The 72,089-nt window shown below is 36.4% G+C and overlaps 3 protein-coding genes across 4 annotated transcripts; all 3 read left to right on the top strand.

Annotated features, from left to right (window-relative positions):
* Window positions 1–28,039: 28,039 nt before the first annotated feature.
* On the top strand, window positions 28,040–34,566 carry SPON2 (spondin 2). 2 transcript variants are annotated; one of them, XM_018087571.2, is made up of 6 exons: window positions 28,040–28,268; window positions 29,061–29,293; window positions 29,657–29,880; window positions 30,148–30,339; window positions 31,348–31,522; window positions 33,550–34,566. In XM_018087571.2, exons 1-6 carry the CDS (start codon window positions 28,108–28,110, stop codon window positions 33,726–33,728), a joined length of 1,164 nt encoding a protein of 387 aa, XP_017943060.1. In that variant the 5' UTR covers window positions 28,040–28,107; the 3' UTR covers window positions 33,729–34,566. The 2 variants fall into 2 exon arrangements, with proteins under 2 accessions (XP_017943060.1, XP_017943004.1); XM_018087515.2 differs by having other exon boundaries at window positions 28,051–28,274; window positions 29,068–29,293.
* Window positions 34,567–38,931: 4,365 nt separating this feature from the next.
* LOC103765698 (transmembrane emp24 domain-containing protein 11) lies at window positions 38,932–44,295 on the top strand. Its single transcript, XM_018087653.2, has 5 exons — window positions 38,932–39,086; window positions 39,970–40,070; window positions 40,799–40,924; window positions 43,107–43,253; window positions 44,135–44,295. The coding sequence occupies exons 1-5, from the start codon at window positions 38,957–38,959 to the stop codon at window positions 44,282–44,284; spliced, it is 654 nt and encodes a 217-aa protein (XP_017943142.2). The 5' UTR covers window positions 38,932–38,956; the 3' UTR covers window positions 44,285–44,295.
* A 3,450-nt stretch (window positions 44,296–47,745) lies between these two features.
* RNF212 (ring finger protein 212) lies at window positions 47,746–68,202 on the top strand. The gene is made up of 12 exons (XM_008923449.3): window positions 47,746–47,892; window positions 49,592–49,653; window positions 53,618–53,692; window positions 56,311–56,367; window positions 59,327–59,385; window positions 60,082–60,146; window positions 60,236–60,305; window positions 61,123–61,168; window positions 62,404–62,467; window positions 64,034–64,106; window positions 64,775–64,962; window positions 67,081–68,202. Exons 1-12 carry the CDS (start codon window positions 47,781–47,783, stop codon window positions 67,116–67,118), a joined length of 909 nt encoding a protein of 302 aa, XP_008921697.1. The 5' UTR covers window positions 47,746–47,780; the 3' UTR covers window positions 67,119–68,202.
* The last annotated feature ends 3,887 nt before the right edge of the window (window positions 68,203–72,089 follow it).

Here is a 72,089-nt window from a genome sequence, read left to right as displayed (position 1 = left end):
GAAGGACTGTGATTGTAAAGTACATGCAGTGTCAATATGGTTCACACCATCTACATTCCAGATGGTGGAATGTAGTCCCATCAGTTTATCAAAAACACATGAAAAAAGGAACAGAAAATTCAGGATTTAGAAGGCAATAAAAGTAACTGTAAGGAGCCTGCACATACATCAAGAAGTCTTAGTTTGCAGGAGGCAGTTGGAAGTCAATCTTAATGTTACTGCATTAATAAGCTAAAGTTGTAACCCTGTTGCAAATAAAGCTTTTATTTAGGTTTTCAATCATTAGTCTTTATGTAATATTCTTTCAGGGACAGGGAGATTTGTTTGTTTTTTGCGTATTTTTTTTTTGTAAGCCATATTTTCAGACTTGAGAAATTTTCCAGAACCTGCTCCAGGCTATTCTATTGATATTTCCAATTCCTCAGAGGCTGTAAGAAGAGATTAACTGTTGGACAATATCCACATGAGAGACTATGAACACTAGAAGTTGACAGCTCTGCAGCATAATAATCTGTGGAAATGTCATCTGAAAAGCTGAGATAATGTCTGAAATTTGCCAATGGGCAAGAATATTGCATCTGGGGATGTAAAAAGATGGGCTTGAGCTTGATTATAAGAATTCAAAAAAGATGGAATTGAATCTGAATAGAGAGACTTGTGGCTCTTTGGATTAAGTCTGACAGGAGATAAGCACTTGCTGACCTTCAGTCCCTCAGTGTTCTTCTGCCCAGACTTCTAGTGCACTTGAATGTTTGTTTCTTGACCTTCAGCCCTCGCAAAGCAAAGAGGTTTAGAAATACTTGAATTGGATCTGTTGTTATGATGATCTTTTCATGAATAATTTTTTGGCAAGGCTAGTGCAAATTTGGATGCTATTCATGAACTGTTAGCATTGCAAGGTACAGAGGAAAAATCACTGATTCTACGAGAAGAGCAAACGGCAATGTGCTATCAAGGGCAGGTTCTTATCTGCAGGACAAATATTTGAATGAGTTGCATGTCAGATATCTTGCAAGTCAAGAACTGCAGAAGGCTATTAAGGAATCCAGATTATTAGCTATGCTTTCTTTGATTTTGGGCACTGAGTCCCTAGAAGTATCAGTGAAGCTCTGTGTCCAGCCAAAAAAAGGCCAAACATCTCTGTCAGGAATCAGAAGCAATGTGGCACCAAGATGCACCGAACCAAAGTCCTGCTAATATATAGCTTTCTTGAACTATATGTGTTTTAACATAATATTTACTATTATTTTGTGACTGTATATAATGGATTCCAGTATGCTTTGTGGTTTGCAATAATTCCTAAGCTTTATTTCTGAAGAGCTGCTACCTAACCAGTTCTTCTCCCTCTCGTATTTGCACAGATGACATTTTCTTTTCCCTAAGTGGAATACTTTGCTCATATCCTTATTACTTTTTGCAGGCAGAGGTTTCCTCTATTCCCAGTGCCAATGCTTCTCTCTTCCAATTCTGTCTATGTATTAAAACAATTTTTGGCTCATCTGAAAAGCAGTACCTTCAGGAGTGTTGGGCACTTAGTCACTCTTACATGGTTATGTGTAGAATAACATACCTTACAGCTCAAGATATTCCGAGGTTTTGGATCCTTTTTTTTACTTTTTTCTAAATATGAATTTAAGCAGATTGTACTTTTTTCTCTCATTCGTATTGATGTTTCTGAAAAAGAATCTGAAGCAGAAGGAGAAATGTTTTCATTCTTTTTGCTATGGTGAGGATGCATTCAGTTATGTGCCAGATAACTCATGAGGTTTCTAGTAGTGGCAACTACTTATCCTGCCCACTCTCCACAGGGACTTGGTAAGGTTGTGTTCTAGAATAGAGGGTGCCCAAAAGTTTGAATAAGATGGATTAAATACCATATTCTCCAGACAGTTATGTGCTTCTAGGAAAATCTTGCCATTACTCCTGAGCAGTTTGGGTCTGCTCACAGCTGCTGGAAGATCCTCCTATTCCTCTTAGTCTTCAAGGCTACAATCTCCCAATCTCCTACATCTCTTCCTACCTTCATTCTAAAATATTCCCTGGGCTCAGTGTGACCATTTTTCTCCAGGGAAGCAGAAATCTGCTTCTTCTTTCTGTGATCTCTTTCTGATCCGGTGTGTTTAGGTGGGATAAGACAAACACGTCATCTCCCTTCCTGCTCATCACATCCTCTCTAATGCTGTGTACAATATACTGTACACAGAGGAAACTATGGTCAAAGGAACCAGTCAGTAGCATTCCTCACTCAGAACCTGATAAAGTACATGTCTTGAACATTGTACTTGGGTGACTCAGAAGTTGGTGGGTTATTTCTCATCCAGTCAATAAATTTGGCTTAGAGAGCACTGGTGACAAGGTGGCAGATACTCTATCTGACTTATCTGATTCTGTAGGAAGAGCACTGCAAAGAAATACTCTCCCCTCCAGAGGCTTGCCAAATTTTGTCTTTGTTTTGTATGTTGTCAGGGCTACCTGACAGGCAAAATGAATCAGAAAATATTTAGGTCATCAGTGCCACCACACCACAGATATGAGGCAGGTGCAGAAACACCTCAGCTCTCTCAAATTTTGGCATTTCAGCACAAGCCTGGCATCTGGAATTCTACTAAAAAACAGAAATGTCTAGGGAATGTCCCTACTTATAGGGAAAAAATGGAACAAAACTGGTTTGTTTGTTTGTTTGTTTGTTTTTAAAAACATTCTAGGTGCCCCCATTGACTTTGTGTATATTGTACTAAAGCTTGAAAAGGTACATGACTCTTACAGTGATGGGATTTTCAAGTTTCTTAACTTAAATTATTCCCTTTACTAAGTTCTTCCTTCCAATTATAACTTAACCAACTAGTACAGTTCAGAAAGTACCAAATTGCATGCACAAAAGCTAAGAAAAAAACCACTTAGAAGTGTTTCAATTAATTTTCTGACACTTGAACAAACCTCAAATTTGATGGTGTTGTATTTAAGGATCTTAGCGATGTTCTTATAGTCTATGCAGAAAAGGAAAAAACACTGCAATTTCTTTCTTTCTCTAGAAACATATAAGAGTTAATCACCTATGCACAAACCTTCTATGGAGGTGAGCAAAGTGTGACTGCAGCACTTCTCCCAGGGAACGAGTTAAGACTTTCAAATTATGTTGTCATTCAGTGAATTTCCTCCAAATATAAGTTTAAAATCTGACCTTTTAAAACTATATGTCCAATATTGAGTATGTAAGTCACAGTTTTCTGGTGTATTTGTTGTTGCTTGTAACAGAAATCTTTAATGTAACCTCTCACAGTAATTCGTCTCTGTTGTGAGTTGGGTGCTGACATTGAGGATACGAAGTATTTTGAGAACATATATATTTCTTATGTTGGCTTTCTCAATTATCTTTGTTCTTCAGGGCTGACATAGGGCACTGTAAAATGTTTTAGAGTGATGTACATTACAGAAAAGCATCAATTGTCATAAAAATTTTGTGGGTTGATGCTTGAAGTCTTCAGCAAAAGCTGGGGGGGGAAATATTTTAAGGTCACTGGATGCAGTCAATGATGCTGAGTCTTATTTCAAGTGACTGAGACATTACTTGTAAATCCTGGAGCAGAAGTTATTATTCTATTCAACATAAGTAAGTTAATGAATGGACTATATCAATTTTTGAGTGCACAGAGGATAGAAGGCTCTATTTGGAGAGATTTGTGATACTTTTGGTGCTCAGCTCAAAGTTTTGGCTCGTAGTCTAGAGGGATTTCATGTGGTTAATTGCATGATTACTGCTTGAAAATGTTACTTGAATTTAGTCTTTAAGTATGTGCAGAAGATTATGTGATACCAGAATGTAATGCTTATATATTTTATATGTATATTTAATATAAAAGAGGACTAAATACAATGTAGTAACAGTACTAGATGAGTACGACAGTTTCCCGGTACAGTGGAATAATTTGCATTGAATTCATAATAAAATGACTCATTGAAAGCTTATATTTAAATATACTGCAAGGAAGACATATAACACAATCATGTTTTAAAAATAGTTTGGTCCACCAGGCCTGCTCTTGGAGAACTTCAGAAACTCAGAATTTAGGTGTTTAAGTCTCACCTAGTTGGCTCAAGTTCCCTTTGTAGTCAATAGGTAGAAACAGAACTGGGCTGTGAGAGAGACTTGCTTTTATATGTCCAATTTAGAATAAAATAAAACAAAGTCTGCTTCTCTGAAAAATCAGAGTGGAAGGGGTGCTTTTGGTGAGCATCTGGGAGTTTTGATCCTAACTCTAAAATGGTTACACTAGAATATGTGACAGGATTTTTGACTCTCTTGCTTTTAAATGCACTTTCAAAAATTAGTTCTTATCATTATCTTACTAAAATTGTTTATGCATACCAAGAAGTGACTTTTTTCTTAGTTTATCAAGTTCAGCTGTTTGGAGTTTGTTTGTTTTTATTTGTTCACTTCTATTTAAAAATTAAAGTTCATACTATATATAAAATTTTGCAAATGTTTCTTGTACTGTAGTACCAAATGTCATCACCCATGTCTTGCACTTCAGTAATTGGCCAGATATTTGAAAACAAGATAAAACATATCTACCAATATTTATAAAATATACTGTATAAATTAGGTAGAAGCTATGGGGAATATTAGACACTTATTCATGTTTTTGGAGCAGGCTTGAGAAGATACATATTTGGCAAGCTACAGAGTAATTTGAAAAGAAGAAAACATACAATGTTATCTTGTTTCTTCCCTTTTCTGGTTTCATACAATCCGGGAGATGAGACTCTTGTAACCAACTGAAAGCACCATTATATGAAATTTAGTCAGTGTTTTGTTTTAAAACAAACCTGTAGCCTACATTTTTCCTCCATTTTTTTCCATTTTATCCTAGTAATATTTGTGTGTGATCTTCTAAACTGAGCAAAGCTTTAATTTATACAGTCAGTTTGCAGAGCAGAACACTTTGTTTACATCAGATAGAACACATTCATATAAGACTAGAAAATTAGGCACTGCACAGCAGCTCTTTATCCATAGCCTAGTTCTAAAATATCTTAGTCAGAAATAGCCTTGGATATGTGGATATTTCTCAGGTACTATACCTTTGTGGACTCTTCTGTCCTAAACTTCTGTTTCCTCCTTGCTGCAGGCATATATAACAGAGAATGCTTGTTACAATAAATCTGCATGACTCAACACAGCTAATTGACACATTAAAATAACTCTCACTAAGAACAGAACCACACCTCTTTTGGCCCTGGTGACTCTTGCATTGTTTGTTTCAGTATCTTTTGACAAGAAAGACGGAGAATACTGAACTGAAAGATAGGAGTTTGTAATGTCTCCCTCATTTGGGAGGTGAAGGGTGTGGTTTTGGTTTTGCTTGGGGTTGTTGCAGGTTGGTTGATGAGAAGCTCAACAAGAGCCAGCAACCTGCACTTGCAGCCCAGAAAGCCAAATGAGGCAGTGTGGGCAGCAGGTCAAGGGAGGGGATTCTGCCCCTCTGCCCTGCCCTTGTGAGACCCCACCTGCAGTGCTGCCTCCAGCTCTGGGAACCAACACACAAGGACAGGGATCTGCTGGAGAGAATCTAGAGGAGGGCCGTGAAGGTGATCTGAGGGCTGGAGTACCTAAAGGGGGGGCTACAAGAGAGCTAGAGAGGGACTTTTCACAAGGGCATGTAATGACAGGACAAGGGGTGTTGGCCTGTATTGAGGGGTATCAAGGGATATTGAGAGTAGGTTTAGGTCAGATATTAGGAAGAAATTCTTTACTTCGAGGGTGGTGAGGTACTGGACCAGGCTGCCCAGGGAAGTTATGGGTGCCCATCCCTGGAAATGTTCAAGGCCAGGTTGGGTGGGTAGCTGAGCAACCTGTTCTAGTGAAAGGTGTCCCTGCTCATGGCAGGGTGTTGGAACTAGATGACCTTAAGGTCCTCTTCAACCCAAACCATTCTGTGATTCTATGACTCTATGATGTGAACTTGTTGTCCCAGCATCATCCCTAAAAATATTTCCTAACATTTTGTAACAATTAAATACTTACAGGAGCTACACGATGCTGCAGCTTTTAACGTATTTAATAATTGTCAGTGTTCTCTTATTGCTGCTAATACACAATGAGATATGAACACTACATTTCCATACAAGAAGTTATACACATACACACATGCACACATATTTATTTATATGAATATATGTATTTATTTATATGTGTGTAGAGTTATGCAATACAAGCTTCCTAATAGATGGAGTATTATTTTCTACATAATTTTGTTTGTAACTATATGTTTAATCACCATCTTTTGAGTAACCACTAAGTATTAAGTAGAAATTTTTGGTACTTTGATCACAATTACAGAAACATATTCTTTCTGGCATAAAAAAATAACTTAGATATGGAGAAGGTATATGAAAACCCAAAAGATTTATTTTACTTAATGTCAGTTTGTGTCAGTGAATTCTCTCTGAGAGAAACTTAAACTTTTTATATTCTATGTCCCTTTAGCTTCCTTCACATTACCTTTAGCTTTGATTAACCTAAATTTTACATCCCGTGTGTGCTTTTTGCCTCCCTGCTACTCATTTATTTTCCCTAAAGAGAGATAATGAATATAAAATTAATTCTAATACAGACTGAAAACATTAACAGCCTTATTGGGCTTTTGTATTAGAAATGAAGAGCTTTAAAATATGTTTTTAATACAGAGAACAGTACAATAATAAATTTCAATATGCATAATTTGCTTATTCAAAATACTTTTAAGAAATTATTTATAAAAACCTTTACTGTTCTGAAGTCATAACCTTCTACACTGATCAACAGTTAAAAGTCAGTGCACACTAAGAAATCCATGATTAAGATTATACAAAGAAGGTCCTTTTGTTTGTACATGTGAATATCCTTTCTGTCTAGGAACACTGGGAATTCTGAAAGGACAGCAAATCCTAATTCTAGAATTTCTTGCTTTTTCCACTTTTTCCTCAAAAACCTTATATTGAAATGCTTCTCTGTGTTCAGTTCTCCTAGGGAATCCTCTAAGACTGTAAACTTTTCCTAAAGGTCCAATACCTTTCCGTCTACCCCATAAATTACAACTCCATTGTAATGAGTTAGTGTTATAACAAAGACTCACTGGCAATGCAGTGTATTTTAATAGACAAATTACTCCAAATTAAGCTCTAACCATCTGTTCCGTTCTCATTTATGACTCTAAAATGAACATATTTTAAAATTATATCATTTAAAAATAATGTAAATGATTGAAGTCTGTAGTAAGGCTTCTGCATATTTGTTCATTCAGTGTAGCATATTTATGGTAATAGTGATGTTTGTTCCTTGCTCCGGGCATGTATGAAGGAGAAAGTGGTTAATGCTTGATACAATAAATTTGCAGTTATTATGACGCATTAAGGATGTCAAAAAAGATATTTTACTCCTAGAGAGTTACACTGAATGTAAATCTCTGTATTGGAGCATCCTGATGGGATACCTGGAGGCAAAGCTTTAGCTAATTCTACAACTTGTAGGGGGTTAAGGATATCAAAGACATTAAATGCTTACAACTGTAGTTTTAATATGCTGGGGAAATGAAGCTGTTCTGTATCACTTTCTGTATTTGTTAACTGCTATGCCACCACCAGGGATCTCACTAGGATTTATAGAGAAAGAACATGCTGATAGCTATTTAGAGGGAAAACAGTAATTTTTTTTTTCTCCTGCAGACCCATTCAGTAGTAAATTGTAGTACAGATTGATGGAGCAGCAAGGAAGAGAATAGAAAAGACATTCTCAAAGGATGCAGCTGATAGTCCAAGTAAATCCCATTTCCCATTGCTTCTCTGCTCTATTTGTGTCCTCCATGTTTTAAAAATATTGCATTAAATACTCATATTGATCTTTTAAGTGATATAACTTTATTACTGTTGATTTTGACTTCAAAATAAGCATCAGCAGCCTAGGAATATTTATCTCAGGCTTCATGTGACGGCTACATTTGACAGGGAGACCACCTGTGGAAGGGGCTAAATTTAGGTGCAGAGGCACCTTTTCTCCTGCAAGACTGTGCAGGTTTCTTATCTTACCGAAACATAAAACAAGATCAGCCGAAACCAGGAACTGAACCTGGCCTGCAATTTGTCACCACATTCAGCTAAAAGATGACATCAGTCTCAGCAGTTTGCAGTTTAAAAGGTAGTAATTTTGCCTGGGCTAAATAATTGGGTTGGCTCTATAGACAGTGAAGAGTGTGACAGGGTGGTTTCTTCTGTGTCTTTTTAAACAGGGAGGTTTTGGAAGTGTCACTGTCTGTGGAGACAGTCCCTTTGACTGAGGCAGGCCAGATGCTTTGCTGTCAGACAGCTAAAGTTAGACAAGAAGAACGCCAAAGTTGGCATTTACTCATAGCACTCCATGTAACATCTCCTTTTCAATCATTTAGAGAATGACATCAATGATTATAAAGGGAACATCTGCTGATGGCTTTAGGAGGTATTAAGTTTGGAATGACTAATTCAGTCATATAATTAACAGAAATGCGGTTTGTTTGGCAGAATAGGAAAAACACACTATAGAGATACTGATGATAATTGTAAAGGCCAGTAATAGAAATCAAAATGTATCACTTCAGTACATTACATCTCTGAGTCTGTCATTCCAAAGTAAGTGCCTCTTAAAACCAGATGCTCCCCCTGCAATATTTGATGCGTGTTTATAATGGATGGACAAAGAAGATATATCTTTTGTTATCACTAAGCACCAAGGTCAAATTTGGTAAGCAAGCCAGTGGTTTCAGAGTTTTAATTATATACCAAATAACTCTGTTTAATTCCTGCAGAAATGTGTCTGCCTTTGGGGGATGTTCTAGAAGGGAGCATTTTAAAATTGGCCATCTTTTTTCATTTATCAGGAGATATAAATTTTAAAGTATGCTTTTTTTTTTAACCTTGTAAATATTAGGAACATAATTCAGATCTCCCCTCTTTTGGCTGAGGAAGGGCAATGCATGTGGTTGGTTTTCACACTATAACACAATGAAACTAACAAAAATGTATTTTCTCTGGAATATTAATCACTGAAATTACAAGATGTATTAATACAGGACAAAATGTGATTTTACTCTATCTAAATACCTTTCAATATTTTATCTTTTAAAATTTTTGTTTCTAGAGTCTTCAGAAAGTCTTATTTACCAGAGGCTCATTTATTATTTGATGCATGATTTCATTCCGTTCCATTCAAATTTATAAACTAAACTTGTAGCACCGAACACTTTCCAGTACACAGCTAAGAGCTGTGATTAAGGCTGTTTATCTGTGGTTCATTCTTTTCCATTCTCCACCCCATCGTTTGTAGCATTTTGTTTTGCCAGGTTTTTAAAATTTATTTTACTTCATGTGTTCTAATTAGGCAAAAATGCTAAGAAATTGATCTTGCATTTGGAAAAAGAATGGCAGAAGCCTTTCTTTCCCTTACTTTTCAGAACTTCCCTATAGAAATTTTATTTTTTTGGGTCAGTTTTTTTCACTTTGCAAATCAACTTTTAATTCAGTCTCACAGAACTCCTGCTTTTGGCAGATTTCTGAGAGTCTGGTCCTGTTCCACTCATCCCAGGAGGAATGGATTCATGAGCAGAGCAAAGGTGAGGAGTTGAAAGTTCACAATAAATGAATGTTCTTGTATTATTCCATAATTCATCCTGTGGATATTACTTCTATCTAGATGGAATCTTTTGGTACACTTGTAGATGTTCAAAAGAATTACATGGTGGATTTTTTTCCTCTGTGGGATCTGAACTTCTGCTCATATAGCTCTTTATCAGGCAGGTTTTCCTGGTGCAAAGGAGATTGAGCAGAAAAGCACATTACAAAAGGGAGAAAGAGGAAATTGGACATTCTCAAAATTACTGAAAAATAGTTATTTTCTTTTCTAGAATTTGGTTCACTGGCAATGGTTTATCTATATAAGTTAATGTGGGTTTGTTTTGGTTTTGTTTTTAGTGAAAGTTTTTTACTAGAAGGGAAACCAAGTCTAATTTTCTTCCTGTCTAAATTTTCCATTTGTATTTAGGAGGTGATAAGTTTGGGGCCATAGTGGCTATTACTGTTCTTTCTATGCCCTTTGAGATTTCTGACTATGAAATGGAGCCAAAGCTGCAGCTGCAGCAGCAAACATGCACTTTTTTTAATGAGAAACATCTTGCTGTTTTCCCCTTCCCCACCATAAAATTTTGCGTAAGATGAAAAATAAAACATCATGTTGCAATTAGGCCACAATCTATTAACATTTAATTTGGTAGAGATAAAATTAAATGCAGGTATAGCAGACATTTTCATAGATTTTGGGTTTTGCACATATTAGCACACATGAGCCATTGTGTGTGGTACCATGCACTCAGAAGAAAAAAAAATACCACTTTCTGTCTTTTCCGTAAGTTAACCTCTCATTCTTCAGTTTTACATGAATATTCTCTATTGGTAGCAATTTTACAGACAAACATAATCCTGATATAAAATTTTGGTTCTATTTCATGTAAGACTTTCATATAAACAAAGATTAGATTCAGTGTGCTGAATCTAAGCATTTTCAATGTGTGATGTCAGCTCCATGTACTTCTTCAGTTTTATTAATTCGAACATTTGTCCTTTGAAGGGGTAATGATTTATTGTGTGTGGAAATTCCACAATACCCTATTTTGCTTTGACAGCTGTATTTATTCCAGTGAGTTAATTAATGGGAATCCCGGTTGTTAAGATGGTTTTCTGATGTGTCGACAAAACCCAAAGAAACAGCTGACAACTACACACTTTGGTTTCAAGAATTAAAAATGGCTTATTTCCTTTCCTTCCCTGCTCTTCAGATACAGAATACAGGGATTGTCCTTTGGAAAGAAAAATGAATCCAGGCAGATATTTGAGTTTCACTTTAAAATGATTTTTTTGCAATAGTTTCTTTTTCAGGTTCGTCTGTAATATTGTTAAATTAAAAAGGAAAACAAAACAATTGAAGCGAAAATAATTCTATTGTTTTCTTAGCTATCTCAACTACTTTCCACAGTGACTTAAGTGATGTGATTAAAGTGATTAATTTTCTTTCCTCGTCTCCTTTATACAACAATCTATGATCTCAGATGTAGAAATCTTTAATCTAGCAGTTAAAGGCATAACAAGATATTACTGTGGCTGAAAGCAGAACTCAGAAACATTTAAACTGGCAATTAAATGCAACTTTTAAAAGCATAATGAATCTGACCTTATTTTCCAGCATCTTACTACATTGAGAGCAATTAATAACTGACATTTCTTCCCATGGAAAGTGACAGATTCATCATCATTTGGAATCTTGAAGTCAAGATTAAATGTCTTTGAAAAGAATGTTCTTTAGCCCAGTAAAAAAATTAAGATTGTTACTGTTAATTTATCGTAAGAAGAGAAAATAATAATTTCTCAATATGAAATCGTAAGAAAGCTTTTGGTCCTTGTTATTTAGAAGTCAGATAATATGATGATAGTGGATTCTTATTTTCTTAACAGTTTGTGGATCTACAAAAAACTGTTCAAATAATACATGACAAGAGTATAAGGAGGAGATAGAACATTTTGAAATGAAGGATGACATTAGGGAGGTAGTCTGGTTTAGCAATTAGTGCACGGATTCACAAGTCAGAAATTCTACATTCTATTCCCATACCTGACATTGATTAGCAAGTCACATTAGGACTTATTATCAAAAGTCAGATATGCAGCTGATCATCTAATTAAGATCATCATGCTATTAGCATAACTGCATTTGCAAATCATGCATGCAGAGCTTTAGCCTTTGTTTAACCTTGATCTGTGATATGAAAGCAATCTATGTTTCTACCCTCTTATTCCATAATTTGAGCAGTTCACAATTTTAAATATATTTATCCTCATCAGATTCTGTCAAACAGGGTATTATTATTTATTTTAAGAAAGTGGAACTGCAGCACAGAAATAGCAGGTCTTGATTTTCAAAGATACTTAGGCATTTAAAGATGCACATAACCAATTAATGAAATTTTCATAAGTCCCAAAGATGATCACATCCTTAAGCCCTATATACATTTTAATGACATTTTAGGTGCCTAAATGATATCTGAATATGGTTCTATGTCTTGTGAGGGTCTATGAAATCAAAGTCCAGATGGAAACTGTGTCCACATTAGCAAGTAGCACAGACCAATATAAGCAAATTAATAAAATGAAATTGTTTGTACCAAGGATCTGGCTGTCACACATATCAGGAGGCTTTAGTACTGGGCCAGTTCTACTTCTGCTGTGGACAGAATGCTTGCCAAAGCTCACCTTCTACTTACTTTCACTCCAGTTTGTGTGGGGATCCAAAACCAGTCAGTAACATGAATGAAAGCATTATAAAATGGGAATGATCAGGGAATTTGCTTCAAAAGATGACAACTGAGTCGAAGTGTTGAATTAGGCTCACTCTGTGATTCTTAAAAACAAAACAATCTAAGAAGTGTATAAGTAATTGAATTTCTCTCTGAAAAGGTAGAGGATATTGATGCCCTTGCTTGAAAAGTTAGTATTAGTAAGCAGATTTGGTCATCTGAAAAGTATGGTAAGATTTTTTTGAAGTAGCTCACTGAAAAGCTGGACAGAAACTGTTAAAACTAACTTTGGAAGAGATATATTTGATTTATGGAAGGTTAGGCAACTTAACAAAACAAAATACTTAGCACCTGTCCAACTTTGAAAATATTGTTGTATTCTGGGATTATTTTAGTAAGTATCCTGAATCTCTTGGCCAAGTTTATGAAAGAAAGCAATAATTTTCCATCCACTGCACTGCTCTCACATTTTCATGAATTTTCCATATAGTGAGAAAATGGAAGAAGAAATGTTTCATTTCAGTGTCATCAAGTATATGAGCAAAATGAAAAAAAATGTATGAAATTATATAAATTTATATGCAATAAGGCTAAAGGAGATTAAAATTTCAAAGAACAAATATGATTGAGAGTTTCAGTGTGTCATTCTTTTGAATAAATTAATTTTTTCACTCTTACATTTTCCACAGAAATATCATGGCCATATCAGAGGTACTCTGTAAACTGATACTTCTAACCTAAATATTTTAATTTTTCCAAAAGATGAAATGTCATCACTGTATATATGAAAAAAACCTCCATAGCAAGCAGTTCTTTTGACAACTGCATGTGAGCAAGATTTCCTAAGTTATAGATTTCCTCCCTTTTTTTCTTGCACTTTGGTAATGCTGACGTACTTCAATAATAAATACACATGAGCATTACTCAAGAGAGGTCAGCAAAAGAATGCTGGAAAAAAAGAAAGGTCCCCCGTTACCGTAATAGCCTTTTCATGCTCCGAAATATTACATCAGAGTTAAAAATGCAGGGCACAAACAACAGCTATTGAAAACACCCAAATGAACTGAATAGGGTCAGATGTTAGTAACACAACATGAAAAATCTATACGGATTTTAGAAATGAAAAAAACCACTTCTTTGTATCCGAATCTTATGTATTTATGTATGCATTTGGTTATTTAATTTCTGGGGCCTCAGTTATGAGGTCAGTTCAGTAGGTTTCTAGATTTTCCTTGCCATGTTCCTGAGTAAAAAGATGTCTTAATCCACATCCTTTCCCTACCTTTACCTTTGAGTGAAACCTTAGAGCCTTCATGTCTTGTACCAAATACTGTGGATGACTCAAGAGAGTCTTTTTTTCAGTCTAGAAAATGAAGCAACTTCTAGAGATTTTCCAGATGTTTCTGCCAAAAGGATTTTGATACGTCCCTTCAGACTCTTCTAGTCTGATGCATAAACTGAAGGAGGTAGCCTTATAAAAGTATTCTCCTTTTATTTCAATATTGTATATGCAGAACACCTCAGCTGTCTTTTTAGTATAAACATGACTATGCTTATAAGTATTCTCATTTAGATTATTAGTATAACTTGTCATGTAATTTACAAAGTCCAAACCTAACACTCCACATTACCCTGTGTAGGAAAATATTTTTAGCTGACATGTATATATAGTTTTCTTTTATAATTAGTGAGAATACTCACTGATTTGCTAATAATTAGCTTAATTTTATAACATTTCCTAGAAATTATTTTCATGGTGTCTCTTTCCCACCAGCTTTAAATCTGTGAGGGCTTTCAGACTAGGAGGTAAGTTTAATATATTTTTAATCACTGTGGTTCAATTTCTTAGTCACATTGCATCTTTGGCTATGCAGAAAGAGGACCTCTAAAGATCTTGGAAATGACTACTTATAAAGAACAAAGCTTCCTAGTATGCTTATCTATATACCTGTTATCTTGGAAGCTATTTAAAAATTTAAAATTTAAAAGAGAAAACACTATTTTTTCTGTTCTTTCAGCACAGACTTCCATTGTACTTTCTCTAGAGAAAGGCTGTCTCCCTTTTCTGAATACTAACAAGTGGGTATAAAAGGGGGGACATATTCTGTGTTCTCCAGTTTGATCTCTGAAGCATCTGTCTTGGATTTCCCTTGAGAAATGGGAAGAGTGGGAAGTGAAATGAATTCACTTCTTAGTGAAGTGAATTCACTAGGAATCTAGTCTACAAATGTTGGAAACATCTACCTATGGGGAATTTATTTTAATTTTTAAAAAAATGATCTTTATCCCCTCAGGAATGTATGGAGTTTATGAATGGCTGTTATAAAGCAAAAGTTTGAGTTGGAAATCTGTTTCATTATGGGCTGATAAAACCTGACATATATCTTTAATGCTATCAAGGGCTTCATAATAGCAGTACCATAGCGGGGTTTAGTGAAAAATCACTGTCAATGAAGAGCCTAGAACCAGTGAGGGATGGTTATGGGAAAGCCTTTCATATATTACCAAAAGGGTTCAGCTCCTAGTTCTTGTTTATATTCTCCCACAACATCTGACAGTGGCACATCCCAAAGACTGTTCCTGCTTCAGGAGAGAACTTCAGCTCATACTAATGACACATTCCTACAAAACCCACATTCAGAGGTAGCCAACTCTTTCACTAAGGTTTGCTGAAGTAGAAGCTTTCTAATGTTATGCTTTTTTCTTTCCCACGTGCACATATTGGAGTTAATCTTGTATGTTATTACTTTAGGAGTCAGTCAGATGCCATGGCAACAGGTGTTATAAGCCAGACAGACAATTATTCAACAATTCTGAGAGGTGACTAGATAGTCAAAACAAAGAGGTGGACACATTTTGTAACATCTATCCATCCGCTTTTTCTGTACTGCCTAATACAAATACATTCATATCATCCTTGTTCCAGAATATGTTAGTGTGATCCAGACTCTGAAAGCTGAGGATGATCATAAACCTGAACCATTCTGGCTCATATATTTGCATCTTCTCTCCCCAGAAGCCAGGGCCTAAGGAGAGTTGATTAATCCAGGTGTTACCCGAGGCAGAAAAATGAAAAGGCTGCACATCTGAGCCTGAAAACCAGGAAAGGCTTTGCAGTTTAGATGGAGACAGTACAGAGTGCCTCCAATTTCGACTGCTTTTTACCTTTATGACAGATGACAAAGGTGAATTTTCCCTTCATGGTTTAGTCTCTATTTTATAGTTGTTGGGGTTTCTTTTTCTTTTTGTTTGGTTTAAAAGGGTGTGACAGAAGGGCTGCCTCTGCTTTTCCTGGCTGTGGCAGTCTGTGTCAGGTGGATGGGGGGTGAGGAAAAGGAGAAGATTGCAATGTCTGCATGCAGATGGAAAGACTCCTGACAAAGCACATGGCTTGGTTGTTGCAAAGGAGCAGATCTATGGCCAAGCCTCAGAGGTCAAGGAGAGGATACATTCCTAGAGACCCAGAGGGAGACTGACTGCAACCCAGGAAGGAGTGCAAACTGCTGGACTCCAGAGTATCTGGAAGGAGAGGCTTGTTCTGAAAGGAAATCGCATACAAGGGGAAGATTTGTTCTCCAAACTTTTGTTTATCTGCATCATCCACAAGATGTGCATTTGGTGTATTTTAATGGGTTGTCTGTGCTCTAACAAAACACAGAAGTTAGAATGACTTTGGTGTTTCTGGGGGCTTGGGGGGTTGTGTTCATACTGCAGATAAAATTGGTTAGTACTACCTCAAGGCTCAGACCTCCTGAGAGTCACATAGAAACCCCACAAAGGCAAATGTTTTTATATAATCTTTCTGGGATGGAGGGTCTCTCTTCCTTTTTTGGCAATTACTACAACAACATTAGTAAATTATGTCTGGTGTAATTTATTTGGCCATTTGGCTGGTAGAAGAAGACAAATAGTTACCATAATGGACTAGAAACCATGGAAAAATAAGCTTGGTGTTTAATCTGTTGAAGCTGATCTAATTAGTGATGACAACTTGTCTTTAGTTAGTACAAGAGATTTAAGAGCACACTCTAATGCCGGTTTCTGTTTCCCTCAATTTTTGCCTGCTTTTTCTATCTCTAGGCGCTAAAATCAAACATTTCAGTTTTCCAAGAAAGCAGTTATCATATAATATGCACTGCAAACAAATTATACTTTCTATTCTGTTTAAAACATCATTTAGCTACAAAATATGTGGCTTGACATTAAAAATTCATGGATGTGTAGGCTCCCATACAGTCAACCAAACTCTCTGCTGTCCTATATCCTCAAGCTATCCCAGGACAATCCAGGAAAATAAATGCATGAACTATAGGACCTAACTATCAACAAAAGATATTGATCCCTCTGTAAACCAAACATAAAGCATTATGCATTTTTTTATATTGGCAGTGTCACTGAACATGAACAGAAATCCAAATAGCAAGTGCTTTGTAGAAGCATTGTAACCTAAATAATATCCACATAATATTGAGCAAGTCTGCACCATGCTTTGCTTTGTTAATGTGTTGTATTGCACTAACTAGCTGAGATGCTAATGGATTGGTGTAAGAGATTAATGGTTGGCCATATATATAAATCTGATCATCTGATTTGCTGTATTTGATGGGACTTTGTTGATGTATACAACGAAGCAAGTGTGTAAAAAGTTTGATACCATGAAATGATGGGATATCTGTTAATAGTTTGCTAACAACTAATAAGAGTATGAGGTTTGTGATATAACATATGCATATAACATAACATTACCCTCAGAAATTACTATGAATTGTGCAGTAGATTTTATAAGCTGCTGTTATCAGAAATATGTTATTTTATTATCATGGGGAAAAAGGCAGGTCAGGCAATACTGTCACCATTGGTAGCATCTGTAAAGGTAGCATCTCATGCTAAGAATCAGGAAAGACAAACTTACCTGTAGATGTAATGAAATTACTACTTGTATTTCTATGAGGTTTTATAACACTGTGATAGTTATTAAAGGAAAATTATTTATATTGTTGCAGAGGATGATCAAAGTTTGACAGCTAGATGCTTCTGACAATTCTTTCACTGTTGGAATCACTGTATCTCTGAACATTTCACTCACAAGTTGTAAGCTGCTTCCACACCTAATTTGACAAAAGTTGGGTAACCAAGAGAAGAGTCAAAATCACTCTTAAGATAAAGACATCTGCTTCTGCTTTAGAACAAAAGGGATAGCAAATGCTGAAGTAGTTTTCAAATTTGTGAACATGAAAATAAGGAGATGCCTGTTAAAAGAAGTTCCAGAGAAAGACTTCAGGAAAAGGCAGAGGATCCACACTTGAAAAAAGATAAAAGTCTTTTCTTTATATCATACTACAGTGTGCTATAAACATATAGCACTTGATGAAACAAGGAACTGTTGGCAAATTTATGACAATTCTAAATCAGCAGAGTGACCAACAAGGCAAACAATGAATCTGCTCTTCAGGCAAGTCTTCATAACCTTAAGGAGGCAGCCAGCATCAAAACCTTCAACAAGGAATACACAGTTCTTTCCCTGGGGCAAAATAACTCCAAGCATCAACTCAGGATGGGAACTGACTGTCTAAATAGCAGCAACACTGAAAAGAATCTGGGAACTGTTGTGAATACCAAGTTCTGTGAGAGCAATTGGTGTATCCTCATCATGAGTAAAGCACAATGCATATGGGGCTGCACAGGAGCTGCAAGGCCAGCACACTGAGGGGAGTTCTTTTCTTACACCCAGGACTCACCACTGGTGAGGCCACACTGAACACTGCATTCAGTTCCAGGATTCCCAAATCAAGAGGGATATTGAGAGACTGGAAAGGGTCCAATGGAGGGCTACTGAGACAAACTAGACTAAAGGATATTATTACACATGAGGAGAGGCTGACAGATCTAAGCTTACTTAGTCTAGTGAGAGGAGGGCAAGGGCAACCTAAGGGCAGCCTGCAATCCCTCAAAGCATGTTTTCTGTCAAAGACAGCAAATCCAGAACTCATCATCATGGCAGATGACGTAGTAAGGGACAAGAGCCATATATTGCACCTTGGGAGGTTGAGTCTGCTAAAGAGGAAAACTTCCACATGGAGTGTGGTGTGGCACTGGAACTGGTTACCCATGGAGGTGGTGGGAATCTCCCCCCTGTGCTTTTCATGACTCAACCAGACAAAGGCAGAGCTGGCCTGCCTTACTTAGGTGATAGCCCTGCTTTGGATAAGAGGCTGGACAAGAGATCTCCAAAGGCCCCTCCTAACTCGTGTTTCTATTAATCTAGAAAGTAAATTGATATGTATTATTGAATATGTAGTGAATGTAATTGAATACTGTTCACAAAACACTCAGGACTAAATTCACTCATTACAGAATATTGTGCCTATTATTGACATGAGTAAATCAATGCTTTTTAATTTCTGGTTTGGATTGTTCTGGCTTTTCCTATTGTAGCAATTCTAGAGACAGTTAGAAATGTGCCACGTTATAATGATCATGTAGGGCTATTACTGCTCATATAGTGAACTACGTGTGGGGACAATGAAGAAAAGTATGTAAATGATTACTGAGGTCTTTCCCCAGTTCTGTGCTTATTTATCCTTAGTTTTAAAGGTTACTGTAACATGTTAATGTAAATTCCTTTTTTTCCCATTCTTCTAATCATGCATTTTATTCATAATTATGAAAGGTTATTCAAACAACTGCTAGAACAGTTTCTCAGGACCCATAATTTATAATATATTCAGTAAACTGCACTGTAACTTTGAAGAACAGGTTAGGACAAGAAGTGAAGAATATCTTTCCTTAATTGAATCTGCAAACAGAATTTAGGGTAGTTAATTAAAATGTGATCTGGGAAAAGGCTTTTCTATTGACAAAAGGAATTACAATATGAGCTTTACATCTTTCAAAAGAATAGGTGAGATTTCGATTATGTTCACATCGACAATTGTAGAGTGTTTCTATTGGTGCTAATTCATATTTATACCAGTGCTTCAGAATTAAAAATCTGTTCAAGCATTTCTAGCACTACAGTGTGTCCCAGCATGATGCTTGACACTGATATAGTTTTAGAAGTAACAGAAGCAAATGAGCAGTACAACTTCCTGAGATATAAATTTATATCAATTTATCCTTAATTTGTAGTTAGTGCAGAATATAATGGAGAAAAATTAAATTTTTCATCTCTTTGTAGAGTTCACTTTTTCACTGTAATAATTGATAAATAAAATTCGCACTCAGGTACTAATATTTATTAATAATGCAGAGATTTGAAATACCAACAAAAATTACAAGAAATTATATAACCCATTATTTAACCAGCAGCTTTCTTCAATTTCAAAACAGAAAACTCATTTTTTAACATAATTTCACTTTCTTCAATGTTGGCAAAAATACTGACTTAGAAAATATTTGTTCTTACAGTTCGCATTCCCCTGAGTTTTGTTGAGAACCAAAGGGTGAATAGAGCATTTTATTTCATTCATTATTTCTGGAGAAGACCAAGTTTTTTGTTGTAGACAAGTGATATTGGCCTGTGGTCAGAAACAATAATGTCTTACATAATAATACTCTTGTTTCTTGTACTCAGTACTACTTTTAAAATCTTCTGTGCTCTCGGGTATGTGTGTCATGAAAAATACTTTTTTTCTACTGTCAGGGTGGGTAATTCTGTTGAAAGTTTCTTTCTGTGCACTGGGGCATAGATGTATAAACAAGTAATAAAACAAATATTTCTATATGCAACACAATATATCTATGATAACCTTCCAGATGGTTTAAATGAGGATGGCTGACAGCATAATGATAGGAGTATTGTTAATTAAGATTACCCATTTGATGGGAGTTGATTTCACGACATTTATAAAAGACTGTAAAAAAAAAAAAGCCTGGTTGCTTAATGTGAGGAGGTCATAAAAGACTTGAAAGTTCCCATAATAAACTCTCTGTGGCCATGAATTTAGTGTTATTTGTGTTTCAACCAGAGATCCTCTACAAGCACACCAACACTTCTGTGGAAGCTGCTGTCATTGAACAATGTGCAGATGATGAAAGGGCTTTCCCCAGAACCCAAAAGAAACATAACTATGTTTGTAACCCTCTGTTTTTGAATCTATAGATCCCATCTCTCAGTCAGCTTCATATTCTCCATGTTCATTTAACTATAGTATCTTGAGTTTTGGAGAGAGATTGGTTCATGCTAACTCAAGGAATTCTGCACTGAATTCCATTGTATGGCATAGTCGTATTCATGTTATCAGCTCTACATTCCCCTCCTCTGCAAACCTTAATTTTGCAATTATATTCACTTTATTACTTATGAAAGAGAAATCCCATATGTGGGCAGGGCCTATGAGATTATTAGACAGGTGAGAATTTCTTGCCATTACCCGAAGCATTGAAATACTATCAGAAACAAATTTTCTTCATTATATAAGATCACAGGATAGTTAAGGTTACAAGGGATGTCAGGAGGTCTCTCATCCAATCTCCTACTCAAAGCAGGGTCAGCTTTGAGATTCAATCAGTCTGCTCATGGCTTTATCCAATCTCATCTTAAAGCCTCCAAGGAGGGAGACTGCTCTGCATCTTTGGGCCAACTGTCCCACTACTTGACTGTTATGATGGTGAAAACATTTTTCCTTATATCCGGATTGAACCTCTCTTGCCTCACTGTATGCTCATTGCCACTTATCCTCCCAGTGTCTGCCACTGTGAAGCATCCACCTTCATTCTGGTGATCTCCTTGCAGGCACTGGAAGGCTCCTATCAGGCTCCTTTGATCACCTTCCCTTCTCCAGGCTGAACAAAACTTGCTTACTATCCAATGAACTCACTCAGGTTTATCAGTGTCTTTCTTGCACGGAGTTTAAGTGGGGTTGGAATACTGGAGACAAAATTCTAGATGAGGTCTAACAAATGCTGAAGGCAACACTGCCAGTGCTTGAGGTCTGTACTATAAGATCTTCTTATGCCCTTGAACGACATAACCTATTATTTATCATCTGTCATTAAAGTGGAAATTCCTAATTTTTCTTAGTGCCATTAGATCCTATTTATAACCAACCTTAGGAATGATGACAGAATTATATCTATAAACAGGAAAGTTTTACTGATTTTCCTATATAATTTCCATGGCAGAAGGTAAAAAATTGTATCTTGGTCTCAAAAATGTGGTACCACTCTGCCAGTGGACCACAACTCTTCGTTCCAATGTGACCCCTATTCTACATTGACTTCTCACCAGTCTTGGGGTGGGAAAAAGATATTGTGCTATGGTGGCAATTAATAGATCTTTTACTGAATTAGAGCTATGTGCAAACTGTGATATATGGATAACTTCCCAGAAAAGACCAATTCATTTTTTCAGTACCTCATTATTCACATGAATTAAAGATGCAACTCTAACAATTCCACAGCAAGCATTTAATAAATTTAAGACCTCTGGAAAAAAATACAAGATTAATCAACAAAACTGACTGTGAAGCAGGACATAATATAAGCAAAGAGAGGCCTTGATGGCAACTATTTTAGAAATATAATTTGGTGCCCTTCTGCAGTGTTGCCACAGAGATAAAGGACTGACATTTCTACAAGGCAAACAAAGCATCAAATTTGTCAACCCTTTGAAAAGTAACTTTGTAGTGTTTAAATCTTTTTCCAGTAGAAATTCAATGGCAAACAAGAGTACAAATGTTAATGGTGCTGGTTCATTTCACTTTAGAAATGAAGTGAATGACATAATAGGAAGATTGGACTTGTCAGAAGATCCAATCCATATTTTTCACAACAGTTGAGAATTAATTTTTATTCTTTTAATTATGCTGCTTAGTTTTGTTCCTTGTTTCCATAGCCAGTTTTCAGCTTATTCTTAAACCTTTGTAGAGACAGCTATATTAAATATTCTCTATGATATAGTAGAAAACTATTGAATTTATTAACAATTGAGGTTTAGAAGTAATGACGATTCCACTAGCAACAAAAACATGAGAAAAGAATGAAGCCCAATCAAAAAATCCTACAATCCTTTACATTAGAAACAGTGGAATAAGAAACTAAAACTGGTAAAATGCCATGTTGAAATAAACACAGGGATTTCTACACAGGCTGTCTACTCAATCTTACTGAAGAACGATGGAATGAAATACTATGGTAAACAAAACATTTTTCTTTTTTGTTTACATTGTGTGCGTGTGTGAAATTCCATAAAAATATTCTGCCTTCTACTCTGATGAAACTATAGTGCAATACACACTAGATTCTTTATTTCAGCTAGAGGTTTTCCTGCAAATATCTGAAGCAAATTTAAAAGCAGGGATTCCTTCAAGTGTCCAGCTCAGGTCTGCAAGGTTTGCCTGCAGCATCTTATAAACATTCAGCTTGTTTCAGAGTTTTGTTAAGTCATGCAGGCTGTACAGTCCAGTTAGCTAAAACTGCTGGTGCAGGCATGCCACAGGTTAGCACAGTGCTCTGAAAGCTGACCCTCATCCACGGCTCAGAATATCTGATTAACAAGTCAAAGAAGCTGTTTTTTTCCCCTCAGATCTGTGGAGTTTTGGCAGATTAAAAGACAGCATGAATTCCTTCTCCAATATCCTGCTGCAAAACCCTCTGGAAACAAGAAGAGGCAGTGGCACTACCAGCTGGCTGTTGCAGGTATGCAGTGAAGGATGATGAAGTCCAGGATAAAGGAGCTGCCTGAGTGTGTAATCCTTGTGAGTTTGCTTCATACCTATTCTAAGCATTAGCCATAGTATAGGCATGAGGCTCCCAATTTGTGATTTAGCTGCCGAGCTGGCAGAGAGGATTTAAATTACTTGTTTCCAGATGAGTTCATTGCTGCCAAGATAACTCTTACACATAAAGGAGCTTACAAGATTTCATGGTTTCTGCTACAGATGAATTGGATAGATAACCTTGATGGTGAGGGTATCAGGATGCACTTGTGAGAGCCAAGAATGACCAACTTTACATATTATGCCTGGAGGACTGTTGTGAAACAGGAGAAAATGGCTCTGTAGTTGATTTCTGAAGGATACTGATACAGTGGAAGACAACTTCTGTGTTCGTATGATAAATGATAGATTAGGAAACCAAAAGTGTTGGTGAAGGTGACTATCCAGAAAAGTCAAACACATTGGCTACTAGAGAGCTCAGCAACCTGCAGTAGCCAAAGAACCTTCAGGTTATGGATACACTGACAGATCCCTAGTCTCACTGACAGATGCAATGCCTAGTCTCACTAACTAATGTATAAATCACATATTCATGTGTGAAACCCTTTCATGTCAATTGAAACCCGTATCATGGGTGCTCCCATCTTCTTTTCTGTTGGGAGCTACTTGTTCTAGTCTCTTCCTTGTGTCTAACAGTGAGTCAAGTGCAGGAACTAATTTGGCTGAAAGCTAAGTTAGAGAGATTTGCTATTAACTGGGTCAGTTCTACAGTTTGTCTCACTGTGTGGACAACTTTTACTGGTGTAAAGGAGGAGAAAATAAGAAGCTGTGATGCAGAAATGGGTGCTATTCCAGGATCTTCCTGAAAAATGTTTTTGAAAGCAGAAAAGATGATATGTTTGCTATTTTTGCACAGGTTGGGTGAACCCAAGCTGTGGGTAGGGGAAGAAGCTGAAAGAGAAGCACAATCTCTGGTCCTTGTCATAGGAAACCTTGACTTGGTTAGCTAGGGTTGGCCTAGGTTTTTTAGTACAAAGAATTACTCGAATACAACTGACAGAAGAATGCAGAGGATGACCAAAGGGCTTTTTGTTGCTGATCAGTGTCATTGTGGTCAAGAAGACTGGTGTTTTTCCTTGTCCTTTTCCTTATCTTGGCTTGAATTCTCAGCGAGCCCTGAATAAAGATAGAGATGCCTGAATCTGTTACTTAGGTGCAGATGCTTTCATGAGAGCTAGGATCAATGGAGACCTTATCAATACAGTTACTGGAGACCAGAGGAGCTATTAATTTGGTCAAGTATTGGTATGGATTAAAGGGTGAGCTGAACAGTTCTCTAGATTCTATAGACTAAAATGATCAAATTTCCATTATCTATAGTGGTAGTTTACATATCTAGTTTGCACGTTTGTACTTACTTTAGGTGCCTTACTCTGCAAACTAAATTTTTATTCCAAAAGGGTAATTAAAATTAAAGCTGCCCTCACTACTGTTGTACAATCCAATATCAGGAATACTTTATTCTCCTATGTAAAATTCATTATTTTATAAACACTTCCAAACCTCAGTTTCTCCATCATGAAATATTCTGCTGTTTGCCACTCTGGTGCTGAGATTTTACAACTTAGTGCTCAGAGGGTTTTGACTGAATGTAAACCTTTGGCATTGCCATGGTAACTACAGGAGAGAAAGTATGGTTGTATAATCCTTCTTAAGTAATACAGTGTTGTGTTTTTCTTGGTAGACAAAGAGATTCTAGGTAGTCATAAGCATATTAAACAGCCTGTGAATATCAAAGTTGCGCATATACTCCTTTTCAGAAAAATGGAAATTGTTTAACAAAATTGTAATGTGTGGTAACACCTCAGGAATATAAATACAAAATTTCTGGAGCTTCCGTTTTGAGTAAAGGTGGGCAAACTAACTTCAGAACAATCATTTTGGTAAAATTTCCTTTGCCTTAGTCCTACAGTTTAATAGAAAAGTAACAAGTAATCATGGTAATCTGGTTGCTTACCAGAAAAAGGGCTAAATTATTGTCTGACTAATCAAAATGGAATTTACACCTTTTAATGTGATATATTCCTGTGTGATAGCCTAAACGTGTTCATGTAAGTGTTTTTGTACAGTGCAAATGATATTTGAGAGCCAACATGATATTGATGATACTGCTGTATTTTTAAGTAGATTTTTTTCTCTAGTTTTCTCATTTCTTTAATTATTTTTGTTAGAAAAATACAGAATATTGTAGACAAGGTTATGACTGTTATTTAAAACCAAAAAATATCTGGACATCCTTTTTGTTTTATGCTTTCCAACTTTCATCCTCTGAATCTTGGTAAAGACTGCAGGAACTGTAAAACTGTTGTCTTATTGACAAGAAACAGCAGAAGTTGCACACTTCTGCAAGCAAAACTAAACCCAAGGTACATTTTGGCACAGTTGCTTAAGTAAAACAAGCTTTATATGCCTAATCCCTGCAGCACCCTGGGTCTGTAGAGGTACATATGTGGATAGAAAATACCTATACCTGAAGAGACACAAACTTGAAAAACAAAAGCTATTTTCCTGTAAAAGAGAAAGGAAAAATATGTTCTGAATGGAAAGGGTTTTTTTTCAGTTTTCCATGAGTTTTCAGCAGCTTCCTAATGGGACATACAAACTGAAGAAGGAATGCAAGCATAGGTTCTGATCCCTCAGCAACTTTTTTCTCTAACTGCTGGCCCACAGAAATTTGGCATCTGTGGTTCTCAGTCATGAAAGTAATCCACTAAGTGGAAATTTTTTTTTCTGTTTTTTTTTTCCTTCCCATCTATGAGATACATTTGGTGTTTTGATGTCCTTCACAATGTCAGAGACTGATTACACTTAGCACAGTTTCCATTTAAAGAAACAAGATCGTGAATCCTCAAATTAGTATTTTCTGACAACATTACTCTGCATGTTGTCTTTTTTTTTCTCTTCTTTCCTCTTTCCCTCACCCATGGGAGGTAAGGAGAGAGGATAACTAAATAAATTTACACTATTTTGTCCAACAATTTCATTAGAAATCCCACAAAGATAAGAGTGGGGCTCTAGGTCCTGAAGAATTTAATCCTGAGAAATCTGTCATAGTAAAGCCCTCACTGTAAACAAGGAAAAGTCCAGTGCCAAATCATGCAGCCTGCATGTATTGTCCTTTTCCTGGGTACGTTCATAACACATAGCCATGGAACCAGAATAATCTAGTTTGGTGATGTGCCTTTTGCCAGAAATTTATCTTTGAAAGGAAAAGGCCAGTCTGATATATTACATAATTCTGTGCCAGATCCAGAGCCAGTTGCTTTGTTCCCATCCTGGCAGTGCCACAGTATGTTTCAGCATGAGAACTTCACTGGCTCAGTAATTGTGATGATAAACAACAAAGCCTACTGAAGTTTACAGCTGCTTAGTAATATATATGTAAGCCTTAAGTATTTCTAATAGTGCTCTGAGCAATGTACTTTTAAACCTTCGTATAATTCTCCTAGAGACTGCATGGGCTGGAAAGATCACCCCCTTCTGATGTTATTAAATTAAAATCTCTAAGAAACCTGTGGATCTGGAATTCTGTGCGTAGGAGGGAGTGAGATGGACATGATTCAAATATCATCCTTCAAAAAACACTCAAATAACTTGTATAAAAGTATGCATGAAGGCTCTTTGCTCTTTTTCTTAGGGGAGTCTGGCTCCTGGAACAGAAATCAATTATGGAAAACATAGCATTAACATAGGATGGAGGAAGAGACCTTGGAAATAAGGGCATGTCCCTTCCTAGATGGCTTAATGTCCTACAGCATTCCCATAAGCTATCCAGATACAGAGGAATTGAGGCTACAGGTGCTGTCTCCATCTCTGTTGAAACTTGCAAGAGATTCCATTTTGTCAGCAGAATAACCAATGGAAATTCCATTCAGGCATCCCAGTTTGTTCACCTCCTGGCTTGGATTTACCACGGGTGAGGGGCAGAAGGGAAGTTTCCAGTTAAAGTGCCACAAAGCTCTAACATGTTTGGTAACTCCCTCCTGGTGGACAAATGTGTGTCACTTCATCTATATGCTGTGTGCTTAACCTGTCATGGCCTGGGGGTTTCATCTGAAAAATAACTGGTCTTATTTGCTTTTTTCCCATATGCTGTACCATCATGTTAGAGATCTGTGGAAATACTTAAGTGACATTCCTCACAATTTCTAAAGCAAACTCTATGCAATATTATCTTCATGGTTCACTGTAAAATTTTGAACTTAACTGCCTTTGCTGATCAGCCAAGGACCTTATAGAGATGGCCCAAAGCCCTTCTTTTCCCTTATTTGAAAGGTGATGGGGAAAACAACTTAAAATAAAGATTAAACATTATTTTTAATTGGGTCACTATATAATGCATATTTTTTCATAGACAATTTAAATAGTTTTAGTGATGTAAGTATATCTGCTGTGCTACAGAGGATGTATAATTTAACTCTAATAATAAAGATTTTTATTTGGGGTTTTCATTCTGAAGACAGCTAAGAAAAATCTTCAAGCTTCCCAAAACCACTCTTTCCAAAGAAACCACAACGTTACAGAGCCCTTTCATCATCCAGCACACAGTCCTGTACAACACAAAAATGTACACTGTACTACTTTAAATTAATTCATATTTGCAGGAGACACAGTCTGTGTCAGTATGTGCAATTATGAAATGTAACTTTTTTTTTCCTCTTGACATTTTTAGCTGCCTCACCCCTTTTATTTGAACACATACATATGGTGTGTGAGAGTGAGCAAGCTCTCTGTAAATGTTTGGAAGGAGCATCTGTCAGACAATAAAACTTACAAGAAAACATGTTTCTCATTTAAAGTGTATTCACCAGAACTATTTCAGTGTTGGAATCAGTTCATTTGTATAGCTTGGAGGCATTAATAAGAGCAGAGAACTGTAAAGGCACCAGAAAAGTCGAACTGTTACTAAGAATCCAAGGTATTTTTTAAAAGCATTTTGTCTTTTCGGCACCCCAGTCTTCTGATAAGGAACCTGAACCAGTTGACAGCCAGGAAACCTCTGCTAGTCCTTCCAAAGAGATTGCAAACAAGAAGATGGCATGATTTTTGCAAACCTGGAAAGTCTAAAGATTGCAATAATTGTTGGACCAAAGGGACCCTCTTCAGGCATAAATAGCAAGACTCCTACTGTCTTCTCTTGCAGACCAACTCAGCTGCCAGCAAAAGCAGGTGCTCTCCCACTACCAGTGCTCCAGAGGAATATTTAGTGAGTATTCACAGCTATTTTTACAAATTAATATATTATTAGAGATTTAGTTATGTTTGCATAGTTTTCTCAAAGGATAGAAACATTTAAAAATCATTTCTAAAGGCTGTTATTTTAAACAATTGCTGGAGTTCAACAGTCTGATGCAATTACCATGTTAATTTAAAAACAAAATTTGCACAAGCTGTGACAGTAACTTTCAAAAAATATTGGTTTTTAGAACTGTGTAGTTTAGACATTCTAAAGGAATTACAATCTATTTTTAATCCACATTATGACAGCTAAGTAATTTATATAAATATGAAATGTATTTGATTTTAAATGTTATGCTATAAACCAGCCTTTGTAGAACACAAATTTAAAATAAATCATTTCTTTTGGCAAAGTAACCTGCAATTTAATCTTTAGAAGAATAAATACACCACTAATGTTTTCCACAGAAACAGTTGCTACTCTAATGAAATCAAGATGTGACTCTAATCAGATTTCAAAAGAAAATCAGAAACAGATTTTTCTCAGAGGTAGTACTATGGACAAGGATAAGATATTTCTATTTTCATTAGAAACACTTGTCCCAGGTAAAGTTACAGATTTGTTCTATATAGCATGGAAATTACAAATCTGAAAGCATTATAGTAATGCTTTTAGAAGCATAAAAATTTTTATTGTTTCAGATATCTGCTTTCTTTTAGGTTATAACTGATGCTACATTGGATTTTATTAGGTAACTGTTATTAATTTTGAGTTTAGAGTGACTAATATGACTAACGGATTTTTTTTTTTTGTGTGGAAGGGAATGGAAAACCTGATGTTTGTCTACTGCTCCTGTAAAGTTATCTGGACAGTACTTGTAACTATACTAGGTTATGCCAGCAGCTTGCCTGTGGGGGATGATTCTATTTGCACAGCAGAGGAACTTGCTAAGTACAGGATAATCTTCATAGGGAAATGGAGTCAGACTGCTTTCCCTAAGCAGTATCCACTCTACAGGCCCCCAGCACAGTGGTCATCCCTGCTAGGTAAGTCAAGTATGCACAGTTTTAACAGCAGATAAATCTCTTGACCTCTGTGGTGTTTTTTTTTCTTCTTAATAGTCAAATTTAAGATAACTAATGGAAAAGGAAAAAATTGCCAAAGTTATTAAGAATGAAATTCATAAAATGAGGTATCCACAATATTTTCCAAAAATCTGCAACTGTTTTCAATTGACTTCTGTTTTCAATTGGCCACAGCTAAAACAAACAGTGATAAGCCAAATGTTTTAGTGTTCACTCAATTTTATACACATTTTTTTTTAACCTCAGAAATAAAACAGAGAAAATGAAGAAATAGGGACATTGTAAATCAGACTTTTATGTCATGCCATGTATTCACTCAAATAGGTGTTACTCATAGTCCTGACTACAGCATGTGGAAAAAAAATGAATATGCCAGCAATGGTGTACGTGATTTTGCTGAAAAGGGTGAAGCATGGGCATTAATGAAAGAAATAGAAGAAGCTGGAGAGAAAATTCAGAGCGTACATGGAATCTTCTCTGCTCCTGCAATTACCAGTGGCACAGGACAAACCTCTACTGAATTAGAAGTGCATCCAAGACATCCCTTAGTAAGTAAACATACATATTGATTTCAAAAGTTTATTTTATGTCACCAGCACCCAAAATTAAATATTTGACTTCTCATTCGTAGGAACAATATAATGCAAAGAGTTATGAAAAAACATGTCACACTGCAGGGAGCACTGTACAGTTTCTATAAAGTAGAAGAGCATAATGAAATTATTCCAAAATTTTTGAGTTAAAATCACTGTAAGCAGGACCGAAGCATTCCAAAACGAGTGATGCAATCCTGATGGATAATTTTGTTTCATTAGGTTTCATTTGTTGTACGAATTGTTCCAAGCCCTGACTGGTTTGTGGGTATTGACAGCCTAAATCTCTGTGAAGGAGACCGCTGGATGGATGAAGTGTCAGTAGATCTATATCCATATGATGCTGGAACTGATAGTGGTTTCACATTTTCCTCCCCAAACTTTGCCACTATTCCACAGGAGACAGTTCAAGAGGTAGGTGTATGTTCATAGTTTAGCACTCCATATTGATATGTTTTGAGATTTCCCTTTAAAAGATAACTATTCTATAATTGTGAAACTGATTTTAGTATTTGGGAGTGCTGATGCTCTCTACACACGGATTTATTACACAGCTGATAAAGTCACCAGTTTTGGTTATTTTCTGTGTCTTTGAAATTCATTAGGTAGATGCAGATGGTTCACAAAAACTTGTCTCTACATTTTAATTATTTTATAGAAAAACTGTCAGGTTTTAGATGACATTCAACAATCCTTAAAGCACCAGGAAAATAAAAAATACTTGCAAGAGTCCTGACATTACGAAATATGTAACTAAACAGGAAAATTCTTAGTAGTGAATACTGATGTGAGGAGGAGCTTAGTTGAAAGCACTGCTGAAACCTGAAACTTGCATCAGAGGGAAAGGACCTAAAGGAAAGCAAAGAACTGCAATGACCCCAATCTCTTTTGCTCATTTGATCCTCTATATGCCTCATATTTTGCTTTTGCCATTTAAAAATGGAGGGCAACAGAGGATTTTCATTAAAATGTTTTGAATACTGTAAGTATTCAGTTAATCCCTTCTTAAAGGTCAGTTTTGCTCGAGACAAATACTGTCCTAATGAGTAATGAGAAAAGGTACAGAGAATCTGGAAAACAATGCATTTGGCCTCCTATATCCAAATGACAGTATACCTAATATTATTATTTAATACTCAGCCAGTTTTTTCCATTAAACCTTCCATACATTACTGTGTTTTCAGTACCTCCCAGCACAGTCTGCTATCCAAAGTGGATGAAATTCATTGTTCCCTGTCTCAAAGCATTCTGCATAAAAGTTCTGGGACTACCAGCACAGTTATGAGAACTGAGGTGCACAGAAACTGGTTCTACTCAATTAACTTGCCAAAAAGTATTAGCATGATGTATAAACATGATTTTACAGTTATCTTCCTACTAATACGATGTCATTTGGTTAATATTCCCCTTTTAATTTTGCAGATCACTTGCTCCTCTCCAAGTCACCCAGCAAACTCATTTTATTATCCAAAACTCAAAATTTTGCCACCTATTGCTCAAGTAACAATGGTGAAATTAAAGAAAAGCCAGCTGGGTCTTTCTGCACCTTATATTAATCTTCCAGCCAAAAGCAATGAAATAATAGACTCTGTCTCAGGTAAGTGATTAGTTCATTGATGTTCTCAATTCTGTTATTTTCATTCACTCAGAAATATGTGGAAATCTGGCAGGTGATGTGGATGAAACAGGTGATCAGGCAGAATATTCTCCTATCTGCATAGGAATAGTTTCCAGACTCACACATGGGAAATAAAACAAGCCAGTTGACATAAAAGAGAATTCCCGAAAGAATAAAGGAGGGATTGCATATTTGAGCTGTGGTTCAAAGGATTGGGTTGCATCCACAGTAAGAGCTACTCAAGCCTTTGTATCAGTGTAGGTCAGTGAATTTTATGAGAAACAAATGACACTTGATCAGAATCAGAGTTCCCAAACTCTTTGCAACTTTAAAGTAAATATTCATCCTTAAGTTTTTCTATGATGATGAAGCCAAGAACTATTATTGTTGTCTCTTTCTGGGTCACAAGGCTTGACAGTTAGGTGCAATAAAAATTGATATAATTCAATTGTTTTGGATGTATTTGTGATAGAATCCTGACAACAAAAATCAGGTTCTCATTTTTATTTTCTTAAAAATAGTAGCTAATAACCTTGACCAGGTAGGAAGATACACAAACTACTGACTCAAGTCAGTCTTAAGGGTGATTTCCAAATCCCTGAATTAAAAAATATATGGTTAACACAATATATGCTCCAAGGGAGCAATGCACTCCCAGAAGAGTTGCCATGTTCCAAGAGCTTCTCCAGAATGTCTGAGTATTGCATGGGTCTGTGCTGGACACCTCATAGCCACTAAAATAAAGCTCATTCTCTACACAACTAATGTGTGATTTTTACTTTAATAAAGGTATTTATCAATTTACAGTGGTTTAATGTATTTCTGTTAGTAAACAAGACACATTCAAAGTGACTGTTACATATCTCATTTGCAGTTATGTCTGTCCCACAGCACTCAAAATGAACATTTGGCCCTCTTTAGGGTATAAATTTAAAACAATGCATTTAAAGTATGGTATCTCAAAATTAATTTTAAATCAAAAATCCCCACTTTATGCTAACCAGTAAATCAATCTGCTTAAAAACGTATTCCAGAATCAAAAGGACAGATTTAATTACCAGAGGTCAAGCTGTGTCCCTCATTCCTTCTAGAAACAGGAATGAGTGATGACAGCAGAAGTGGTGAGTTCACTGTAATGCCAGAAATTTATACCAGGTGTCACACACCTAGTGTGGCATTTAAAGATGGTTTTGTGAACACCTATTTTACCTGCAAATGCTGTAACAGGAAGTGTTGATGCATCTTCCTGTGACAAGCAATATTTTAATGTAACCTGCTAAGGAATACTCAGCCATGCTTTTATGAGAGATATTTTCACCAGAAGCATACACTATGCGAAGTACTTTGGAGTTTCTAATTTCTTTTCCTGAGGCAAATTATACTGAAACCCCTTTTAGTATTAGAAAGCTTACAGTGACAGAACATGTTTATTGGCAAAAGGGGGAGTAGTATACACACCAAACAACAGATGATTTAATGTAAGAAATGGGACTTTATTTCTGAAGTAAAATTGCAATAAAATTAAAATGGAATTTGATATGACCAACTATAGGAACAATAGCTAAGAAATATAAATATATCCAAACAAACCAGAGAAAAGCTTTAATACCAGCATTTTAGTAAGCCATGAAAAGGTAAATGAGTTATAAAATTGACAGTAAATGTTTTTTAATTCAGTCTTTTGGGTGCAATTATTTTAAGCATAGTTTTCTTTTAAAGGAATTCTGTATTTTCAATTCAATAAATAATATGCTGCACTACTGATATAATATCTCAGACATGCTCTAGATTGCAATAACAATAATATCATTGTCCACGAGCTTAGGAGATGAAACCAGACCTTTTTTTTAATTTATGAGACAACATATGGATTTTATTATTATCGCATGTATTTTTTGTATAAGAAAGGATGCTATTTGATCAAAATTCCTTAATGCTTTTCCAACTGTATATTTGACTCAAGTACAGCTTCATGTAAAGTTACATTTTTGTTGTGTGTGTTGCAGAAACACCCCTGGACTGTGAGGTTTCTCAATGGTCTTCCTGGGGTCTCTGCAGAGGCGTTTGCAGAGAAACAGGGACCAAGATCAGAACTCGTTTTGTGCTTCTTCAGCCTGCCAATAATGGAATGCCTTGCCCAAACCTGGATGAAGAGACACCATGTGAACCAGAAAACTGTGTCTGAAATAAAGAAAAGATAATAACTTAGCTAATTTAAAAGTAGGATAAGTTTAAATCTAAACTACATGTCAATCAGTGTTCTTTAGAATTTGGATATGCTGCACTATTTTGATGAAAAGGTGTATAAGAGTGGTTTTGAAAGTTTCTATTTAATGTCAACATTTTAGGGGGTTAAATTTCTTAGTATGACAACAGTACTCGATCACTTACAGACCAAAAACCCCCAAATAAATCCTTCCTACAATACACTGTAAGTTCTTGGAGTACCCTCTAGTGGCAGAAAAGAAGACATTTGGATACGTACTTCACATGAATAAAAATCAATCACATCTAAACTAATAGCCTTCTTAAATACTGTAATTTGATTATCTACAGATATTTATACCTAGAAATTAATTTTTTCATCTAAATTATGTTTTTATAATTTATTGGCATTTTTCTTGTCTTTCTAAATATGCTTAACATGCATTTCTTCAGAAACTACTTACATAAGTCAGAGTGACCAGATGTTTGCAGCGTGGTTAAGACAATAGTGGAAGTGAGTAAACTTGTCTTGAGACTTACGAATATATGAAAATGTCTTTTTCTTTTTTTTTTTTTCTCAAAAGCGAGAAGAATAACTGCCATGAGGACACTCAGCCAACAAAATTACTAGAAAAATATAGAAGCGTGGATACTACTAGAAAACTTCTGAACTGAATTAAATGTGTTAGTTGAGATTCAAAAACTGATTGTTGGTGTGTGTCACTCATGAGACAACTATCTCAAAAATGAATGCTGTTGACCATAACATAAATTATATCATTACCTTTATATATGCAGCAAATATTGTCCATGTTTCTGTAAATGTGTTGCTGCTATTTATTTGCTATTTTTCCACTTTTTACAGAGAAAATTTAGCAATTTTTAATAGTATCTAAAATTCAGGTATACACAATGATAACAAAACACAACATGTCAGAAAATGTTCCTGACTGCAAGCTTTAATGCTCAAATAACTGTTATAAAATGAATGTAACATATGGCTTATGAAGAGATGTGGTTACTAACCAGGAAAAGGATTTTGGAATAATACTTACTCAACAGAATAAGTCTGCAGTCAGCTCACAAAACTTTTACAGCACACTGCAATTTTACAAATATACAGTGCAGATATTGAACAGGGGAGTTGATTTGAGAAGGTTCTTTTAGGAATATGCCAAATACAAGAAAATTTCTCATGTCCTGAAAAGAGTACACTATATTCTCCATAGGGCTGAAACATTCAAAAGGTTCTCTGTATTTCTTTCCAGGAGATAAATCTTGCAAAGACCCAAATAAATTTGAAACTTTATCAGACTAGAATTAGTTACTCCTCCAAATGTTGTTAAACACAGTTTTTAGAGCTCATTGTAGGAATCTCTACATCTCTTATTCTTCAGACTCCCACTCTTGCCCATTGTTCAAAATTGTTTCACTTACTCTTTTTATCATGTCTGGTTGTTTTTTTTCCAGGTTCCCCTGTTTCCACTCTATAATGGGAATAGTGTAACTACACTATTTTGTGTTTAGTTAACTATCAATATTTTTCTTTCTTCTTTTTACAGTAATGTTAATCATTCTGTGTTTTCCGTTACACTTATCTACTATATTTTTACAGATTTACCATCATCTCAGAAAACCTATGCATACATCGAAGTATATATTTAAATACTCTCTGAGGACAGGAACTAATTTCAAATTTATTGATTGTTGAGTGACAAATTAGGCTCAATAAAGGCTTTGGGCAGATCTCAGATTCAAGTCTAAATCATGCCTTAGGAAAAATAAACCCACAAACCACAAGGTATCCTTGGAGGTACATTGCTGGAAGTTCTCTTAACATTAGAGTTTTGCTTCTTCACGTGCCCAGAGCAAATAAAGGGCCAGGTCCAGTAAAAGAACACCTGCATTTGCAATTGTATATATGACCTGAATCTGGGATTTCAGTCCTACAAGAAAAGAACTGAGAGTGGAGTAGTCCCAGTGTTTACTCGAACTCCTGGAGCCAAAAGTTTCCCAAAGGACACTGAAGGAGAAAGGATGAGAGGGAGTGGTGGAGTAGAAAGGGAAGTGAATATACAACAAGCCAACACACTTCAGGAAACTCCAGTCAGTGATATATAACTTTACTACTTTAGACTGTTTACATACAGGAATATTCACTGAAGCTTCCTTCAAAAGCAGAACTTTTCTATCCAGCCAGTTACCTGGATATGGGATTTTTTTGTAAGCTGTGACTTCAAGAGACCTTGATACACATGACATTCTTTAAGGATGCCCTTGTAGTTATGTAATGTTTGGCCATAGATCATTCCAGGTATTCCCTTTGCAAATCCCAGGCATGGATTCATTACTTGGCAAGACTACGGATACAGCGAGTGAAGCACATTCTAATGATGGAGCATATTTCTCAAAATATATCATTATTAAACTGATTAGTGAGGTACATTATCCCTGTGTGGATACTGCTAGGACCTTGTAGCTTTTACTTTCTGCAGTCTTGGAATTCTCTTAAAAGTCTGGGGACCGGGAAGAAGCACAGAGAAGCTCTTCCTTCCTTTTCCTTTACAACTAGTGTTACAGATGGCTGGCAGCCAAGATGCTGTGGTCCTAAACACATGAGATTTAGGGAAGGAAATGGGCAAATTAACTCCTGGGTTAAGCTAGTCTCAGAAAGCACTTTGGGAGGAAGCTTGAAACGGATTTGTAAAGACAATTTTTTTTCAAGAATGTTTTATAGGAAGGATCAGCTTCGATGCCTTGGTAGATATTATTGCAGAATGGAAGACATGGTTAAAGGTAAGTGTAGTAGTCAAAAATTCACAACAGAATTTAACTGTGGTCCTACAGAAATAATCAAAACCAAACTAAATTCCTATAATGGAATAAGGTACCTCATTACTGAGAACAATTTTTTCCAATACCTTAAGGAATTTAAAGATGGTGAACTGTGAACACATGAAAAATTGGAGGATAACTTCTTGAGCCAGGGAATAGACAGCCCTACCAGAGGGGATGTGATACCAGACCAGATGGCCACCAGCTTAAGTGAGTTAATTGGGACATCAACATTGGAGGCAGCCCTGGCTGCAAGGAACATGCAGCATTGGAGATTGCAGACCTGAGGGATATGGGTCAGATAAGGAGTAAAGTTTGGCCCCTGAACTTTAGGAGAGCGAAATTCCAGCTCATCAAGGAGATAGTCAATAGGATCCCCTGGGAAACTGCCCTTAGGGACAAGCAAGCAGAATAGAGTTGGTAGATTCCTTAAGGAAGTCTTCCATAGAGTGCAAAAGCTGGCAATCCCCAGGAGCAGGAAATCAGGCAAGGAAGGTAAGAGATCGGCATGGCTGTGTAGGGACCTGCTGATCAAACAAAAGGGAAAGAAGCAAATGCACAGACAGTGGAAACAAGGACAGGTAACCTGGGAAGAGTATAGAGATTAAGTTCACTTGTATAGGGATGGGACGTGGAAGGCCAAGATGAAGCTGGAACTGAACCTGACAAAGGACATAAAGAATAACAGGAAGAGCTTCTACATGTATGTTAGCTAGAAAAAAAAGATCAAAGAAGGTTTACTCACCCAGTACACAATGCTGGAAAACAGGTTACAAGAAGGTTGAGGTACTCGATAACTTTTTTCCTCAGTATTCAATGGCAATGTCTCTTCCAGGAAAGGCTGAGAGGATTGGGATTGTTCAGCGTGGAGAAGACTTCAGGGTGACCCAATTGAGCATTTCAGTACCTGAAGAAAGCCTATAAAAAAGATGGAAAGGGACTTTTTACAAGGATATGTAGTGATGGGAAAAGGGGAAGTTGGTTCAACCAGAAAGAAAGCAGGTTTAGATTACACATTTGAAAAAAAATTCTTTACTGTGAACATGGTGTGGCACTTGAACAGGTTTCCCAGAGAAGTTGTGGACGCCCCATACCTGGAAGTGTTCAAAGCCAGGCTGAATGGGGCTCTGAACAACCTGGCCTATATAAAAATAAAACATAAAATAAAATCCAAATTCCACCTTTTCAAGCAAAATAAACGTTGGTAAAATTCCATCAAGGAATGTTTTCTATCTGTGGCACTGTGTCCTACATATATGGCCCATGTGTGTGCAGCTGAGGTAGCGTCATCCCATACCCTGAAGTCAAGATGACAGAACTCAGAAGTCAAGTGAGAGGTTCATCAAAGACACATTCAAGGGCATCACTGAACCACTGCCCTGTGAATGCCAGGTGCTGCTGAGGACAATGGCAGGGCTGGGCAGTCTGTGATCAAGCTACAGACCCTTCAACAGGAGCTTCTGAAACAAAAAATGAGCTCCCTACTGGAAATGATCCCACAGGTGAGTCCTCCCTGCTGGAAAACAACCACATATCCTCTGACATTGAGGCCAACCTTTCAGACACAGTGATCTCAGTTTATAAGACAAAGAACATTTGAATGATAGATGAGTTTGTCATCAGGCAAATACATTGGTCTATATTAGTACCAAGGATAAAAATAAAAACCTCAATCTTTGTTCAAGTTACTCTATAGCTTTCTCTAGAGAATTTATTAGGCAGTGACTCAGAAATAGACATTCGTATATTAAAAAATCTTATTCTGAAAGTGTTAAGGTTGTTATTTTTTCCTGAAGTATCATATTCATTAACGTTTCAGATTCTTTTACTGTTCTTTTGACTTCTTTAAATTTCTTCCAGACCTTTTATGTAGTCCCTGTGGTTTTATGCAGATGCATACATTTGTCCAGTGATTTAGGATGGAAATTACAAGACTTCTTAATAAAAGAGGAGTGAAGCTCTGGAATAATCACCCAGAATAAATAGGAAATACAACTTAATAACTTCATTTAAGTTGAAAATTGAGCAGTTTTTGGAAAGAGATAGCCAGTGTGGTTACTTATAATAATCTAGGGAACTGCTCTCAAGTACCTGAGAGGCCCTTTCAGTTTCATGCTCTTATAAGTGTATAAAATAAAATTTTAATCTAGATACTGGGAAAGAAAAAAGGTTTTACAAGGTGTCTTTTTCATGTTATCTCATTCTCCAGAACATACTGCAGTTATTTATAAACGTGTAACCACCAGCTGCCTTTTCTCACAGTTTTTTCCTCTCTCAAAAATACGCTGATAAGGAACAACCACAGGACTACAGGCATTTGTATGTAACTATTTCTCTTCAATAGCAGTACAGCAGGGATATATAAAAAAAACCATGAAAAGCCAATTAATAGGATTATTTATGAACTTCTGGATTTCTTTTTCACTTGCTTTGTATTTTCACATTGGAGAAAGAGAAGAGAAATGTATAATTGAAGATCTTCCCAGCGACACGTTGGTATTTGGTAGGTACCTGTCAGTGCTCTATGATTATCTAACCTATGCAATAATAAAGATAACTTTTAATGTAACAGGAAATTCTGTGGCTGATGAATATACTAAAACATTAGTGCTAAGGAAAGGGCACACTGAAAATTACTCTCCACAGCAGGGAGTAGGAATAAAGTCCTCACGCATTGTGTGAGTCCATCACTCAAAAAAAGTGCAGTTTTTCAGAGTGCTTTACTGACTAAACAATGTCTTTTAATTCTACAGCTGCAGAACTGCTGCTTCCATGTGTGTTTCTATACATTCTGACTGATGTACTCATTCACAACAGAATTTTTGTAACATGGTTTTCCCCATATGAATGAGAGAGTTACTTTTTTGATTAATGCCGGTCTGGAAAGAAACAATTCAAGATGTACTAAAGTTTCATTTCACCTGGGATACCACAAGCACATTAAATTAATCTACAAGACTGTACATACAAGATTTCAAGGGAATAGCAAAAAATAATACAGAATAATCTTTTTCTTTAATAAATAATGTGATAAATATGAAAAAGAATCCAAAAAATGTAATTTGACTACAGCACATTATGCTTTTGGGGGTCTCAGCATGCCTTCTGGAGGTTAATCTTGCCAGAGTTTTAGGAGTAATCAGAAAGTACTTCTTGTTAATTAACCATTATTTGTAGCACTCTAGAACATTTTCTGGTGTAGTAAAAATTTATTGCATTTCACGGTAATGTAAAGTGCCCCTGAGCACTTTTAATCATAAACACATGAAATACATATATTGTTTTAATGTTAATCATTTATCTTTACATTTTTCCTGAAAAAGCAATGAAGATGTTTAATGTTAAGCTGTGTTTTATTTAATGGATTTATCCATGTTCTTATTCAGGGAATTACAAAGTACAACGCTGGGATATACATAAACACCATTTTCTTGAATCTGCTCCTGGTTTGGGAATGTATGTGACTGTCACAACTCCTTCTGGTGAGGTAAATATGCTCTATGAATGTTTCTGTAGGATTTATATGTTGACTTCTGGCACTGGCAGGCAGCACTATCTACAAATAAAAGACACTTCTGGAGAAAAAGTAAATCTATAGTTTACCAGCTGGTTTGGTATTTTGATGCTGAAAGGTTTAAGAACCTCGTGATTTCTATCAAAGTAAAGAGAAATTACAATATTTGATAATTATGTGCATGGTCAATTTTTGCATTACTATCAGATTTGGGAAAGTGTGTCATTAAGAACAGTAAGCGACAACTGAGGAAACAAGTTAAAGAAAAAAAAAGAAAATTCACTGAAGTAAAACGACACAGAATGTACTTGAGCAGCAGAAAGGAAGGCTGAAGATAAACAAAACTGTGAAAGTTGAAATATTCCTGAGGCTGGATGGGGCCCTCATGTAGAGCAGCTGCCTGTGTTGCCATGAGGTCCTCAGCCTTTCCAGCAATGGAGCCTAGATGAGGTCTTAGTTTTCAAACTTTGCACGCTTTAGAGAGCATTGGCTTTGTACATTGCAGAATTCTATAACATTTCAGTGTTCACTGTGAACTAAAATAGTTTAATTTTCTCTAAATCTACCCTGAAATTCAGATAAATTTAATGATGTCAGGAGGCTAATTGATCCCTTTTTGCATCCAATTCACAGTACTGTCTTGATGGTTTTATTGGTATTTACAATTTACAAACCCAACATATATAAAATTTAAATTGCAGGTACTATTGTCAAAACTGTATGGGCCACAAGGAACATTTTCTTTTACATCCTATCTCTCTGGGGAGCACGTAATCTGTTTCCAGTCAAACTCGACAAGACTTCTGGCAATTGCAGGAAGTAAACTGGTAGGTATATTTCTTAGGTATTCCTTGTTGTAACTATAAATTGTTTCCAAACCACAGAGACTACAAACTAGTTTAGAAGTTGGACTAATTTCTAGCAGATAATCTGACATTTCCTAGTGATTAAAGAAGACAAAACCAGAATTATGTAGATCAAGAGATAAAAAGACACTTCTATTTAAGAAGTTGGCTTTCAAGAGGCAAGACTAATAATGATAGAGAGACAATGTTTTTAAAGTGCTTTGAATGTGATTCTGATCAATAAGAATGACTAATTTGGTTCGAAAAGACTGATATGAATGATTGACTAACACAAACATTTGTCATAAAGGTGTTCCATGTCTTCACTAACTTCGATTGAATTCCTAATGAAAATTTACATTTCAATTTTTGAGAGATATTCAAAGAAGAATATATTAGCATTCTTGTTATTGTCTACTGCCAGCAAAGCTGGTCTTAATGCAGATTTTGGGAAGAAAAGAAAAAACCCATCACAGGTGGTATCATGGCTCTAATCTATTCCAGCAAAAAAATTTATAAATTCTGTTTTGAAAATATATGCCTTAGCCCAAAAGATAGTTGAACAAATGAGAATTACTCTCTAGAGTGTTTGTTTGTTTGTTAACTAAGTTGACTGCAAAAGAGTTAGATAAATGTAAACATCTTGTAAATGTCTTGAGGTAGGTCAAATTTCATACAAGCTTTGGACTTTGGGAACATGTAGATGACACAGAAATGAGAAGAACTAACAGTACAGAAGTGGGATTATTATACTGGAATAACTAGGTGTTCTTACAGACTGATTGATAGAAATGATTGGAAATTTAACCGTACACATTCCAAAAGCACTCAGGTTCTAATAGTAAAAACAATTGGTGGAGCTTATCAACTAGAGAGGGTAAGGGTGATAAAGCTTTGGTTGATCATAGTTAACTACACACCATGAATGTAATTCTGAGGATATGCAGGTGATTTTTGTCTGGTATAGATGGAGCTGTATTAATATGATTTTACATGATACATGCATTGTAGAGTTCTGGTCATCCTATTTAAAAGCAGTGAACAGATGTGGGGAAGGAGAACATTAATATCACAAATATTAAATGAGGTGGTTTGTTTAGCTTGAGAACACAGAAATAAAAAAGGAAAATACTGCTCTTATAATCATACTTGCAGGAACAAAGGTCACAAAAGAAAAACATTCTTTAGCTAAGTTAAATTTTTCAGTGGTCTTCTGTAAGAACCAGATGGTTATTTGAACTCCTTCAAACCAAAATAAATAAATTAATGGATGATAAGGTTGTGAGACAGACAGTTATACAGTTAGCTAACTCCAAGACAGCTGAAAGATCTGCTCTTCATTTGTGGTTGATGTCTGAGTAGATCCAACTTCTACCACGGTAATATCAAGTTCTAGGTTTTGGCAGATTATTTGCTTGGCTAAAACCTTTTTATTTTCTCTTAGGCCCAAATCGGCTTCTAGGAGAAATTCCTCCTGTTAGTTTTAGCAACATTTTTAATTCATGACAAAATAAGTTGCATAATATTGCAAGTTCTGCTCTTCGTTCTTCTTTCTATGGTTCTGCTGCTGAGCTGGGTTCAGGTATTTTTGCAATAGATAATACAACAGCTTACAAGATATTGGGAGACAGTTCATATTGGATAAATAGTGTGGAGAAAGAAAAAGATACCCTATGGATACCCATGTTAAACTGCAAATAGTGATTCAGCTCGTCTCCTTCCAGTCTTACAGTCCCAACAGTTACATGAGGAAACCCAGAAAGGCATCTACAAAAAACTTCCTGCAGTACTGTTGAAGAATGTGATTCCTGCAATATTAGAATGGAATGTGAAATATAATGACCATGCCTTATGGTCTTTATTTTTTTTAACTATTTTGGACAAAGAAAACATTTTCATGGTGGTTGAATCAATACTAGCATAAAATAATGCCCTAAGATTAGTGAAGTTTGTAAATATGCATAACTAATTTAAAAATAAAATTAAGAAGCACTTTAAATTTACCACCTGATTCTAATTTTAGGAAGGATTTTTATAAGAAATTAAAACTATTTTCCTGTAATGAGCTTAAAGGGAAATTATCCATTGGTTCATTTTTAATTTGAATTTAGGAATTTTGAAAAAGCAAAAGACACAGAAATGAGTATATATTTTCTGTTTTCAGCGTATCCATTTGGACATTAGAGTTGGAGAGCATTTTTTTGATGAATCTGCTGTTCAAGCCAAAGAAACAGTGGATGAAGTTCATATCAGACTAGAACATCTAATTGAGCAAATTTACCACGTATCCAAAGAACAAGACCATGAAAGAGTACGTATGTTCCCTAATGGAAACATTAAAAAATACTGTACATAGGCTTATTGATTTATTAAGTATTATGAGGTCTATTATTCAATTGCAGTGTTATTTTAAACTAACACATAAAAATCTACTGGTATTTAACCTAAATTGTCTCTATTACCTCGCAAAATATTTTTAAGCAGTAACCTAAAAACTAATTAATGACTGAGAACTCACGCTTATAGCAACAGGTGTTATTTTACAGCAGCAGGTATTTTAAAGCAGAGTTTTCCAAATAAGAGTGTTCTTGGCCAGAGTCAGCCCCCACAGCTGAGCAGGTGGCAGGTACCGCTGTGGGTGATGTCTCCAGCTGTTGTTTCCATGTTAGTCTGTGTGCATAAACTTTATTGGAGTGGGGAAGGAAATGACTGAGTGTATATTTATAAATCTCCATGCAGTTAGAAATAAAGCCCTCCTTCAAACAAGCGTATACCCCTTCTCTTCACTTTTCCATTCGTACACAGGCAGTCAGACTGTGTTTGAAATATATTGACTAGTTACCTAAAAATAGAAATTTGGCTGCAAAAGGGTTCTTGACAGCAATATGTGACTGTAAACCTAAAAAGGTTAAAGCCTGTACTAATGGAACATATTTAGCACAATATATTTTCTGTGAATAAAGGAAGTTCTGTTTGCCTTTCTGCTTGAGGATACAGTGTGTCTGCTTCTCAGTTTTGATTTGTAAAGATACCCACCATATGGATAAATACAAACTTCCATTTTTATCAACATGAAAAAAAGTGTTTGTTCACCACTATGCAGAAGAGGGATGCCTCTCTAGTTACCTGGATAGCAGCATGAAACATGTAGATGCCAAAAGGTAATAACTATGCTTTTCCTTTACTCTTCAGGAACGTGAAGAAAAATTTCGGAAGACAAGTGAAGAAACCAACAGCAATATTTTGTGGTGGGCTATACTGCAAACACTGATCCTCGTCTCCGTTGGAATCTGGCAAATCAAATCTCTCAGAGATTTCTTTATAGCTAAGAAGCTTGTTTAAATTCTATAAAGTAAATGCACAGATACAGAAATTGCATGTCATGTAACACTGAACATCATAAGAAACCTTGCAATTAAAAGAAAATTGGTTGCATAGAACTCTCGAGCTTCTCTCATCTTCTACTCTGATTCTAAGTCTGGTTTCTCCATCTGTGTCACAACCTTTTATACCCCCTTACATTTTATTCCTTTAATCCAATTTTTTATCAGGTTTTTTCCCCCTATACAGATGTAAAGCTAAATCTAGAAGAAAGATTCAGTGACTAAGGCAGCATTTAAGTTCAGCTCAGGATCGTTATATCTAAAATAGAAATCTAAAAAAAAAAAAGTTTCCGAGGATTTAAAATTTCTCTACTTGCTTAGTGATGTTACTTGGTACTACCAGAAAGAGTTCAGCACTTCAGACTGACCATGATTCAGACAGTAGGCAGAGAAATAACCCATATCCCCTGTGGTGATTAATTTGGTGAAAGTGTCTTGAACTCAATCTATATATGGGTAACACCTAAATGTAATTGTCACTGCCTTCTTTCAAAATATTCAAAGTCTGAACTGATCAGTGGCAGCAGCAATTATCATGCAAGAGAGAGACCCAGACAAGCAATTTGGAGTTGTACTTACTTTTCACTTCCAGATTAGGCTATAGAATTGTGATCAGACATCTCCCACAGTTGCTCATGTAAATTATAGTCTTTATGAAGTATGCCAAAATAAACCAAATTACAGGGTTTTTTTGTAAACAATGCCTACACATTTTGTTCTAATTCATTCCTGCAGAAAATTCTTCAGTCTGTTTCTGTGTTGAGAATTTTTATTACTTTAATTATTCAGCAACTGTAATATGACAGCCTAAGGAACTTACCAGTTTTTGACTTAATTTTCCATTTCACTTATTGCAGCTTGGTTGCATATATCTTTATGACTTAATTTACCTAGTTTATGTACAACTAGCAGTGTAACTACAGTATCATACAATGAGAAGTCAAAAGCTCTGGTTAAAAATCCAGATAATTAGCTTGACAAAGCTGCAGTAGTGTAAGGAGGAGTTGGAGGTGGTTACATATAAAAACATGAAACTGGAAGAAGTTTCTAGAGCACTGTGATAGCAGAATATTATGGTTTGGTTTCCTACTTCTCTTTCCAGACCCTTTGCTTGTCTAAAAGGTAGTGAAAGCTAGAATATCTGTAAACAATTACTGTTTTAAAGGCACTGCTTTCTTTCTTTTTTCTATCTTCTCACTTGTTGTTTTCATTAGCGAGGAAATGACACTGCCCTATGAGTTCACTTACATTTCCAGTACAGTAATGAAAATACAGCTGTGAGAATCCATAAAATTGATACAAAGTAGAGACAAAAAGCAACGTTCTACAGACCAAATCAATCAATAAAATCTTGTAAAGCTACTCATTGAGGTGTGTCGTACATTAAAAAATTCTGAGACTTTAGAGTTGTCACTTGGAATAACCAGTAAATAAGTTTTATTAACTTTACTTTCATAGATCAGTCATTCACAACCTGTCTTTTAAAAGTACCTTTGGTGGTGGGAAAAAAGGAAATATGTGTTACAACCATATAAAGTCCAAGAAAAAAGTTTAATAAAGTGTTGCTACAAGCTTGTATTTCAGACTTTAGCTGATATTTAGTGTAAGGCTTCTAACCACATCCCAATGCCAAACTTGACTCATCTCACAATACACTTGGGCTTTTAAACCAATTCAGCCACTACATCAGAATTTATAAAGAGGCTGATTGTATTTCTCTCTATTAATTAGTCTATACTCAAACTAGCACTGAGACTCAGAGCCTTGGATACAGCTTGAGAGTGCTTAATTCTTTATCTATAATAATAATAATAGTAATAGTCATTAAATATCTTTGCTTTGATGAAATGTTTTCAGTCTCCTTCAAGATTTTTAATTAACTCTATAAAGCAGAAGCTGAATTGCAACTCTTTTGGGAAGCACTTTGGGGGCAGTAGCCTTCGTGAAGTTAAAAGACAGAGGTTCCTCCTCTGCAGTTTGCGGCTCTGCCATACCCAGAGCTACAGCCTGCACTGCAACTAGGTCTGTAAGGGAATTTTTTCCTAAAAATTTCATCAAAGGAAACTAGCAAACTATGGGTTTGGGGTTTGGTTTTTTTTTGGTCTAAGAAATGAAAATCAAAACTCCTTGTTTTGCTCTTTTTCCTCATTGAAAGATGCCATAGCAAAGCTGTGACAGCAAATTAACAACCTTCCTGGATTCCTGCATTTAACGGAGTGGAATCCACAACCTTTTTCCACACATCTGCTGGCCCAGGAGGAATGAGGAGGATGGGGCTCCTGCTGCAGCCCTTGCCTGGAGCACTGGGATCCCGGGTCACTTCCCCACGTTTGGGAAAGGGAGGGAGAATCTCTCAGAGGACCCTCTGCATGGGCACTGCTCCACTTTGGTAGTGAGAGGTGAGAAAAACAACTTCTTTTAAGGCTATGAGGGTCAAGCTCATTTTCAAAAACTGCGCACCACGTAACATTGAACAGCCGAAGAAACCCCGCACCTGTGAGAAAATTGTTTGTCTACAACTCTCTAGCTTCTCTCATCTTCTACTCAGATCCTAACTCTGGTTTCTCTATGTCACAACCTCTGTATTCCCCTTATATTTTTACCCCTTGAATCCCATCTTTTATCATCCCCCCCCGATGTAAAGCTAAATCTAGAAGAAGTACTCAGTGACTTAGGCAGCATTTGAAGTTGAAGTCAGGATTGGGATGATTGAATACCCACAGGGGGTTGAGAGCAGGGGAAGGTGAGATGCTAAAAGAGTTACTAGGAGGAAAGCAGGAGCTGGGTGGTGGGGAAGGAAGGAAGGAAGATAAAAGATGGAAAGGCTAATGGGGAGAATTTATAATATGTCATAAAACTAATCTGGAGTCCTTGATTTTCCATATTTATGAATTTTTTTGTTCCCAGGCTCATGTTTATAAGGGAACTTTTTAGATTTGCCTTGAGCATCCAGGCTGAGAGATCAGAGATGGAGGGACTGATTTGTGAGGTGTTCACCTGCTGCCAGCTGGGTCAGTCCTGTGAGTTCATGCCGGCAGTAGTAGCTGCTCTGTTTCTCCTAGTTAATCTAAAACAGAAATCTGAAAAAAAAAAAAAAGGAGTTTCCTAAGATTTTAAATTTCTCTATATTAAAAATTCTGAGACTTTAGGGTAAGATTACTGCTTTTAGTAATCTTTGGGGAAAGGAGGGGGAATCTCGCAGAGGATCCTCTGCGTGGGCACCGCTCCAGTTTGGTAGCGAGAGGCCAGAAAATACAACTTTTTTGGGGAGGGGTTTGTGAGGGTCGAACTCTGCCGCCCCTCAGGCCCCGCGGCGGGTCGGGCGGTTCCCCCTCACCCGGGGCCGCCTCAGGCGGGCGGGCAATGGCCGGAGCGGCCGCCGCGCGGGGCTCGCCCTGAAGAGGTACGTCTCTGCCCGGCCCCGGCTCGCTGCGGCCCTGCTGCCCCTCCGGCCCATGGCCCTCCCGGTGTTCTGCAACTCCTGCTCCTGTGAGCCCCGCAAGCCCACGCCGCGGTTCTGCCTCACCAGCTGCGGCCACGTTTTCTGTGAGATTTGCCTCCAGAAAGGTAATGGCTGCTGGAGCGGCCAGTGCTGGCGTGCACACCCTCTCACCTTATCCTTCGTATTTCTGACTCGTTGGGGAAAAAAAAAAGAAGGGCCTGAGCATTCCTACGTGTCTGTAGAATGTTGTTGATAAACCTTTTCTACCCTTGCTATTGATTTTCTTTAAATACTGAAGCCCGTCAGTGTTCACCTCCAGGTGAGTGTGGCTTTGAGAGCAGGCCTTGGGCACGGCAAGCTGGAGGCCTTAATAAAATTATCCTGGATGCTTATGATTCATAAGGTTGTTAAACAAACAAACAAAGGCATTCTCTTCTGGCTAATTTGGAAAAGGACTTGCTTTTTCATCCTGAGAATGGGTAATTTACACAGGGTAGGGTTTGTTTAGGGTAGGCTTTGCAAGTAGTCTTAAGATGTTTTAAAGGTCAGTATTGTTCCTGGAAATTTTTCAGCAGCGTCAGGGAGGGTTGGAGGTGATGTTTTGAAGCTCTCTTGTCATGTACAATTCCAGAGTCATATTCTGTGATATTCGTTATCAACCTACTCTGGCTGCAAGTTTTATTATTAATTTCAGTCAAACAATATGTTGTCAAGGACCTCTGGATGTCACCTTGTCCAACACCTTGTTCTAAACAAAGCTTATTTTAAAGTGAGATCAGTCTTAAATTGGAGTATTTCAACAGAACTTGATATGCTCAGATGAAGATATGTGGAAAAGACAGAGGAATAATGAAGTTGTTTTTCAAAAGAAAAGAGCAGCAGACAAATATCAATGTTTTCCCCTTTGAGATCATGCTAAATGTCCTGTGATTTTTTTTTAAGGGCACACAGAAGAAATTATGAATCTGTATTTCAGAATTAAAAACTTTTGACTACATGCATTCACAGGATTGCTTTTAAGGAGGAGGATCATAAAATGCAAACTGGATTTAGAGGCTGAATGTCTTTCCTTTCTGCTCTTAATATTGTTTGGCAGAAAAATGCCTGAGAGATTATATATCTTTTTGCTGGGAATTCAATAATAATCATAATACCAGGTTTAAAATGTATTTACTTTTAAACGATGTTTATAAACATTGATCCACAGAATCCTCAGAAAGGAAGTAGCTAGTAAAATTACCAATGATAAACATTGTAATAATGTGCATTTGCTATAAATATTTTCTAGTGTGTTTGCAGATAATCAAAAAGACAGTTTAAAAATGATAAAGTTTTTAAAATTACTTTCTCACTGGAAAAATTTACAAGGTAAAATTATTAATTCTTTGATGTTAAGGTCTTATATATTTTATTGAGAGAACCATACTGGGCCCCAGTCTAAAAAGCCATATATCTGGTTGACTGTAAGTCATTAGTGCACTTAAGCATACATTTAATTAAACCAGGCAAGTAGTCCTATTTAAATCAATGGAACTAAAAGTCACCTGCCTTCTGTGACACTAATGATATTCATAAAATCATTTACATGAATGCTTATTTGTGGGAGTAAGACCCATTGACATTCACACACATATTCCCTGTGCAACTCTGTGTAATGGTTATTAAAGAATCAAATTCTTTATTCATGTTTATTCACATTTCTCGTATAACCTGCAGATTTCTTCCACAAGGTCCACACAAAGGTTTAGGCATAGAGTTCTATTTACAAGGTATTCAGTATCTACTCACTTTGATGTATATTTTAAATGTGTCTTTACCTTACAGGCAAAAAAGATGAATGTTTGATCTGTAAAACTGCTTGTCAGATGTTAGTTCTTTCAAAACAGGTAAATGAAGCTTTAGTATTGTTGCATTACATTAATCTGTGGTTTGCTTAAATTATTTGCATTACAAAATGCTTCCCTTTTTTTTGCAAACGGTGACATGAATATTTACTGATAAAACGTTGTTAGTCTTAGATACTTGTGCACTAGACAGCTTTTAGTTGTATGTATTTCTTCAAATTAAAGCCTGAGGAGACTTTTTAGGTTTTCAGGTTCTGCTGGACTGTAAATCATTCTAAACTTTTCAAGAAATGTGACTGGCTACTACTGTGTAACATCAGTGACTGCTTTCAAAATGTGGGAAAATGCTTATTGGTTTTGGCATTTGTACATCAGAGAAAATGAACTGTATTGAATTATTTTGTGTAATGGACTGAATAGAAAATCTGCACGATGGCACAGCAATGTTTTCAAGCAGGGTTTTTTCCCCGTTTTCTCTTAAGCTTAATGATTTTCCTCATGGACACGTGATTAAGAGAGGATCTGAAATGTTGTTGGGAATCCTTGTTATTCACTAGAGAAATAAGAGCTTTTAATTCCCTTTCTTGATAAATCATTAGTAATGTTTAAGTTTTCCCTTTCTCCCAGGAACCATCTTCTCCTTAGCTGATTTCATAAATAGGTTGTGAAAACATTTATATTTTCCTGGACTGATGCCTACTTAAGAGACAAGAGCCTGTCTTACCAGGATAGAGGAAAAACACTAAAAATACTCACTAAAATTCAATACAGCTAATACATAAAGTCCTCCTAGCCTATAAGGCAGTCATGTATAGGAAATAGAGGACAGTTGGGGACTAACCCTGAAGAGATGACCTTGAAGAATGGCATGATTTCTTTAGATATGTTTAAAACTGAGCTGATGTATCTCTAAATACAGAAATTTCTACTCCTACATGCTGTATATAAAAAAGTAAAAAACTGTTGCACTGTATTTCATATTTGTAAACACAGAGTCTTGCAGAACTGAATTGGAGTGAAGAAGACAGTGATACCAAAAATAAAAAATTACAACAAAAAGACAAAATGCAATCATAATACAAAGGAACAATGCACACAGTAATCAAATATTAAAAAAAATATGAAAAGCCCCTCTTAAAAATTCTAGAAGACATATTTTAATATGCTTTCATTTTCAACCTACTGCAAGTTTTGTTATTAATTTCAGTCAATAATTTAAGTTGTTGGGTACCTCTGGAGGTCATCTTGTCCAACACGTTGCTCAAAACAAAGCTAATTTTAGAGTTAGATCAGTCTTAAATTGCAGTATTTCAACAGAACTTAATAATTTACTTCAAAAATACCAAAGGAATTAAAAAAAATGCAATGATTGGGATACTAACAAAAATATTAGATGTTTCATTAGAAGCTGCCACTGCTCTGGAGGGCTGAAAGGAAGCAAATTACCATATTCTTTAAAAAAGACATTAATGATGATTGCTTATCCTTGATTAAGAACAGATAAAATGATTGGAATGATAATTAAAGATGCATATAAAAAAGTCCTGGCTCTATAATTCAGGAACCTGAGTGGAAATATACCTGGTAAGCTTTATGAGCTTGATGCTGTGGGAGAATTCCCAATGAGGAAGAGGTCCTATAAATGTGTTAGAACTCCTAATTAAATTGTATGTTGGGGCAATCACCATCTACACATTAAATATTCTCATCTTTACAGTAATGCATTCTTGTCACCTTTACATCTTCCTTGTATGTCCCGCGATCCCCACTTGCTTTTCCCCAGAGGATGGTTAAGTGTTATGGTAAATCAGAATCTCGCTGTTCATTATTGTAGAATATCATATTAACATCTGCTACTCCTCCATGCAACAGATAAAATTTAAACAGTGTTATAGGAACCTTTGTTTTTAAAGAGTTTTTACATCAGCATGAAGCTGGTTGGGTTTTATTTTTTTAAAATCTGATAGGTACTTAAACCAAGGTCATTGCTTTGACAGAATCCTAAATAGATTCCAAGAGCTTGGCTCTTATGAATATGTTTTATTTAAAGATGCTAAATGTACTTTTATGAATATATTAATTTTCTAGATGAAATATTATCGCCCTGTTTGTATTTTCTTTACTTAAATACCACGGATAGATTAGACTGTGCTGTCTCTCTGTCTGCTTTTCTCTTTCTCCATCTGTTAGTTCACCCCATGGAAATTTTTGAACACTTTGGCTTATGTCAACCAAACTCAAAAGAGCAGAGGAAGTCTCAAATACAATTAATTACCTCCCGTGAGTTCTGTAAAAATGAGTAGCTGGGGAAAGCAAGGCAAAGCAGCTTTCCTTGCTCTCCCCTGGTGAGGGGAGTGCAGGTACAGCCCATCAATAATCAGAAGTGGCTCTGCAGTGAGGAAACAGTGCAGGCCACCAGGTGAATTGAGTACAGGACACCAGAGTAGCTGATGTCAGAATATGGAGAACAGAAGGTACAAATCTATTGCAAATCCAGGTTTATTAAATTAGCTCCTCACATAACTATTTCTCGTACGTTAGAGACTAAATTTCCCTTTATTATTAAAAAGATATAATTTAAGCACACATTGAAAATAGGTTTGGCAAATACAGTTGTTATTTAGTCTTGGATGTTTGACTTTATACCAGGGTTAAAATATTTTTGGTGTAGCTAAAAATGCTGTCTCTGTCTCTCTAGATGTTTGTGCATTTCTAAGTGGAACAAAGCCTAACTCCTTGATTTCAATGCACTGTTTTTAATTTAAGTGACTGCACTCATCTCTGGTTTCTTAGACTCCCAGAAAACTTATGCTTCATTCACAGGTGGCTTGCTTCTTATTTCTTTCAATAATTCATCTTTTAAAATTTTTCTATTTTTTGAGCTTTTCAAGATTCTTTAGTGCTTCTAGGATTAATTTACCTTTTGTCTACATTTTCAGTTCTTTTTGAATGGATTTTGAAAGGTGATTCCGTACATGAAGGATGCCTTCTTTTATCATCTGAGTATGCTGGCATTATTTTTGGTTTTTTATTCAATTTTTGGCTAGTTGTAAACCTGCCTTCTGTTATTTAATCACAATACATCAAAGAGAACTTTCCAGGTAGATTGTTTTCTCCTAGATTCATTACTTTTTGAAAGCTGTTTAACTGTTTTAACTTAGTGCTATAACTAATGTAACTATTTTGGAGTTGTATTTTCTTTGTTTTTCGTATGAACTAATTAAGAAGACATGTATTCTGGATTGAAGTAACACTGAAGTTATCTACACTGCTTTGTAGTTTTGGATAGATGTCCAAATGTCACTGTCATTCTGAAATTCACTTTATATTTTGCAGCATTTTTTTCTCACCATAAATAATAACTACTATATCTTTATTACAGTGATGGGTTAGGTGCCAAGCTCTTACTGAGAGTTTTCTAAAAGCATAGAAGGCCATTTGTGAAGCCACATCATGATCTCTGATTGAAAGTCTCAAGTCATAAAATACTTGAAAAATTCAGCTATGATTTAAAGGCTCTTTTCTTATTCCACAATGGCATTCTGCAACCCAGTGGGCAGGAGAGACAGAGGTATCCCAGTCAGCATTGGAACTATTCTGAAAAAGGACTTTGAAGCAAAAATGATTATAAGATGCACCCATGTGGCTGGGAATGGTGAGAACCAAAAAGGCTGAAGAGGGGCTGCCAGAAACCTGGCTGTTGGTCTGGAGACATTGCCTCTTCCAAGAGCCACAGCATCTTCCTTGAATGTCCTCTGGAAATTGTTACTATCTTAGAATAAGTATATATGTGTGTAATATATTTAAACAAACGCCTTCTAGATGGTTGATAAGGGCATTAGAGAAAGCTGGGCTTGTTTTCAATTTCTGTATTATCCTACTCATGGTTTGTCTGTTTTTTTATTTGTATACATCAACCAATTTAAGCAACACTTTACAAAATGCTTTATTTAATATAACTTGCAAATAAAAATGCTAACCTTTGCATTCTTTCTTTTCGTTGTAGATAAATCCTGATATTCAGGCACTGTTCATGGGAGTGGATGTGTTATGCAATAAATACTCAAAAGAAATAACACAGGTGAATCTGCCTTAAAACTTTTTAGCTCTGTAAAATAATCAGCAGCTCCTACTGATTTTTATGTGAATGGGAAAAGTGTGAGTGAATGCTTGAAAATTAATGTATGCCCAATACCATCTTTACTTCCTTAATTCCACAGTTTCAAAGTTCTTAAAAAGGCATAAATTATGGTCACTGCTTATTTTTTCAAACTCTCTCTAAGGAGCACTAGCCTGGTTATTTTAATGGTGTAAAATCACTTTCACTGCCATGCAATGAAAAATTAGATCTACCATAAGCTTAAACATGCCCAGATATTGTGCCCTTATTATAGTAATAAAAAGTTACACAGTGAAAACCTGAGTGGGCTACAGTTCTGAGCTGACTGTGCTCTCTCTCCCTTTTTATTTTTTTTTTTTTTAAGTCAAAGCAGGTCTCCTTTTTGTTCAGATAGATGCATTAAATGATTCCAAGGTAAATTTCCTCCTTGTCTTCTCCAAACTCCACGTAGGACTCCTTCCTTCAGGCTTAGTTTCCAGTCAAGAACTTTAGGAGCTGTGTGGGTAAAATGAATGCATCCAAACTCTCATTGCCTCCTCATTTTCTGCGTCTCTTCTTGTACATTCTCCCTGAACCCAGCTGCAAACAAGTTTGATCTTTTGGTGAGTTTCATCTTTTGGTGAGTTCCCTGATCTGCAGAAAAGTAACCCAGGGAAGATCACCTGTTTCCTTCAGCAGTGATCATGGATTCACGTTTGCTCTACTCTATGCTTCACAAACTTCTCCAAAGCTGAGCTTGTTCCCTTTCCTCAGCAGGGTTCCTCCTCAGGTGCCTAGGTGACACAAAGTAAACATGAAGCCTTCCTCTCTCTTTACAAACCCACTTTTTAACAGCATGATCAGCAGTTATTCTGTAAACTGAACAAATGCAGGCAACCACAGCATCAATCACATCTGAATATAAATCCATAATTATTAAAGGAAGGAAATAGAGGACACAATCTGAAAAGACTAAGGTGGGTTTTCTGTAGCCTGAGATAAGCTGTTGGGAACACATTGAAATATAATGAAGGCATTGAGGTATGGTCAGAATTTCTCCCAGCATCAAAAGACATAAGAGCAGCTTGTGCTCTGTTAGGACAAAGGTTTATCTAATCTAATATCCTGTCACAACAGTGGGTGCTTAGGAAAGGGCATGAGAGCAAGGCTGGTGTGTAGTGATACATCTTCAGAACAGCCTCCCAGCTTTCAACAGCTTGTGGCACAGGGATTTCTCAAGGTGGGGTTGTTGCCTTTGCTTTCAGAAGCTTGTGGCGGATATTTTTCCCCACATAATTGTCAAGTTGTTTTCTGAATTTTAGCATCTATCTCATACTGTTGAAGGGAGGTGCACGGGTTGTTCACTGTGTGATAAGGGTTTCCTTTTTCAGGTTTTAACCTGCTAGATTCGTTTGATACTCTTGAATCCCATTCTGGAGGAAAGTGCACTCCATCTGTGCTAATCATTAGTTTCAGACTCCTAATGCATCCCTTCTTCAACTGTCTTTTTTTAACCATGAAGCTTCATATTCCATGTGGTCATTCTTTTACTGAAGCTCTTACATACCTCTGATTAATCTTGAACTATTCCCAGACCTGCTATATCCTTTCTGAGATGTTAAGCAGACTCAGGATATAGTATTAGGCATTTTTAAAGAGAAATAATGATGTCCCCTCTACTTTTTTTAAACCACTGCTAAGATCTGATTTTCTTTTTGACTGGTACTGAGCTCTAAATTGACATATTCACAGATTTCTCCTAGACCCAAGAACACATTTCTGAGTGAGGGGAGGCAGCTCTGAGCCATCACTTTCTGAGGGGATCTTTCTTCCATCAGTTCTTCTGAAGACACTTCTGATTCTTTGATGAGTATTCAGTGGGAACCCCCAGACTCTTCCACAGTGAATAAAAAGTAACCTTTTCAGTTGGATACTCCACTTTGGGTTTATATTCTTTGAGTGTTTCTTCTTGGTTGTCTCTATTCCTACACGTTTTCTGGCAGTTTTCTAACACGTGAGAAGATTTATTAGAAGTTATTACCTGTGGTAATTTGTTCCTCAAGCTCTTGTCTTGCCTTGTCTGTTTTTACTTTTAACCTGTCATGGTTTATGATCCTCATTTGGACGCCAGAAGTGCTTACACATCACCAGGCAGTGTGTCTAACAATTATTTTTTAATTAAGAGGATATTTTTACAAGGCATGTTATAATTGCCAGTAAGACAGATTACTTTTTATGTTGGCATTAATTTTATGTGTTTGCTTAGCACTAATGAATAAGAAACACTGCAGCTAAACTGCCTTTCTAATGTCTTTGCCTTTTTATTGAACATAGTGTTAAAATATGAATCCAGTGAAATAAATCTACCAACTCTAGGGTAGGTCATATTAGATTTAAATAAACTTTATGAGACTTTATCAATGACAATAAATTAAAATGTTTTGGGGTTTTTTTTTGAGAGAACTGAAAGAAGAGATGGTAACTACTTATTAAAATATAGAAGACCTTGAATACTGTGAATTAGTTCTCTTCCATCACTTCTTTGCTGAGGTGTATAAATGTAATTATATGAAGCTTAATGTAACTGTACTTGTTCTCAGATTTCAGAATTTCAAGAAAAACACCGTAAGCATTTATTAGCATACTCCAAACAAAAGGTAACTCTAATTGTGATTTTCTTACTTTTTCTTATGTTTGCCTTGTTACTTTGGTTTATTTTTAGAAACTATATTAATCTTTTATTGGAATACTTAGAATAATTAATCAGGATTGACTCATTTCTGTCATTATAAATACCAGTTTTTAATTGTATACATTTTATGAGGACTTTATTAATTGTAATTACTGTTATTTAATAAAATATTTTAGTTGTGGGGTGACCAAGATTAAATGGAGAATCAAAGGACAGGAAAGGAAGAAACCAATTCTCTGTATGGAGGGGGAAGTGGAAGAGGTGGGGAGAAAGTGATGCTAGAAGATAAGCCTAGAGGGAAGGAAGACTAGGGATGTGAGAAGCTTGAGCTTGACATGAGAACAAGACTGAGGGCTAGTACCCTGAATTCAGGATAGCTCAGTGGGAAGAAGGGTAGGATTAATTATTCTGTGGAGAACAGGTGCTGAGTTTGTGACTGTGCTTCTTCCTTTGTGAAGTGGAAGTTTCTTTTTCACTTTTCAGCTATTTCTAAATATTTGATAAAATAGTTGGCTGTTTCCTTCATTTCTAAGGACATGGACAGGGATATCCCTGAAAGCTACTTGGCAGTGTTGGTGACTCGACCCATCAGTAGGTGTGCCATGTATGAAGTGACAGAGGGCAACTCATACAGCTGAGCAGTTGGCCATTCCATGTGTAAGGAGAGCTTCTGGTGTGGTTGTCATGGATAGAACAGCTTGGAAACTTAAATGCTCTGTGGCTCATTCCTCCCTGTTTTCTGTGACTGCATTTTGGGATCAGTCCTGGAACACTGTGGGGTGTGTAGTTTTTTTCAAGGTCCTGTCCTTCTGTTTTCAAAGCCAGGCCATGGAGGAACCCTGATTTCATTCCCCTTCTGATCTCTTGTGCTGACTCCAGATGGTAAAACTGAAACCTTTAGACAAAGTAAAATAAATCTCTTAATAGATTTTAGCATAAATAAAGATGTTATCTCCAAAGAAGAGAGTTTTGATACCTTTTGATGGTAAGTTTCTAAGTTATTTACTGTTGAGACATGAATTTAACAGTGGTTTTAAAGTACTCAAGGATGCTGCTTGATCTAAGGAAGCTGTTTAGGTGACAGTACTGGAACAGTTGAAAATATAGTTTGTTGCTGCTTCAGTGAGCACACTGTTTTGGGTGGTTTTGTTGTTTTGTCCATTCTGTGCATTTGTTAGTATGTTAAAACTGCTTGCATTGGATCAGGGGCAGGAGAGACTCTCTTAAACATCCACTGAGCAGCTGTGGGTAACAGTGGTGGAGAAATAGTTTGTCAGTGAGGCTGAGGTGAGCAAGGAAGAGAAGAGTGTCCCTGTACAATGATAGACCCATCCCCTCCCTGTGAGTGTTGGTTAGCAATGCTCCCCCTTCCAGAGCTACTGGGAGACAGTCTGAAGGAGCTGGGGAAGTCCTCCTGCCGCTGGCTTTGAGATGAAGGTGGGTGGGAAAAGGGTGGAGCAAGAATGCTTTACAGTATAAATAGTTTGGCAGATGCAGTGATGCCTGGGGAGGTGACAAAGGACAAACCTGCCCTTTGACACAAGTGCCTCTTCCACTCTCCACTCTGTGGGTCTTGGCCTTTGGGAAGAGTGCAGTACTTACTGCATGAGGAAATTCTATTTTCTCCTGCTTGGCTGTCTTGTTTATGGTCCCCTTCCTTATTTCTAATGTGTGATCCTTGTCACTGTCAACCAACAGGCTCTCATGACCTTCATAAAAGTTGCTTTGTTGCTGATCTAGGGAGTTGTGCAGATATCAGTGTGCAGGTGATAGTGTGTGGTGTGGGAACTTGTGTCCATATTCCTGGCAAGTCTAGACCTCGTGTTGTGCCAGGACTCCAAAATACTGAAAACCAAATAGTCCTTCACCTTCTTTAAGGCATTTTGGTCTTAGAATTATCCAGTCCTACAGAGTGACAGTACATTCTTCCTGACGTCTGTACTGGCCACTTTCTTAATCAAACCCAGCTCTCATTAGGAAAAAGAAAAAAGAATACTGAAAAACAGATCTTATGTAAATTACATTTTGCTTTTAATCTGTTCTGCAGAGTTTTACATCTGCAAAAAGAGCATAATATCCCCCACAAATGATATGATTTTATAAAGGTGTATCAGGTAACGTTATTAAAGGACTCAAATAATGTTATGAGGAGAAGAATGAGAAGTTAAGCAAATTCATAATTTGCCTTCAAATCAAAATGTGAATAGTGTGAAGGATTAAGGTCACACAATGGAAATTAAGGATAAAATAGAGATGCAGTTTTGAGGCTACTGAGTAAATTTTTACATCCTTCATAAAATATAATATATGATCGTGTCATGAAAGACTGTAGAAAATACACATAATAGGGAGCTGACCTAATGTTTTTGACCTTAATATTCTTCAATTTTGCAAGCTCATAACATTCTTTAATGGAGATATTTTTGGTTGTGTCTGTAACATAATAGGAGATACTTTTCACTTAAGCTTATTACAAATAGATGCTTCCATGAACTGAGTACATTTTAAATCTTAAATGAGAAATATGGGAGCATCATATTTGGTATTTTATACAGTTATGAAATAGTTCCATATTAAACATAACTTAGCTGTTATATGAGATATGGAAAAGAGGAAGAAAAAGAAAACAAAACTATTTTTAAGCACTTTCTTAGTATTCATTTATCCAATATTACCAGCACACTTAAGAGAAGGTAATCAAACTAAGTCTATAACTGCCAAAAAGAAGTGTATCTTCCAGACTGACTGTTTGATGGATCTGTATTACAGCTATAACAGCTCCAATAAATCTAGAATAGCAATGATGTCTTAAGATTAAAACCAATAGAAAGCAGCCTTTCGACACTTTAGAAAACTAGTTGGATGAAAATGAAGTTGTATATCATGACAAATAGATTTTGTTTAAATCTATGATTATCTCGCAGGCAGCAAAGCTGGAAGAATCTCTCAAGAAAGCAACACAGCAAATACAACAGATACAATGGTAAGTGGTTTAATGCAGCAAAAGTAAATGTAATCAGCCAACAGAAAGGTTAATTGTTAAAAAAATAAAGAAGTTGTGCTTTGTTTGCCTTTCTCATATATTTGTACATAGTTTTACAGAAATACATGAATAGTGATTTCTGACATCAGAACCATTTTATTCACACTAATCAATCATGTCAGGAAGAAATCCTTTTGTTTTAAGATTCAACTCAGTGGTTACTCTAAAAATGAACTTTCAGTAAAGTTTATGACATAGATAATCAGTTTTAAATTTTTATTTGCAGTTACATAACCATTCTGTGTATTTTGCAATGGGCTTTCTAGCATCAGCCTGGAAAGTACTATAATACCTTTCCTGGTGCCTAGCCCATTTACAAAATTACCAGGGTTTTGTAACATGGTTCACATCTTTTCTATTTCTAGTAAAAATTAACTTCCGTTTGGATATTGTTGGGTATGCTGCAGACATTATGGCAAAGCACTTTAGGGAACAGACATTATGATCTGGAGAAAAAGTTAGCTTATCAAATAAATTCTTAATTTGCTTCATGGCAGTTAGTTAATTTGCTTCATGTTAAAACTAGCTGTTGATGGATAAAATGCTTTGATTTTATACTTCATTGATCAACTAGACACTTAAACTAATCCAACCAACTCTCAATTTATATCTTTTTTTTTCTTGTTTCTCCTTTAGTATGAAACCACCTGAAAAAACTGCACAGCTGCTATTTTCCAATACAAGCCGAAATCCATTTTCCAGTAAGACGTGTTGGTTTAAGATCTTAACTATGGAATACCTATCCCTGGATATAGCTATGTTCTAATATTAAATTTCTTAATGACTTCAGTTCCTTCAAGAAAACAGAATGGTTATTCTCCATATCCTCTTCATTCTAGTCATCCTTCCACTTCTGAAATGTAGGTACAAATTAGTTAATTTTCAACGAAAATCTTAACTGATGTTTTATACAGAAAGTCATTTTTTCTGTAATGAGTTTAAAATATTTTCTGATTTTGTGTTTTGTTTCTGCAAACTGTTTATATATGAAAGAACTGAGGAATGTCTTATCTATCCAAGTGTACTTAATAGTTACTTGTATAGATTGTCTTTGTAGTCACTGGAAAAAAATCTGAGACGTGATGGACCTTATTCTAAAGAATTTCTGAATGGATGGATAGATAGACATAGACTAGAGAGATAGATTAATTAGTGGATACATTAATTAGTGAGAAACTTTCCATTTATTATAGGGGAAAACTAAATTACTTGTCTACCTATATGTACACTGTACTTGTCTAAAGTTAGATGGGATGAACTCTAGTAAGGCTTATTTAATTTTAAATAAAATGAGCATACAGCTTGCTCAAATGAAAATATTTCTGTACCTATGATTGTGACTTTCTTTTTTATAAAAAAATAAAATTTCAGAATCCTCCTTGTTGTGGAGACAAGTGACAAATATATAAATATACGTATTTATTCAGACTTAAATACAAGAATAGCAAGGCTGATCATAAAATAACTTTCTCTGTAAATGTCTAAATCAAAGCTCAGAATCAATTAATAGATTTTTCTACTGCTAGTGGGTTTTGGAATAAGTCCTAAATGCTCATATGCATTATGCTTTTTCATTATTAGTCAAATTTAACATCAGAATCTAACATAATTTTAGTTGTTATAATGAAAATGTTATTTTTATTACAATGTCACACTTATTTTGACCTTTCTTGCAAGGGTGGAGGCAATGGAGGTTGATCCTGTACCTTCACCGATGAGGAAAGTAAGTGGTTTTTTAATGTGTTTATATATGTATATAAACACACATACATGCTTTTGATTTGTCCTGCTCTTTTAATGCTGCAAAAAATAGGATTCTCCCCCCATCCTCTTCAAGAAAACATTTCTAATGTACATGCTGGTTTCAGATATGCTGAACTTGTGATGCCAAATTAAATGGAAAATTCTTAAAATCTCAGTATGTTTGTATTACAAAAATATATCTGTTTAAAAAATAAATGTTGCTAATCCATGCAACTGAGAGTTGCAATTAAAGTTCTAACATATTAAGGAATGGAAATATAAGTAAGATTTTCACCTTTACCAGACCTCATGTGGGTGGCTACAGTGCAGATCTGTGCTAACATCTCAGGGTTTCCTTTGTAACCTATGGATAAATTATATCCATAGGTAGGCCTATGTCCATGGTTAGGCCCATGGGCATAACCTATGGATTATAATATGTGTGATTCATCTCTTTCTAAAGGAAACTTTCTGGCCTCATTCCTGTTTCTCTTCCATGACCATAAAGGGAATTTGTGGGGATCAGGATGTAAATACTGTCATTGCAGATGTCTGGAGTTAAAAAAGGTGAATCACTTGGTACTCTTAACTTCACATCACACTGACTCTCAAAACATTAATGAAATTTCATTTATGATAGATAAAAGAGGGTTTTTTAATCCAAAAATAAAATCAGTCTTTATCTTTCATGGTTCTGTTTGCTACTTGACCATGTGATCTTGCTTCTATCTGTGCTCAGGGGCATCAAAGTGTGTGTAATATCTTCCCTTGGTAAGAAAAAGCCAGGTGTGGAGCCAGTGGTCTGAAAGCACTGTTAGGCTTTGATATTTGAGTAGGGAATTGCAAGCTTTGAGTGACGTTGCTAACATGAGAATGAAAGCAGGAGCTTTTCACTGTATTAGTGTCCTGATTAGGAGAGGTAACATCCAGGAACAGATGCTAGCTTAGGAATGGAATCTCACCATAGAAAACAGTGGGAGTGTCTGATGTGTTTCTTATCTGAATGTGACAGACAAGAATAAAACTAAAATACTTGTACTTCCCCCTTGCCCACAGATCTCTAAAAATAGTAACTTAATTCTTAGGTTTTGCATTTTAGTGATATGAATAAAACTGGCAGTGGAGAGTTCCAGAAATCTGTAACACTATTGCTTAAAATGCCTTTAATATTAGTATACTTATTACACTGTGGTTAATGACTTACCATTCATTTAGCTCGAGACACCATCTGGTCCCACAAGGTTATCACTAATAACTCCACCACAGGATGGACGTATGGGTGAGTAACAGTAAAGTTTGCAGCTGAATAACATTTCTATTACATTAAAAGGATGAATAAATTAAAATCCGTACATTAGCAATTTACTAAAAAAACCTGAATTGTGTTAAGGTGTAAGGAACTTGCCAAGTACACATCAGTCCAGCAGATGGGAAATGCTTAAAATGAAGTATGAAGTGTCTTCCTACTACTTACCTCTTCTGTTCTGTAAATTATTACTTGTAGCCAAAAGGATTTGTGCCCAAGTCAACAGCTGTAAGGAAAATACTGTAACAATGTGTATGGTTGAAGAGAACAGGAATACTTGCAATATACATTGTTGACCCTCTTTTAACCTTCATAATTGCATTTGTTTCTAGTTAACAGAGATTAACATTGTCCATAATGCCATATGAAAAATCACATGAGGAAAAGGGGGGAAACTAAATGGAAGTTAAAAAAGTATTTAATAACAAAAGTAAGGTAGTTGAGTTGAGATCAGGAATTTATTGAGAAAAGTGATTCTTTGTTTCACTCTGTCACTGTATTGGGTCTAAGACCTTTTACCTGCCAGTACTTTCTTTCATTCTTGGGCTGTTGCAGAGCTTGGGTAACACTCAGATGCAAATAAGACATGAGCAACAGCCTACTAAAATCAGTGCAGCCTCTTGAGAACTGTTTGTGAGGAGTTTCCCAGAATTCCTGATACTTTGCAGATCTGCTGTTCATGTGTTCCTCTCATTCCTGGTTTTACATTCAACATGTTTCTGTAACAGTGCATTCCCAGGCAGGCTTTTACTTGGCTTCAGCAGTTCATAGAATCCATCTCCAGCCACATAAGAAGCTTTTAGCACTCCCGTGTTTTTACATGGTGTAAATGTCCTGAAACAAAGACAAATGCAATTGCAATGCAATTTCAGTGAAGGAGGAAAAATTGCTTTTTCTGTGTTATGTGTGATTTATATGCTCAGATCCTCCCTAAATACATGCTTGCCTATAAATTTATGGATAACAAGATAAAGGGAGCTGAGGTTAACTGGTTTTTTTATTGTGTCTAAAAATAAATAGATATTTATTAGACAGTAAAATTATATGTAGAGCAGTTATGTGTTCAGCACATTTCAGAACCAGCCCATAAAGTTTGGCAGTGAACAAAGCTGAATGAATCAAAGTGTACGTGCAAAAGGAAGGGCGAGTGCAAACAATGATTTAATGATGCACTAAAGAAAGTTTCCTTCTCAGAGGTGGATGGGGCAAAAAAGGATTAGCTGAAGAACTGGAGCACCTCAGCACAGCTATCTTGATGGTCTGATAATAGTCTAATAAATGAAAGAAGGTGAAAGAAATCAACATTTGTGTTTAACTCAGAACAAGATTTGCAGGATGATGCAGTAGGATTTTTTTTGTGACAGCTAATCTCTTTCATTGACTACTGTAATTGTGCACCATTTTTAAGTCTTCAATAAACCAACCATGAATTTGTCTCAAATCATGCAATTAAAGTACTAATCTTTGTTTCCAAAGATGTCTCTTAAGGAAAATGGGTAATTCACTTTGGTCCTGTTTTCATAAATCTGATTCTTACAGGTAGTGTAGCCTACAGAAGTTCTCAGTCATCTCTAATAATGTCAAGTCAAAATACTGGAGCAGGATCTACAAGGTAGTTAATTTGTACATTTAAATGTTATATTCTGTGCCTGAAGAAATGTTATTGTGCAGGCTGGCTATCATCTACATGAATGTGTTTGTTCTTGGTGGAAGGTTTTATTTAGAAATCACTTTTTTCAAAAATACGCAGAGATAGGCTGAGTTTCTGTAGCTGTGGACATCTGCAGTCATGATACTTCTATATAAATTGTAGTAATTTTATAGTAAGAAAGTGTAACAATGTCTCTGCTTTATCATTCTTATAAAAATCAGAGCTGACAGCACAATATTTACTCAAGAGCTATTCTCTGAATAACCCAGACTTTTCAGTGGTCTGGAGCAGGTGTTTCAGGCTTTTCATTTAAAAATTGAAAATATCTCAAACTGTGAGAATTATTAACATGAAGAAATAACTTCAAATGGTTCCAGAAAAAGTAAACTCTTTTTCCTTATAATCATTAAGCCAAATATATCTTCCTAGGTATTTACAAAGACAAATTTAAAATATATGTAACAAAGTATCTATTTTTTTCCATCTTTGATTCTCATATAATTTTTTATGTCATTCTGGTAATATTTTCTTTTAAAATATTAGCACTGTGAATTTAGGTAATTTTGACATCTCTGGTATTATTATGACACTAGCCTCAAATCACATGCAGGAATTCATTTCATCAACAGATCCACACCTATAGGATTATCACTTAATGGATGTCCATCATCGTCTGGATCACAGAGTAGTAGAAGGGGATCGTGGGCTAATTCTGATTTAAGAACCCCTCAGCTGTATCCACTTACATCACCTTCCCCACAGCTCTCTGCAAGACATCCAATCACCATCTCTGGACTTCTGCAAAGACAACAGTTAGGCAAGTATATTTATAAGATAACATTTAACACTTCCTGAAAAATATTTGGCATAACGGCTAATTTTTTATTTACAGGAGACAGTAGATTAGAAATAAATTAAGCAACATTAAGATGATATTTCAAAATTGGAAGTAGGCTATCAGCAAAATATGAAAAATGCTGATCTTTATGATTGCATTTTGCCTTAGTCTTATTTCCAGTAGAGTATTTGCTATGAAAATGTGTAATTGCTTCACCTCAGAATATTTTAACAGAGATTTAAATCTGATAATGTCCATAAATGTTTTCTAGAAAAAAACTCCACAACTTCCAAAGAATGCAAAAGATACAATAATTTGACAAAACTAATTGTGCAACAAATCTTTGGTTAAGGAGTAGAGAAAAGAAAAACATGAGTGGAGGAAGTGCAGTGGGAGTCATAGCAAGACTGGGATACTCAATGGGAGTCCTTAAATAAAGCAGAATAATTGAGTTGACACATGGGAAAGGAGTAAAAAAAAGGTCTGTAATGAAAAAGATGAATAGGAGACAGTTCCTGCATGACTGAAGAGCATGTTGAGAACGTGGGTGAGAGCTGCCACCTCACTGCATCCAGCAGGGAAAAAAAGGAAATAGAAGGAAACTGCAGTACTCTGAGAGTAAGAAGTGAAGTATTAGTCATCCAGTTACTAGGAATTAGGGAGTGTTAATGGAAATGAACAAATCAGTGAACTCATTCTGAAAATGAGCAATGAATAGGGAATGAGCAGAGGATGAGACAGAGGAGGAAGGAAGATGTGTTAAGGAATAGGGGAAAAGGTGAGAATGTTAAAGTGGTTGGGAGTGGAAAAGGAGAGCAGAACAGTGCATGGGACAGAGCAACGGCTCTAGAGGAAGCAGAGTAAATAATTTATGAAGAATGGAGATAAGACTGCAAAATACTAGTGTAAAAGAGGAAGCAGGATGGACCAAAGGAGAAAGGTGAGAGGACAGTAAAGGCTATTTCTCCTGCAAAGCAAGAGAAGTAGAAAGACAATGTTCTACATAGTTACAACAAAAAGACTAAACAAAAAAGCAAAGGATAAGGAAATGATGGGAAGAAAATTAAGGCAAAAACATTTCCTAATATTTTATTTTTATGTTTTATAAATGATATTATTCATTACGTGTTACTTCTCTGTCATATGATCTGTATCTTCAGTTTAGGAGGGAAAGGCTTAGATATTAATTATGAACATTTGTTGCTGGTGTTCTCCCCCATATTCTGTGATATTAACTTTATTTCTTTTATAATTACCTGCTATCCCATCACAGACTTCAGTAGTAATCTTCCCAATCCCGTGATTTTTTCAGTCCTGGTACTGAGGAGGTACCTGGATGAGGTTATTTAGCACCCTGACCAATCTCATCTTGCAAACCTAATCCTCTGTATTGCAGAATTTGCATCACAAGTTAAAGCTTTTTTTTAAATTTACGTTAAAAAGCTAATTCATCTCTAAAGCACTTTTTTAGTCCATATTAATAAACGTGATCTTTCTATTCCGAGAGTAACCCATCCACAGCAGTTTTGAGTTCATGAAACTTCATGAAAACAAAATAAGAATATTGTAAGAAATTCACTCCTGGTCAGTTATGAAGGCTTACAGCTTGTGGAAGCTCACCTCATAATTGTTTTACTTGAGAAATTTCTGGGCAGTGATGCAGCATATGAAATAATGCCTGAACCTGATAGAATCTCTAAATAATATAGGAGCAACCCTACCTTAGGAGAAATTAAAGTTTAAAAAGCTGTATTGAACTTAAGGATTAATTTTCATTGAGCTATATGTTTGCAAGTTAATTGCAGTTCATATACAGAACAATGGCTTTGGAGATTTGCCCTGTGTAGCTGAAATTGGAACATGGCAAAAATGCTTCTATGGAAAGAGAAACCTAATTTTTTATATAAATACAGAGGAGCATATTTACATTCATGAAAATATCTATAGGAAAGTTGTCATCAAATTATGTAGGTTATATTTTTAATTTTTTATAATTTTCTTTTCCATGTATAAGTTCCCAAAATAAGTTACATGAATAAAGTTTTCCTTTAGTCTCACCAAGTTTTTTTTCCATTTGTACTTGTATTCTTATTCTAGGATCGACTAATTTTGGAGGACATTCAGCAGAAAGATAAGCAAACATCTGTGAATTCTTTTGGTTAATAAGCATCTGGAGAAGCACTACACAGTTTTTGGATATCAAAGTATTTGTAACTTCAATAAAATGTCAAATTGGCATAAACCAGCTAACTGTTCAGCATGAATACTATATTTAAACATCACTGATCTTTCTGATTAACATCTACAGTAGCTTTGAACGGAAGTACAAAGTCTTCTTGTTTTTACAAATTCTGACTTCAATTGTATCATACAAATAAACAGCCTTTATTACCTAAGTGTTAAGACAAAACTTGATTATATACTAAATGAGCATTTTTTGCTGTGAGTGCATTGAGCTGCAGCAGAACTTTGTAAATGGTTGTGCCTGTATGGTATTACAGATGGAATGCAGTCCTAGAAAAAACATTAATTTATGAATTTTTCATTTCAGAATTCCATAGTTTGGTTCTTAATTGGAAAAGGACTTGGCAAAACAGTTTGCACTATTGGAAAGGGATGAGGTTTGAGGGATATCACATTCTAGAGGGCTCTGACAAGCTTGTAACACAGTATCTATTCCACACTCCCAAAAGTTTACCATTTGATTTAGGTAGCAATGATTCCTTCCTGAAGTGGAGTGAAATAGGAGGAATGGGATGAAGAGACACAACACAGTGAAGGTTACCTGTACTCATGCACAGGGGCAGTAACTGGAGACTCTGAATGAAGGGGGCCAGAATGCAACATTTTCCTTCTGAGAATAACTCTTAAATTCATATTTCCACCATTACTGTGCATGTCTGGCAAAATTTTGGTATGACTGAGTCATCAAATACCTTTGTTTTGACCCTAACTTTACCTGGGATCACTCACCATTTACCATCACTGGTAAAACAGTGGAATCTCACAGTAGATTTCCTTTCAAGCAAGCTTTCATTCAAAACATTTAATTTTACAATGCCACAGACATATACAAATAAAGATGTGTAGTGTAACTCTTAAAAATTTCTGCTTTCCTTTAGTTCCAGATGAGCTAGAATAACTTGAAAAATGAGACTAGTAAAATATGATTGCACTCCTCGTGGTTCAGGTAATCATCAGTTTACCTTTTCTGGTAAGCAGACCATGCTTTTGGCTGTAGGTAGAGAAGAGAACCTGGAACATCACATCAGTAAAGAGAAGAAGTGTGTATGGGTATTTACATTATTTTACTTCTACTTTGAACTACTTTATAGTGTCTAGTAGCAGCTTCTACTTAACCTATATTGCTTAATCTGTTTGAGCCCACAGTCCAATCCTGAAGAAAAAAAAATCCAACAACCTCATCTTCAGAGATGCTATAGCTTTTTAGTGCATTTTGAAGAGGAACCAGAATGTAATTTGTGTAAAGCAAAGGCATGGGAGCTACCCATGCTGAGCAGAAATGCTTTTGAGTGACACCCTCTTGCTTTCCAGTTCAGAAAAAACGAAAATTTTAAAAGCAATTAATGCACTAAATATAATGTGAAAGTTTTCAAAACTTGCATCTAAGTGGCTGTTACATAATGCAAAATAATTGCTAGGAAAAAATAATTTAAAAAAGCTGTTTAAGGAATGTCATTTGCCAAATTCAATGCTTTTAGAGTTTGTTCAACAAAAGTTGAAAATACTAAATTCGGTATTTTATTCTAAAGAATATTCTAAAGAGGAGAAGAAGGAGAAAATGCAAGGTTTCTTCTATCTTCCAATAAGCCCAGAAGTTTGCATGTTACTCTCTTAGGCATCTGTCTTCACAGAATTTTTCTTGGTTTTGTGAGGAATTAGTCCTTTTATCTGTAAGGAAATTTGCAGTACACTAACGAAACACCAGAGGGTGCTGACTTACCTCTAAACAAATTAGTCACACCACTCTTCTGGGCAAGGGGAGTAAAATCGGTACTACTCTGGCTTTTTCACTTTGTAATTTGTATGGAAAAGCTACAGACATTAAAAAGAAGAGCAACGATGTGACGTAGAGTCTGAATGTAAAACATCAGAAAAGCACCTGAAGATGAACAACGAGTGTGGGGGACTGAATGAGCTGACCCGGAACTTAAAACAGTAATTCAGGTACAGTAGTGCACAAGTACATGAAAGGTAAAAATGGAAGCAAGGGTTAGTCATGCTGGTGGGGTAAACAGTAGTGGTCTGAAGGAAGACATTATTTAGGCTTGATTTTGAGAGACAGCTTTGGCAACACACTTGTCTCTCAGGATGGGGGCGATGCACCATCACGGTGGATATTCAATGCCTCATCATTAAGAAGTGGTTGCTAAAGCTGTGCTATATAACTTTGAGAGACAGAGACTGAACTGACCTCCAGTTCTTTTCAGTGTTTCTGTCTGCAGATTTCTGGCTTTAAGTCATAAGAGGGCTCTGATTTATTTTCTGCAGTTTTCTCTGAGAGAACACGAGTATATATTTCACTACAAGGGTGTTTTATGCACACACAAACAATAGCAAAGGATTTTATTACAAGTCAGAATCGTGCTATTCATGCAGTGGGGTCACCACTCATGCTGAAGGTATTCTCTTGTTTGCATTATCGTTGCCAACTTCAGCTTCATTTCACAGTCATCACTTATCTCTCTCACAAGGTGACGCTTAGGCCATATAAGGTAGCATCATGTCTATTTATTCCTTTGTCACACAAAGGAAGTCTGTTGCAGACAAATGCTTGGTCTGTTAGACATAATACCTGATACTTGCCAAGGAGCATTTTCTACAATTGTGCCAATTAAAATGTGAAATTGCTACCACTTATTTTTGAACTCTCTTGTCCCGGCAGTCAGGAAAGAATGCCGTAACTCATCAAGGTGCAGCACTGTCGGCTTATTCATGATGGTCCCTTTTTCCCTCTAGAATTTAACCTGCTCACGACCTGAGGAAATGCGATTTGATAATTCTCTCCTTCTGTGGTCTCTGTGTCAAAAATGGCAACATATTTCAGTCTGTAGATCAGCTTTGTGTGCCTTTGGAGCACACGCTGTTTCTGGTGGTCAGACATGTGCCGTCGTGCCACTCTTCCTGCAAGTCTTCCGTGCAGATAGGAAGACACTTCTCATGTCCATGCTGTAGTGTTTGGGGTTCTTTCATATTGAACCTTTAGGATTGCTGGGTATCCCATCAGCTCCAGAAAGCTTTAGCACTATGCAGTCACTAAATCATCTGCATCACAAGAACCCATGACTGCTACAACACTTTGTAGGGAAAACTGCCTTTCCTAGCAAAAGGATTGGATTGATGTGTGTCTCCATGGAGGTTAGTGATGTCCTGCCCCGATGATCCTTTGGCTGGTGTGCCCTATGGGCTCTGGGCAGCTCTCCCATTGATTATGTCTAAAGCCCTGATACATTGTCCCTTGGAATGATATTAAATATTTGTCCTGGACTCGTGAGAGTACAGTAGTAGGAGGGACTGGGGTGCCAGCTGGGCACCTGGTGTCTGCATGGGATAGGGAAAGAACTTCCTGGGGACAAAGTGGTATTAATGTGGTGATGAGGTGGGGAAGGACGTGACTGCGTGTGTGAAAGAAAAGCTTTTCAATGTCAGGAGCAAGTGAACAAGCTTTGTTGTTGAGTTACTCAGTTTACCACTAGCAAAAGAGGAAAAATCTTTCTATTCTGCAAATAGAGAGTGTTACTTTCCTTCTCGATGCAGGACATGGGAAAGGTCCCTCACAGTCCTGCCCACAGCAACCAGCAGTTCCCTGACCTTGCTACCATGGGGTGGTCCAGAAGCCACCAAATGGAGAAAAGTGGCTGTTCTACGTCCTGATCCACCTTGCAATAGTCTGAAACAGGCACTGTGCCCAGCTGTGCTGCCAAGACTCACAACTGAAAAACCTCTGCAGAGAATGGACAATGCTGAGAGATTCCACTTCGATTCTGGTGATCCAGAGAATCACCCCACACACGTGGTGTTCTGTCTGTCCTGACCAACCTGGGGCCTCTCAAATAAAGGCACACAACACATTTCCTATCAGAGCAGTCTCCATCACAAGATCTAGGGCTGCCTATCCCCATATTAAGGCATCTGGAGGAAACAACACAAAAGAGAGGAGGAAATCAGTCCCACTAGACATTCCTAAAGGTTTTTTCTGGCCCCTGCCTTAACTGAGCACACATTTTAGCCATGTTTGACATCCTTGCCCAGCTCAGTGTTGAGCCAAACAGAAGCTGACTTTGGAGATGGTCTAAGTACATCTGTGTCTTTATGCATTTGGCTGTGCAGAATGTGTTAAAAAGTATATATATCTCAGCCATCTCCAGCTCCTCTGAGCTCAAATGATTTGAAACAGGCAGGCTAGAGCTCCGAGAGTCACTGTGGGTGATGACGGGCAAGGCTTGGTGTGATGGGAGTGAGGAACAGATGGGCCATTTTCAATTATGGTCCAGTTCCAACTATGTTTTTGACCTCCATTTGCACACAGGACCCAGACTGGGAGGGAGGCAGCTGTCAGGGGTTATGTTATCCTAGGAGTCACCTGGAACATGGGGACATTGTAAATCAAGATGGTGCAAGAGAGGGAGAGAAAGAGCTAGCTGGGAGATAGAGAGTGGAATAAAGGGAGGAAGAACAAAAGCAGCCAGGAGTATCAAGGAATGTTTTCAACACCAACTACCTCCCAGTCTTGCTCAGCTTTTCTCCTTGTGTGTACTCAGATGTTCATGTATGTTCTCCTTTCTGCTGTTGCCCATACAATGTTAGCTGTAGATTGATCCTGGAAGGCTTTTAAAGCAAGGAGAGACAGGAATAGCAAAATGAGAGCTATTTAAATGGCCCTGATCAAGACTTCTGCTTTTCTGTGCTCTGATATTACTCTTTTTGGAATAGATGTGGAGACATGGATACCTTATTTATTTGTTCCATTGTAAGCTCTGAAATTTCCAGCTTTCTGTTAGAATCTCTGCAGTTCCTAGTAATGGCAGACCATTTGCAAATTATGCAGCTTTTCTAACTAAGTAATAAATATATAAAGGAATAAG

Source organism: Manacus vitellinus, unplaced genomic scaffold (assembly GCF_001715985.3).
Source record: "Manacus vitellinus isolate BGI_N305 unplaced genomic scaffold, ASM171598v3 scaffold_0_pilon, whole genome shotgun sequence".
In the NCBI taxonomy this organism is placed as follows: Eukaryota; Metazoa; Chordata; class Aves; order Passeriformes; family Pipridae; genus Manacus; species Manacus vitellinus.
Note: the sequence above shows the minus strand (reverse complement) of the source record. Positions and strands in the feature narration are given on the sequence as shown.

Coding starts and splice junctions, on each gene's coding strand:
- SPON2 (XM_018087571.2), top strand. CDS start 28,108: ATGATTTTTGCAAACCTGGAAAGTCTAAAGATTGCAATAATTGTTGGA. Junction 28,269..29,060: donor CTACCAGTGCTCCAGAGGAA/TATTTAGTGAGT, acceptor TTTTTTTTTTGT/GTGGAAGGGAATGGAAAACC. Junction 31,523..33,549: donor AATAATAGACTCTGTCTCAG/GTAAGTGATTAG, acceptor TGTGTGTTGCAG/AAACACCCCTGGACTGTGAG.
- LOC103765698 (XM_018087653.2), top strand. CDS start 38,957: ATGAAAAGCCAATTAATAGGATTATTTATGAACTTCTGGATTTCTTTT. Junction 40,071..40,798: donor TCACAACTCCTTCTGGTGAG/GTAAATATGCTC, acceptor TTTAAATTGCAG/GTACTATTGTCAAAACTGTA. Junction 40,925..43,106: donor CAATTGCAGGAAGTAAACTG/GTAGGTATATTT, acceptor TTCTGTTTTCAG/CGTATCCATTTGGACATTAG.
- RNF212 (XM_008923449.3), top strand. CDS start 47,781: ATGGCCCTCCCGGTGTTCTGCAACTCCTGCTCCTGTGAGCCCCGCAAG. Junction 60,306..61,122: donor CATCCTTCCACTTCTGAAAT/GTAGGTACAAAT, acceptor CTTTCTTGCAAG/GGTGGAGGCAATGGAGGTTG. Junction 61,169..62,403: donor TACCTTCACCGATGAGGAAA/GTAAGTGGTTTT, acceptor CCATTCATTTAG/CTCGAGACACCATCTGGTCC.